Genomic DNA, 72089 nt, shown 5'->3' with positions numbered 1-72089 from the left:
ATGAGCTTGAGCTTCATGTGTTCGCCCCGAACACCCAACTCAAGTTAATAAATAATAACTCATACCACTAAAAAGTTATTATTGCACTACTGCAACAATCCCATATTACAATATTAGCTCCTTCTTATCATGAGTGTGTTAGTCTCCCTGTGTTTAAGATATCGAATGTCCACTAATTAAATGAGTTACTAACAACTCACTTAATCAATATCTTGCTCCAAGAGTAATACCACTCAACCTTATTGTCATGTTGGACTAAGTCCACCTGCAGGGTTTACATGACAATCTTTATGAGCTCCTCAAGGGGACATCATCAACCTATATTATTAGGAAACAGTTTCATTCTATAATCAACAACACACAATATAAATAATATCATTTCTCAACTTATCGGGCATATTGATTTAACAAACTAAATCGCACCCTTTGATAAATTAAAAAAATAAATATTAAGTATACATGCTTGTTATTATATCATGATTAAGAGTACGCACTTCTATAATAACAGAGGTTTTGTTCTTTTATATAGTCAGTATAAAAAGAAACTACCTCAAATAGTTCTGCTCAATACACTCATAGTGTACTAGTATAATTTTATAGTTAAGATAAATTAATACCAAATTATACTACAACTACTCCAATGGTTTGTCCCATTCCATCTTAGTTGTGAGCTACTATTTATAATTTATAAGGAACTGATAACATGATCTTCTGTGTGTCACCTCACACTATGTTATCTACAATATAAATTAAATGAACAACTACACTTAGTATAAATGTAGACATTTGACCAATGTGATTCTTATAAATGTTTATACAAAAACTAGGCTTTTAGTATACATCCTAACATAAATAAGTCAATATGAGATAATGAAACCAATTGGTTAAGTGAGCCTACTTGGAGATCAAGAAATATAAAGATTAATAAGAGGATTACACGGTCTATGCCTCATTAATCAATCTAGATATCAAGGATAGAAGGACTAAGTCATATAATATAAAATGTTAGGTCAGTTCTTGATATTCTCGTCACTTGGGTAGCAATGATGCATTACTAGATGTCACTCATTACTTATGTATCTAAAATGTTATTTTAGATACTATGTCAACGTTACGAGAACCTATTGGGTCACATATAAAGAATATATTGATTTAGAGACAGGTTCATTTTAGTTTGACTAAAATATGATAAACCATTGGGCTATTAGATTGAGTCTAATTCAAATTAGACTCACTGGGTTAGACTCAAATGATTCCAACTATTGGATTGAGTCTAATTCGATGATTAATTTGGATTAATCATGCATTAATGAGAGGAAGACCAAAGGACAAAAACCCTTTGTATTCATTGGATGAATTTAAAAGGTTTTGGCATTGCATTTTGGTTATGATTATTGCATCTTCTTCTTCTTTCTCTTCTTCTTCCCTTGGCTTTAACTTCCTTGAGTTGTTGCTAGCACAACAAAGGTTGTTTCTTCTCCAAGTAGTGAGTTCGTGAAACGAACGGAGAATGTGTTCGTGTGGATACCGAAGAGGCGTGAGCATTCTGATCGTGCTGAGATCTACATCCAAATCAAAGTTGCTATTGTTAGAGTGTATACTAAAAGCCTAGCTTTTTGTAAACATTTATATTTGAAATAAAGAATCACATTGGTCAAATGTCTACATTTATATGCTAAGTGTAATTGTTTAATTAATTTATATTGTAGATAGCATGGTGTGTGGTGTTACACACAGAAGATCATGTTATCAATTTCTTATAAATTATAAACAGTAGCTCATGACTAAGATGGAAAGAAACAAACCATTGGAATAGTCGTAGTGTAATTTGGTATTAGTTTATCTTAACTATAAAATTACACTAGTACACTCAGAGTGTATTGAGCTGGACCATTTAAGGTAAGTTTTTTTTATACTGACTGCATAAAAGAACAAAACATTTGTTATTATGGAAGTATGTGCTCTTAATCCTGATATAATAACAAGCACATATATCTAGTATTTTTTCTTTGACTTATCAAAGAGTGCGATTTAGTTCAATAAATCAATAGGCCCGATAAGTTAGAAAATGATATTATTTATAGTGTGTGTTGTTGATTATAGAAGAAAACTGTATCATAGTAATCAAGGTTGATGATGTCCCCAAGAGGAGCTCATAAGGATTGTCATGTAAACCTTGCAGGTGGACTTAGTCCGACATGATGATAAGGTTGAGTGGTACTACTCTTGGAGCTAGATACTAATTAAGTGAGTTATCAGTAACTCATTTAATTAGTGGACATTCTGTGTCTTAAACACAGGGAGACTAACACACTCATGATAAGAAGGAGCCCAAAATATAATTTGTGGTTGGTACGGTAGTTCAATAATAATTCTTTAGTGGTATGAATTATTATTGATGAAATTAAGTTGGGTGTTCGGGGCGAACACGGGAAGCTTAATTTCATCGGGAGACCAAAACCAATTCCTCCTCTCTGTCCCTATTGTAGTCTCTTATTTATAAAGTGTTATACCCACATATACCCACCTTCCTACCTAACCTTAGGTGGCCAGCCAAGCAAGCTTGGAGTCCAAGCTTGGGTCGGCCAAGCCAAAGGTTGAGCCAAGTAAAGGTGGTCGACCCTAGCTTGGAGCCCAAGCTTGGTGTGGCCAGCCATATATAAAATAAAAGAATTTTATTTTTAAAATCTTTTCTTATATGGATACCATGATTTTAAAAGAGAGTTAAAAATTTAAATCTTTCCTTTTATAGCTTTCTACAAAAGATTAAGTGAAAGGTTTGATATCTTTCCTTATTTGTAGTTAAAAGGAAGATTTTAATTTGTGATAAAACTTTCCTTTTTTGTAACCATCTTCATGATTTAAAAGAGAGTTTTAAAATTAAATCTTTCCTATTATAGTTTCTACAAAAGATTAAGAAAAGATTTGATATCTTTCCTTTTTTGTAGATTAAAAGGAAGATTTTAATTTTAAAGAAAACTTTCCTTTTTTAGAAATCATCCACATGTTTTAATAGAGATATTTTAATTTATAAAATTTCTTTTTATAACCAACCATGAAGGGAAAAATTATTAGAGAAATTTTTATTTTAAAAATTTCTGGAAACAAATAAGGAAGTTTTAATTTTGTATTTAAAACTTGCCTTATTTGGAGCACATGAGGTGGCCGTCCATTTAAAGGGTTAAAAGGAATTTTTAATTAAATTTTCCTTATTAACCAATGGTAAGGAGAATAAGGGAATTTTAATTATAATTAAATTTCCTTATATGCCAAGACCAAGGAATATAAAAGAGGGGTAGAGGTGCATCACCTCACAACATATCTTCTAGTATTCCCCTCCTCTTTTCCTTGGTGTGGCTGGCCCTATTCTCCTCCTCTTCTCTTCTTCTTTAGTGGTCGGTGCATCCCTCTCTTGGAGTTCTTGTTGGTGGCCGGTTCTTGCTAGGAGAAGGAGAGAAAGGAGGCTTTGCTCTTGCATCCCTTGGAGCTTGAAGGTTGGTGGCCGAAACTTGCAAGAAGGAAGGAGTCTTGGTGGTTCTCATCTTGGTAGATTGTTGCCCACACAACGTCTGAGATAAGAAGAGAAATACGATAGAAGATCAAGAGGTTGTTGCTTACAAAGAAAGGTATAATTAGTAATTCTATTCCGCATCATACTAGTTTTCTTTGTATAGATTATGAAATACCAAACACAAGAGGCATATGATTCTATGTTTCAAATTTGTGATTCGAGTTTTGTGTTCTTTTCTTTTATTTTTCGATCTTGTGATTCGATTGCTCTTTTTGATTAAACCTAGGGTTACTATAAGGAGATTGAATATTGAATTTCTTTAAAAGGCTTTGTCAAGAAAGTGGTGGATGATCCCATAACCAAGAAGGCCTAGTGCCTCACCATGTTTAACCTGGAAGCCAATTTTAGAAATAAATATTTAATCAACTTTGTAACATGGGTGGAATTGGATTAATAATGTTAAGCATCGTTTGCAATCCAAGTCTAAACCTCTAAGAACAGATAAGTTAAATTTGGAATCAATAATGTTAAGTTCTGCTTGCGATTCCTAATTTAATTTCTAAAGAACACAATAGGTTGTTAGGAATGGTTCAAGACTTGTATAAAACTTTTGTACAGGGGAACTGGTACGATATTCCGAGTATCAACCAATAGCTATCGGGAGTATCGTTCATGCAACAAAGATAACCCAACTATGTGATAGAGTAGCAAGAACAAGTATACTGTATTCGCATGGATCTCTAGAGAGATACTTTTTTCGCTACATTATGTATTATTTTATGCATAAGATCCCTACATGTTGAATATGTATTAAATTCACATACAAATAATTGGCTAGCAAATAAAATAAAAACATGAGATAATAAACTGATGCTATCATTATTAAAATAACAGGTGTAGGTATACCTAATAAAGATCAATAAAGACAAGTGTGTCTTCAAACACGTCAAATATAGACTTGCAAAATAATATTACAATAATAAACAGAAACACCCACAGTCAGTCCCGAAAAGGCATGGCCAACCGTGGATAGCTGAGCAGGCCATGGTTAGCCGAGATGCCCATGGTCAGCTAGTCTGGCTTCGTCTGGCCATGACCAACCCTCGCAGCAGCTGCTTGTAGCCAGTCGGGGTCGACCATGGCTAACCATGCCTGGCAATTACTGGTCGCGACTATCAACAGCCAGCCTTGGAAGGTCGTAGCTGGTCGTGGATGGCAAAGGCTAACCAAGGCCATTTATGGCTGGACAAGGCCTGTCAAGACCAGCCGCGGCTTGCTAGGGTTGGGTGTGGCCAACCAAGGCCGATCACGGCCAAATAAGGCCATTTATGGCAGGACAAGGTCAGCCTGTGGTCAACCCACCTCACTATCAAAGAGGAGAGAAAAAGGATAAGGGAAGAGAGAGATATTACCAATCGGAGATAATTGTCATAGGAGAGGATTCACCGCCGCCACTGAGGGGAAAAGAGACAGCTAGGGAAAGGGGGGAATCAGGTGGCTTTAGGTTATTTAGGAATGACATGAAGCAATTTCCTATATGTTCGTATCGATCTCCTGATGATATAAATGACCTCAAATATCAATTCCACCCAATAAATTAAGATCCGTAATTTTTTAACATGAAGGAGTGTCAAAAATCTAATTCTTGTTCCAAAAATCACTAATCTCAATATATTATGTAGAATTAGTATTTGAGGTTATTTATGTCATTAGGAGATGGATAGAAACACATAGGAATTGGTTTCATATCTATTTCATATAATTCTGAGATCTCTAGATCCATCTGCCGGATTTATGACACATTTAGGTTCGTCGTAGATTGGTATTTTTTGAAAAATGCAAATAAATGTGTATGAAATCTGGCGATGGACTTAGATATCTTGGAATGACATGAAATCAGTTTCTATATGTTCATATCGATCTCTTGATAATATAAATGACCTCAAATATAAATTCCACCTAATATATTTTTTCATAGTTAAATTAATTAGATGGACTTCATAAATCCAATGACTTAGTGAAAAAAGTTATTGTTTGAAAATATTAACATTATTTTGATATTAAATAATCATTGATCTCAATATATTAGATGAAATTCATGTTTGAGGTCATTTATATCATCAAGAGATCAATACGAACATATAGAAACTTATTTCATATCATTTCGAGCCCTCTAGGTCTATCTGTAGGATTTCATACTTATTTATTTGTATTTTTCAAACAATACCAATCTATGATGAATCTCTAGATTCGTCACCAATTGGCAACGAATTCAGGTATTCATCACAAATTTATAATTTTTAAAAAATAAAAATAAATGTATCCTAAATCTTGTAGATAGACGTAGAGATCTCGTAATAACATGAAACAAGTTCCTATGTGTTCGAATCGATCTCTTGATGATATAAATGACCTCAAATATCAATTCCACCCAATATATTGAGATCCGTAATTTTTTTAACTCGAGGAGAAGGCCGGAGTTAGATTCGGGTGAGTTCAACTGTGGAAAACCGGAGCATCACCCAATGAAGATTAGCTAAGGAGCTGATTTGTTGCAGGGAAGACGTCTTCCATGAACAGTGCTGAAAACACCTTCCAGCCTATTGAAGGCACCTTCCAGTGACCGTTAATCGAAGAAAAATTTTATCTTCGGCGCTAAAACTTGTCTAATTGAAAGCGCCTTGAACCATGTTAAAGGCGCCTTCCAACTTCGGATAAAGTTTCCCAGGGGCTATAAAAGTACCCCTGAAGCTAGAAAATATATAACAAGTTTTGTATTAACTTTTTTAATCATTTCTGAGCTGTCAACGCATGTATGAGGTTTCTTCGCCTTCAATAAAGGAGATATTTTTAGTGGAGCTTTGCAACTATCTTAGATTAATAACCACATAAGTTATAACTAAGTAAAAATCTCTGTCTCTTTTATTTTATGTTGTTCATTTATTTTACGTTAGTTATCTAATATTAGTGTCCTTACTAAATTTCAAACAAGAGAAATTTCTAACTCTTTTTTTCTAGGTTATTTAATCCCGCATTTTTAGCCGGCCGCACCGGGTCCATGAGTAGTGTTCAACATAAATAAGACTTGATTAATTTTAATTTTGAAAAAAAAAATTGCTATACTAATAGGTATGATCAGTAGTTGTCGATAAGCAACCAAGAGCATCAAATATTTCCAATCAACATTAAACATTTTTAGGTAAATTAAGCACTAGAAAATCAAACAGTAAGATCCCAAGTTATCTCTTTATAATAAAGCAATCTATTTTGCACGTTAAAAAAAACAAAGATCGGCTAGCCCTAGGATAATTGGCCCGACTTGAAATTTTTCACTGATCGTCCGGATAAATTTTTTACAAGTTAGATATTATGGCTAGTAGAAATGAACGCCTAACTATGGACCTTTAGGCTTTATTATCCGAACTGTAGTGGACATCGAACTAGCTAAGTCAAGCATATGAATGACCAATCAGATTGGATTTATTAAAATAAAATAGTTCAAAATTGCTACATAAAAATTACTACAAACGTACAATAACACCTCCACATATCTGAAATCCTTATAAAACACACGAAAGAATTATGAATACTCTCTTGATAGATCATTTATAACAAAAGTACAGAAATAAGTATTGATCAATCAAAGAATTGTCATTTACTTGAGTAAGTTATTCATGGTCAATAAGAACTAGCATCAAATACACATTGAAAGCCTATACTACTTTTAAGACTAAATGAGATAATAAGATTGACCATGTAATACATGTACATAATTTTCAACCTTAATACGGCTCGTGTAAGACTAAAAAAAATTACAAAAGAGTAAAAAAAAAAAAATAACAACACAAACAAAGTCAATAGTGAAATTAAAAATTTCATGGAAACTTAAAAAAAAATAATTTGATATTTAAAAAGATTAGCATTCTACTTCACGATGTATGATAAAAAAAATTTTTATTCACACTACAAAAAATCTCGGGTTTACCGATGGGAGTATCCGTCAGAATTCTATCAGTAAATCATTATCCCGACGAATTGTTGACAGGAAACCATCGGTTGTGAGAACATACGTCGGAGCCTTATTTTCCGACGGAATTATAATTCCATCGGTAGATCACCTACGGAATTATAATTCCGTCGGGGAAATTTGCCGGAAACACTGTGCAGCCAGCGCCAGCTTCTCCGACAGAATTTCAGTTTCCGTCGGTGACCTACCGACGGAAATAGATCATCCGTTGGGAATAAGGTTCATTACGGGTTGCCCGTATCGAAACTTGCCGACGGAAATTGAATTTCCGTCGGTAATCACCGACGGAAATCGTAATTCCATCGGTGATTACCGATGGAATGAGAACTTCTGTCGGTAATCACCGATGGAAGTTCAATTTCCGTCGACAAGTTTCGATACCCATTTCCAACGGAATTTGTTTTCCGTCGGTATTCCGTCATAAAATCAAAAAAGAACTGGCAGCAACCAATTATATTCGGAATCAAATGTGTTTACAAATTATATATCCATATAAAACCATCACAATTGATGATATTTCATACATCTAAGCATCATATTATACAATCCATACATTCAATCATATTTAACACGTACTAACAATTTATACAATCACATTTTACAAATCCTAACAATCCATACATACAAAACATCCATATATGAATCTAAACATTTCCATATATATGTCTAAACAAATAGAAACAAACACAATATAAACAAAACATCCATATATGAATCTAAACATTTCTATGTTCAAATATATAAATCCATACCATGATAACAAATACTCCAAAAATAACTAATAATGTAAAATCCCGCAGAAAGTAAAATACAATAGATTATGATCAGATTAATGTATGATTCAAAATATTGGATATATGTATAATGAATTTTACATGTAAAAAATAAATACCTAGATAAGATGATGATGATGATGATTGTGTTGAATATGTACACCTTGACGCCTGAAACATATAATAATATAATATTTTGAAACATATAATAATATAATATTTAGAAATAAGCATATTAGAGTAAAACAATCTAATATATAATATATTTTACATGTAACTTGTATGATAATTAAAAATTTAAATTATAGTTGAACAAACCTCAAAACATACTAATCACCACGGTCTGATGGGTATTTATTTATCTCATCGGAACCATATTGAGATACTAGTAGAAATCCATAATTGTCTATTTGTTCAATGATTTCTTCACTTGAAGTATGGAATGTTGGAGGAGGTTTTCTGACTACAATATTTTTTAGGAAATTTTGTTTATTTCGCCTGAAAGGGTGATCAACAGGTAAAAATTTTCGGTGATTATCAAACCAAGATACTTTCCAACTACAAGATAAGGAAAATGCATCAAAATCTGTCATGCAGTGCGGACAAGTTAATTTACCCACCGTGCTCCATCCTAACAACATTAAATATGCTGGAAAATCATTGATCGTCTATAATAATGTAGCATGCAATCTGAAATTAATTTTACTTGCAACATCATAAGTCACCGACCCTACATTCCATAAATCTTTTAATTCTGTAATTAGCGGTTGTAAGAAAACATCTATCTTCTCTTTGGGATTGATTGGACTAGGAATAAGCATAGTAAGGAACATAAATTCATCTTTTATGCACATCCATGGTGGTAAATTATACAGTATTAATATAACTGGCCAGGATGAATATTGTTGTCCTGACTGACCAAATGGTTGAAATCCATTTGCGGAAAGTCCCAATCTCACATTACGTGGTTCTATTGCAAACTAGGGAAATACAGTATCAAGATGTTTCCATGTAGAGGAATCACAAGGATGACACATAATTCCTCCTTCATGCTCATGTTCATGATGCCATGTCATGTGACAAGCTATAGCGACAGATGCATACAAGCATTGAAGTTTAATAGTTAAAGGAAAGTAATACATCACTTTCCAAGCAATATTTTTCTTCTTCTTCCCTAGTATGTGAGTACGATGCTTATAACGAGGGTGAGTATAGATTTTGCATTCATTTAGTTCGCTATCTTCATTCTAAAATATCATGCAGTTATTTACACAACAATCAATCTTTTCTACAGGCAAACCTAAACATCTAACCAATTTCTTTGTACTGTAAAAACTATTTGTCATTATATTGTCAACAGGAAGTAACTTTGACATCAATTGATATATATCATCGTAACATCTTTCAGAAAAATGATGTTATGCTTTCATATTCAATAACCTTGCAGTAGATGATAATTGCGAGTGACCTGAGGGAATGTCTTTCCACACTTCTCTTTCTCTAGCCTTTAACATTTCATATAGTTGTTGATATTTAGGTGTTGGTCGTTCGTTTATATTGGAATAATCAACTACAACATTAATTGCATCGTGAACCATTGATTGCATTCCAATATCATAAGTTGATGAGTCAGGCGTAGTAAAAGTTGTGCTAGATGATGAACCAACAGAAGCCTCAATTAGTTCATACAAATAGGGTTCTCTATGACAGTACCAATTGTAGTAATTTGACATAAAACTATTTTTACATATATGCATTTTTACAGTATCTTCATCACGGAAAGCTCTATTTTGATATTTTTTATGATTGCATGGACTCTTTTATTCGGCACCATTCATACATTCTGGATGACTTTTAGGAAAGTTGACAAACTCTTCAACTTCAGCAATAAAATCATCTCTAATAAATCTATTTTCTAATTGATTGTACATCCAAACTTTGTTTATAGACATTATCCCATAATGAGAATATAATTTAAAATATTATTAAACAAGCATCCCTTACACAAGCAATCTAAAGCATGTCGATAACTAAGTCAATCAATTAAAATGTTTAATAATCACATTATTAAAATCAAGATGTTTACTATCTAAAGCATAAATTTATACAAGTATAGCAATTACCATAAACCATAACAATCACCATAAAACATATATGCATTATTAACCTACAAATCTATTTCAACATGTCAACTATTTAATATAGCAAGTATATAAATACATTGTTTAAGAAAAAAATACCTGAAGAAAGTGGGCTAATAGGAAAGGAGCAGTAGATGCAGTACCTACAAAATATAAATTAACAATTAGCTAAAATTAAACTGAAACAATCATAATTAAAAATAGCCAAAATAAAAAATATAGCACGCGGCTGGCGGCCGGCACAGCTGCCAGCACGTGGCTGGCGGCCGGTACAACCGCCAACACGCAGCTAGCGGGCGACACATCTGCCAGCACGCGACTAGCGGTCGGACATGCTACTGGCGACAGGACAGAGTGCCAGCCGCGTTCTAGCAGCCTACACAGCTGCTAGGCGCGTTCTGGCGGCCAGAGACGACGCCAGCCGCGTGCTAGCGACCGAAGATGATGCCAGTCGCATGCTGGCGACCGGAGATGGCGCCAGCCGCGTGCTGGCGGTCAGAGACGCCGCCAGCCGCGTGCTGGCGACCGGAGATGGCGCCAGCCAAGTGTTGGCGGCCGGAGACGCCGCCAGCCGCGTACTGGCTGCCGGAGACGCCTCCAGGTGCCTATTGGCGGCCGGAGACGCCACCAACTATTGGTGCAATATTCCCTAGGTCAAGGTTGACCTGGTTGACTGAGCTTGAATTGGTTCAGGCTCGAGTCTTGATGTTTGGGTTTCGATGTTTGACAATACATGGAGACAAGACATGGAGATTGCAGGTGCAATTGTTCATGTGGTGAGTGAAGGAGAGTCAAGTAGGTCAAGGTTGACTGGATACTTGACTGGAAAGTCCTGGTGAGTGAAGTCAGACAGCTGGAAAAACCTAGTGAGTGAAGCTAGGTGAAAGTCTCGGTGAGTGAAGCCGGGCAGCTGGAAAATCTTGGTGAGTGAAGCCAGGTGAAAGACCTAGTGAGTGAAGCTAGGCAGTATGGAAAGTCCTGGTGAGTGAAGCCAGGCAAATGAGAAATCCTAGTGAGTGAAGCTAGGTGAAAGTCCTGGTGAGTGAAGCTAGGCATAGGAAATTCAAATGGATCAAGTTTGATCAGACATCTGGTGTTGAAAAGTCCAAGTGGGTCAAAGGGTTGACCGGACACTTGGTGAGGGAGTCCTAGCAGGTCAAGGGTGACCGAATGCTAGGCATGATGTACCAATAGGTCATGGTTGACCGGATGTTGGTTTAGGGGACTTTGGACTTATTTTTGGGCAAAAACAAGAGCTGGGTCGATCAGCCGATCGATTGGGAGAGTCCCCGCGACAAGCCTCCTCCCAATCGATCAGTGGATCGATTGGGGAGAAGTGTCGCGCGAACAGAAAACCTCCAAATCGATCAGCCGATCGATTAGGAGCCTCCAATTGATCGGGCGATCGATTGGGAGGTGCGATTTCGCACAATAAGCCCTGGATTGATCGGCCAATCGATCCAGGCATTTCCTGAGAGCACAGAGGCACTCTGGATTGATCGGTCGATCGATCCAAAGCCTCCCCAATCGATTGGGAGCAATCCGATCGATTGGAATTCGACCGTTGGCGTCGTATTTAGCCATGGGCGAGCGATTCTCTATGCAGTTCTTCCACGGCTTCGATTCTTTCTCCACAGCGATTTCGCAACCACTTCTCCACAGCTCTCACGCCAGATCTTGAAGGTTCTTGGAGGCTTGTGTTGGTGCACGTCCAAGTCAAGAGGCGAGGAAGAAGCTAGGGTTAGGGTTTCTTGTGCATATCTTGTAAGCTTTTGCTTGTATTGTATTTCCCTTCCCTTTCTTCTTGTACTGTGAGCTTGTAGGGCTTCTCTGCCTTCGGTAGTTACCGAAAAGGAGTGTTTACATAGTGGAGGGTGCGTGAGTGTGTGGATCCTTGGATTAGTCACCTCTTCTTGAGGTGGATACTAAGTAAATCCCTAGTGTTAGCGTTGAGTGTTGTTTCTTTGTATTTTCCGCTGCATTTCATCACAAGAAACAAGCAACGACGAGCACAAGATCGCACCGAGCTATTCGCCCCCTCCCCCCTCTAGCTACATATTTGGTCCCAACAAGTGGTATCAGAGCAAGGTTGCTCTTCACTGGAATCATCGCCGGAAGGGGCAAAAAGCTAGAGGGTGTAGAAGTTGGAGCAAATTCTATCAAGTCAAAGACTTCATCATCAAGCTCAACTTCAAATGGAATTCCAAGATGGTCTTGGATTCGACACAAGGGTGCCTCCACCATATGTTTCTACAAGTTTCGATTCTTGGAAATCAAGGATCAAGAATTTTCTTATGATGGAGATAGAGCAATGGTTTGCTCTTAATGGAAGGCTGCGAAGCTCCAAAGAATTCAAAGGGTAAAATTCTCAAGAGGAGCAAGTGGAGAAAAGAACAAATCCAAAGATGTGAGATCAATGACAAAGTGACCAATCTTTTGGTCAGTTTATTGCCAAGCAACATCTTGGAGCAAATTGGAGATTTTGAAGATGCCAAAGAGCTATGGAGAAAATTGGCCAAGATTCATGAGATCCCCTCCACTGTACCAAATCAAGAAGAATCCAAAGAGGGTGACTCACTGGATCAAAATCAAGAGGACTCCGAAGTTGAGAGATGCTCAACTTCTGAAGATGAAAAAGTCCAAGAAGCCTCATTTTCAAAGGAGTACAATGAAAATGGCAAAGAGGGAGCATACTCTTTGTTCCATATACAAGATGAGGAGGAAGAAGCCTCCACCTCTAGGATTGAGGGGGAGCGACCTTCGGTGACACCGGATCAAGAAGAAGGAGAAGTCTCCACATTCGGGTCAAGAGAAGAAGAGGATGAAGAAGCTTCCACCTCCACAAGTCGAGTCAAATCTATTGGAGGAGCATCACTGTTAGAACAAGAGGAAGTTTCTACATCCGGATCAAAAGGAGAAGATGTCATCCCTACACATGAAGGTATAAACGTTTCAATTAAAAATAAAAATCATATTATATGTTTTGAGTGTAGGGAACATGGGCACTACAAGAGCAAGTGTCCCAAATTGGCCAAGAAGAAGGGTCAAGTGGCACTAAAGGGTAAGGTGAAGCCCAAGGAGACCGTCCCCACAACAAAGAAGAGCAAGGAGTACATTGTGTGTTTCTCTTGCAATCAAAAAGGACATTACTGGAGCCAATGTCCTAAGGGGAAGAAGGCGGTCAAGACTAAGGGAGGAAGCACGAGTCAAGGGGGAGCCTCCAAGGTAAAACGAAAGGTAGCATTTATTGAGCCTATCCCCTTAAATAATGGTAAAAAGCATGTTAGTTCCAATTTCTATCATTTTAATGCTATTTACCATAAAAATAGGGAGCACGATAGCCTTAAAGAAAAACATATGGCTTTCCATGCTAAGACTACCACACCTAGGGTTAGGAAGGTAGGTAAAAGTTTAGGCAATAACACTAAGGACCATAGTTATAAGCCTAGAAATAGAAATGCTCAAGGATTTAAGGAAAAATCAAAACCTAGGGAATTATGGGAAGAAAATCAAGTCTTGAGGTCAAGGCTTGATAAAATGGAAAAGACCCTAAAAAGGATGGAAAGTATCCTAAAAAGGGAAAAGGGTAAAATCTAGGTTTAGTACTACAAGGGTCATCCACGGGCCATAGGGGTTTGGGATACAAACCTAAAACTAAGAAGGATGTGCCCTCTTACCATATGGTTCCATATAATTATGGAACCAACCCTAGGTCAAATGGTCAAGTCAAAAATACGAGGGAGGTTATTCCTAAGAGTATTTTTACAACAAAAGTGACTAAGACTTCTAAGAAGTCCAAAAAAGTCACTAAGAAGGTCACAAGGGAAGCAATCCCTAGGGTTGACCTAGAAAATGTGACCAAGACCTCTAAAAAGCCTAACAAGGTCACTAGGAAGGTATCTAGGGAGGCTATTCCTAGTGAATACCTAGAGCATTCAAGGAGCACCAATAGGTTTTGGGTTTCTAGGAGCATTTTCTCTACCCCTTAGATGGGTTAGAGAGTGTCAACTCAAATTGAAAAGGTAGTTAACCTAATCATGATGAAGTTGACACTCTAAGAGTATTTTCAAGGTTATTGTTAACCTTTGAAAATGATATGGATAAAAGAACTACTCTTGGAAAGAGTAAGATATGCCATAATTTGAGTATTTGGATATAATTTTAATTGGTACAAGAAATCAAGTGTAAAGAAATGCCAAGTTGTGATGTTGGCATCTTATTGGGAAGTTAAAGGCAAGACTAAGCCTCATTTTAATTTGTTACTCTTGGAAGAGTAAAATGTGTCAAAAATTTGAGGAATATGTTTAATTTAAATTGGCACCAATTAGGAAAAGTAAAAGAAATGTCAAAATTGGGTTTGACATTTTCTTGGGACATTTTGGGCGATCTAGGGTTAAATTTTTAGTTTAGCTAAGGATTAAGGATACTTAGATAGATAATCTAGGTATTTCTTTTATACTAATTTGTCATGCTTTATTTGTCCATCATATGTCATGACATCATATTTATTTTTGCATTCATGTTTTATTATGAAAAATACAAAAACACCATGTCATGTCATACATGCATCATGTAATTATAGGAAATTTTCTTTTGAAAATTATCTATCTTTGATGTATGTCATAACACATCATGCATTATTTTAATTCCTTGCAAATTAAGGATAAATAGCATTCATTAACAAGTAACATCCTTGGTAGATGTTCATAACCTCAAAATGCCTAGATAGATATGCATGATCCCTAGATTAGGGCAAAATCAAAATTTTACATCTCACAAGAACTATAAGGTGACTTGTATGTGGTTTTGTATACATTAGATGCAAGTGAGATGTTAGGATGATGAACAAAACTCAAGATGATAATTTAGTGCATTCCTTTGAGTTTTAGGTTCACCAAAACACATAGTTATGTGTTTTCCAATCATTGGGAAAGCTAATGTACAAGTCATGTCCAGTGAGCCCAAAGAACATGGTTGGATATTGATTTTGAAAATTATTTTAAAATGCTTTTGGAAAACCTTGATGAAGACTATCTTTTTATAGTACTCATCATTGAAAAGTTAGATACAAACTAGAAGAAAACACTAAAGTTTTTACAAGTTTTCTAGTTTGTGTCAATCTTGGAAAATATGAAGTATTTTCTTAGAAAACTATTTTTCCATGATAATATATGCCCTAAATAATGTCCACAACAAGTTTCATGATTTTTCGAAATTTATAAAATTTTCTAGGGGTTTCTGAAATTTACTGAAATTGAATTTCAGTTTTTCAGTACTTCAATCGATCACCCGATCGATTGAAGTGCCTCAATCGATCTGGCGATCGATTGAGAGGAGTCTTCCCACGAGCAGAAGCTCGCTGGATTGATCAGCCGATCGATCCACGCAGTCTGAATTGATCAGTGGATCGATTCAGCAGGGTTCAATCGATTGGAACCCAACTCCAATCGATTGGGAATGTTGATTTTGGCTCGGAAAGCTTGATTGCAGCATTTTGAACCACCTTTAGTCTAGATAACCATTTCTTATCCCTCAAAACATATTTGTATACATTTAGGGGGAGTTTTCATGATGAAAAGAATGATGGATTAGTTAAGGAAGACTAAGTAGAGGTTTAGGTTGAGGTTTGGTTTCAATATTGAATTGTTGAACCTCAAAACTTCTAAAATTTGGGTTTCCTATATGTTTAGGGATTCCAAGTCATTGTTGGTGCAATGACAGAAGTTTCGTGCATGTCTTTAGGGGAAGTTACTTTTTAAGAACATGAAAATCTATTTTTCATACACCTTAGAAGGTGGTTAACCTTCTTTAGTGAAAATGCTCAAGGTTGGACATTTGAATGTAATGAAGAGTGGATATCTTCATTATTCATGTGATGTATGCTCACGGTTGAGCATTTGATGACAATGAAGGGTATGAGACTTTCATTTAAATCGTGTGTGAATATACCAAGTGGTATATGCTCAAGGATGAGCATTAAGAAAAATGAAGGGTATGGGACCTTCGTTATTGTGTTGTGAACAACGAGTGAAGTTGTAAACAACGTTGGGTAACTCTTCAGGAGGAGAGTTTTTGATGTGTGCCAATAGGGGGAGAATATGTGGTTAAGTTAGACCTTCATTACCTAAGAGGGAGTTTGCCCTCTAGAAAAGGAGGAGAATAAAGGAAACCATCATTCTCATATTGGTCTGAAGGAAGTTGAGGCTATGAGATTAGTCTAACTTAAAGGAGTTATTGTCAAACATCAAAAAGGGGGAGATTGTTGGTGCAATATTCCTTAGGTCAAGGTTGACCTGGTTGACTGAGCTTGAATTGGGTCAAGCTCGAGTCTTGATATTTGGGTTTCAATGTTTGACAATACATGAAGACAAGACATGAGCTGGATTGCAGGTGCAATTGTTCATGTGGTGAGATTGTGAAGGAGAGTCAAGTAGGTCAAGGTTGACTGGATACTTGACTGGAAAGTCCTGGTGAGTGAAGCCAGGCAACTGGAAAAACCTAGTGAGTGAAGCTAGGTGAAAGTCCCGGTGAGTGAAGTCGGGCAGTTGGAAAATCCTGGTGAGTGAAGTCAGGTGAAAGACCTAGTGAGTGAAGCTAGGCAGTATGGAAAGTCCTGGTGAGTGAAGCCAGGCACAGGAAATCCAGATGGATCAAGTTTGATCAGACATCTGGTGTTGAAAAGTCCAAATGGGGTTAAAGGGATTGACCGGACACTTGGTGAGGGAGTCCTAGCAGGTCAAGGGTGATCGGATGCTAGGCATGATGTACCAACAGGTCATGGTTGATCGGATGTTGGTTTAGGGGACTTTGGACTTGTTTTTGGGCAAAAATAGAAGATGGATCGATCAGCCGATCGATTGGCTCATGCCCAATCGATCGGCCGATCGATTGGGAGAGTCCCCGCGACAAGCCTCCTCCCAATCGATCAGTGGATCGATTGGGGAGAAGTGACGCGCGGACAGAAAGCCTCCCAATCGATCAGCCGATCGATTGGGAGCCTCCAATCGATCGAGCGATCGATTGGGAGCCTCCAATCGATCGAGCGATCGATTGGGAGGTGCGATTTCGCACGATAAGCCCTGGATCGATCAGTCGATCGATCCAGGCATTTCCCGAGAGCACAAAGGCGCTCTGGATCGATCGGTCGATCGATCCAAAGCCTCCCCAATCGATTGGGAGCAATTCGATCGATTGGGATTCGACCGTTGGCGTCGTATTTAGCCATGGGCGAGCGATTCTCTATGCAGTTCTTCCACAGCTTCGATTCTTTCTCCACAGCGATTTCGCAGCCACTTCTCCACAACTCTCACGCCAGATCTTGAAGGTTCTTGGAGGCTTATGCTGGTGCACGTCCAAGTCAAGAGGCGAGGAAGAAGCTAGGGTTAGGGTTTCTTGTGCATATCTTGTAAGCTTTTGCTTGTATTGTATTTCCCTTCCCTTTCTTCTTGTACTGTGAGCTTGTAGGGCTTCTCCGCCTTCGGTAGTTACCGAAAAGGAGTGTTTACATAATGGAGGGTACGTGAGTGTGTGGATCCTTGGATTAGTCACCTCTTCTTGAGGTGGATATCAAGTAAATCCCTAGTGTTAGCGTTGAGTGTTGTTTCTTTGTATTTTCCGCTGCATTTCATCACAAGAAACAAGCAACGACGAGCACGAGATCACGCCGAACTATTCACCCCCCTCTAGCTACATATTTGGTCCCAACACCAACCACGTGTTAGCGGACGGAAACCTATGGAAGAAGCTTACCTGGAGAAAACGGAGCGAAACACAACATGTCACCGCTGTCGCCGGATATCCACGCGTGCGCGAGAGAAGGAAAGGGGATCGGGTTGCCCTAATAATTCCGGGTTTACCAACGGAAATCAAATTCTGTCGGTAAGTACTGACGGAATTAAGATTTCCGTCAGTAATTACCAACGGAATTTGATATCCGTCGGTACTTACCGACGAAATTTGATTTCGTCGTCCTAGGATTTACCAACGGAAACCTAATTTCGTCGGTAAATCCTATTTGTAGTGTCATGTTCTTATCAAGAAAGAGAAAGATTAGTGAGATAGACGAAAAACGTCCTTCGATAGTATTAGTGACGAGAGAAAAGAGGAAAACGTTATGAGATCATCGACGATTATGATTTTTAAGAGATATTGATTGTTGGGATTGAAAGGTTGCAAACATAGTCCCACATTGGAAACACATGGGAAAGATCATGAGTTTATAAGAGAAAGATATATCCATTGGCATGAGGCCTTTTGGGGAGAGCCCAAGAGCAAAGCCATGAGAGCTTAAGTCCAAAGTGGACAATATCATGCTATTATGGAGATATCTAAATTCTTTTCGATTCTACAATTGGTATCAAAGTCCGGACTATTAGAATGTTTAACCGTCGATTATGCACAAGAGCTATGATCTGATTGAGCCATGTGGGTACAATATTGATCTCGAACAAAGAAAGTGAGGGCTCCTATGTTCGGATCAAGAGGACCAGACACCAGACAGGAAGTCCTAGTAGGTCGGGTGGATCGAGGGGTAGGAAGACCTGGTGGGTCGAGGGTCGGACCTGAGAAGCCTATGGTACTTTGTTTGAGGAGGAATTGTTGGAATTGTAAGGTTACAAACATAGTCACATATTAAAAATATATGGAAAATATCATGAGTTTATAAGAGAAAATACCAAAAATAGTAAGTACACAAAATCTAAGACAAATGAAATAAAAATAATTTAATATTAAAATTAATTTTTTTAAAAAAAAAACTCTAGAAATAAATTTAAAATGTTAAAAAGAATGATCCCAAATTAAATGTTTAAGGCCCTTTAAATATACTTCTATTATAAATTATTAAAATATGAAAACAACATCATCGTATATCTTATCTCAAGAAATTTATATATTGATAGTGTAGTATTTAATTTTTTTATTTTTTATTTTGAAAAAGATAGACGTATTGTCATTGAGTCATTCATTTAATTCCACGTGTAATATCGTCATTGCATTAAATACTATGATTAAAAATAATAGACCTCAGTAGAATTGGGCCTTGGGCATAAGCCGGGCCTGTCTTACTTATTTAAGTTTAATCTTGTCCAAATTAATAAGATAAATAGAACGAGATGAAAATAAATATTATAATTCATTGCTGATCGCTGACTGTCCGTCCATATTTCTGTACCAACAATGTGATTGGTTCAAGCATGGACCCGTGGGACAATATCCAATAACGTCCGGTGATGCTTTGACGAGGGATGCAATATGTTTTGCATATAGCAATTAACAAACACACTTTTAAGTTTTAGCTACTTTTGGAAATTACTTCGAAATATGCGGGTTAGGAGTTCTATAATTGTGTTGCTTGAGTCTCTCATGATGCCTCAGAACTCATATTTGACTTTCTTATTTATCAAATATTATATTATATTTATTTATTAAAAAACTTTTCTCCTCTCCCTCCTTAAAAAATAATTAAAAAAATCCATACCGAGCGGAGAGAAGAGGATGAAATATAAAATTAGGACTAGACAACGGTTAACATTGTGAATGGTCATAGTTAGATAGTCGTGAAATCACAACCAGTTAGTCATGAACTTATGGCCGTGAATACTCAAGGCTTGACCATGAAATTATTGACGTTGTAAAATTATGACGGTTGTGAGTTCTTCGTCAAAGCCCAACAACTCTGAAATCACATTTTGTTTTTAATGAATAATTGATCTAAGAATATTAAATTAATGAGCTACTCACTATATCAATATTTTTTGATTTATTTTAATGATCGATGAAAAATTTCTATAAGACGATATTAGTCATTTTAGAATTAGTTGACGTAAATTGAATACCTAATACTAATTAAAATTAATAATAAAATAAAAAAAAATTTAAAATCACTACTAACAATCTTGGTCTAGCTACAAAATCACGACCATCATGAGTTGTCTAAAGTTACCACAAGAGGAGAGGGTAAAAGAAGAAATTCATATTAGAAAAATGAAGTAATAAGTGGAAGGCTATTTTGGAAAATTATAAGTATACTTTTCCGGGAATAGATGATCCCTAGAAGTGTAATTTAGGTGACAAGTGCACAAGTTATTAATGTGATAACAAGAGAATATGAAGTCTTATGGTCGAAATTTGGTATGTCCTAGTATATTTTTCCTCATATCTTGGTCACCTACACTAATGATTAATAATTATTCATAATTTAACTCCTCCGTATTGACTTAAAGACGGATTGATGGAAGCGTTCGAATCGCTTTTTACCACATGGGGCAGCTTGCTTTAAACGCATGTGCTACTCCCACAAGATAGCATCTTAATTAGTTCCTACAATAACCAAGACAACGTTCAATCAATTTGGTGCGAAATAATCCCCAATCTTGCAGTAGCAAGATTTTCACGACTTCTGTTATATCTGAGTGTGTAGTCATTAGGAGGATTAAGTTTAGCATCGGCCTAATTATACGAAAAGGATGATCATTTTGTTGTTTTTTGGGGTCTCCTAGTACTGGAGTTGAGGTTCTTGAGTATCACCTCCAACTCTCAAGTTAGATTTACCAAGCAATCCAAACAAAGACCTAAAAGTGAAGGATACAGCTCAAAGTTTCCAGCTTGCTGCTATCTGCCGGATTAGATTGGTACCTTTATGAAAGGAATAGTTGCTGGAGGTGGCGCTACACTTCACATCTACATGTTTCTTTTATATTGACAAATCATTCAATGGAAAAAATGATTTGATTTTTTGTTTCAATACAAAGTTTGATGGATTTTTTTTTTTCTAAAGATGTCTAGATTTTACTCGACTACTAATCCTAAAGGTAGACAATTTCCCCCCTGCTATATCTACCGGATAAATCTGAAATATAACTTATTCAGACCGACTTTCAAAATATTTATCTCTATTAAAATTCGAACTATCTACTTCTTATTTGTTTATTTGTTTCTCTAAGTGCTTTACCACTCCACTGCATACACGGGGACAAATTTTATAATTATTGTGATATGCTCATGTGCCTCCAAACACTTGCTTAAACTGGACCCCTTTCAATTTCATTCGCTTTTTTGCAAACCTTTTGTTTTTTGTAGATGCCTCACTTATTTTGCTTGCCTGCCTGTATTTGACAATGATAGCTAGCAAATTCATGCCTTCCACAACCTACCTGATAAAATTTTCAAGGTCCAGTGCCTTTCTACAGGCTGGCCCTGGAAGGGCGAAATGCAAGTGTGACTGGAAATATGCTTGGGACCTTATAAGCTCATGCCTGTTATCTTACTTTACTAATTTTTTTTAATATATAATTCTATTCAATTCTTGGAACCGAATAATCTGGGAGATAACTGATCTGTCTGATCTTATATAAATTTTCCATCAACTACTGAAATAAATAATAAAAAAAAAAAACGCTTGTGCAGATAGCCAACATTCTTATATCCATTTCTGGAGAGAAAAATCTCTCATAATATGTCACAGCTCAAATTAAAACCTTAATTTTTGAGTATTCATTAGAAAACCTAATCATATACCATTATACCATTGTCTGGGGTTATCTTACTTTATTAATGTTTTTATTTCACATGGTTTCCCTTTTATCTGAGTCATCAGGCTCCAGTTTCCTTTTTCTTTTTTGGACTACTAGCTTCATGTCAAACAGATGGAGCTGCAGAATGTTTGCTTGGACAAAGATTCAGCACTTCAATTAAATCAATGATCTAAGATGAACAAATTTTCAGCAGGCAAACTGGATGCCAAAAGCATAATCAGGAAAGCATCAGCTCAAAACCAATTAAAAATCCCTCTACAATCAGCATAACAAATCAAAGAGCTGTTACCTTCGGAACTGCAACCGGAAAATTTGAAATTTCGTCCATCCAGGGGTTCTTCTCCTTGCAAGGGTTCACTTTCTTCAATGCTTTCCACACGGCGCTGTTGCATTTGAAACCAGAGCCGAATGCGATTTGCCAAATCCTGTCTCCCTTCTTGATCCTCCCTTTCCCTTCGATGTAGGCCAGTTCGTACCAGAGCGAGCTGCTTGAGGTATTCCCGAACCTGTACAGTGTCATCCTCGAAGGCTCCATGTGCCAATCCGAAAGCTGAAGGTTCTTCTCCAATTCGTCCAGCACAGCCCTGCCACCGGCGTGAATGCAGAAATGCTCAAACGCCAGCTTGAAGTCGGGGATGTAAGGCTTAATCTTCATCTTCAACACTTTCTTGGCCACCAGCGTAGCAAAGAAGATCAATTGCTCAGACATGGGCAGCACCAGCGGGCCCAAGGTGGTGATGTTGGTTTTCAGGGCTTCGCCGGCGACGCCCATCAGATCTTTGGAGAGAGAGACGCCGATGTTTCCGTTGGCGTCCTCCTCCTGCGTCACGCAGCCGAAGCACTTGTCGTCCGCACCCTTGTGAGTGCGAACCGTGTCGACAAGTTGATACTTGGAGCGCCTCCGCTCCGACCTCTTGTTGGAGAGAAGAATGGCGGCGCCGCCCATCCGGAACAAGCAATTGGAGACGAGCTTGGAGCGATCGTTCCCGAAGTACCAATTCAAGGTGATGTTCTCCATGCTGATTACGAGGGCGTAGGAGTTGGGATGCACTTGGAGTAGGTTCTTGGCGAGATCGATGGAGATGAGCCCGGCGCTGCAGCCCATTCCTCCCAAATTGTAGCTAACGATGTTTCCCCTGAGCTTGTAATGGTTGATGACCATGGCGGACAGGGAGGGAGTAGGGTTGAACAAGCTACAGTTCACAACTAAGATCCCAATGTCCTTGGGTTTCACGTTGGTCTTGGCAAGGAGTTCATCGATGGCGCCGAACATGACATCCCTGGCCTCCTTCCTCGCTTCGGCCATGCAGGGATTGGGAGGAACACTGAGGACGGCATCGGGGAGGTAGGTGTTCTCGCCGAGGCCGGATCTCTCAAGGATCTTACGCTGGAACTCGAGGTTCTCTTCCGTGAACGATCCCGTGAGCGCGGATCGATCCAGGAAGAGCCTCCGGGAGCACTTCCGGCTGTCGTCGGGTTTGTAGCAAGCGAAGTCGAGGAGGTAGACAGGGCGGGGGCGGGTGAGGAAGTAGACGGTAGAGAGGAAGACGAGAAGGGTAGAGCAGACGACGACGGAAACGAGGTTGAAGCGGAGGTGGTCCCAGAGGTCGCGGAGGTCCGCGAGGGAGAAGGTCGAGAGCTGGGCGGCGACGATGAAGACGAGCGGGGTGAGGAAGAGGTACATGCCATGGGTGATCATGTAGTGATACCCGAGCTTGACGTACTTGAGTTTCACGGATTGTTTGAAGTCCGGGAGACCGGAGGAACGAGATCGGAGCGGCGAAGCGTCGCCGCTTCGCTCTGCCATGGTCGGAGCCGACGAGATGTGATTGGAAGACTAAAAAAAAATGGATCTTAGACCTGAGAACAAAGATTCCCAATGAGATCAAAAACTGCTGAAAAACTGGCAATGAACAACACGAATCTGCCACAAACCCTAAAAATGCAGTTCAAACCATAGGAATTTCTCAATCGAACATTTAGATCTCGAGCAAATCTTCAAAGAAACTAAGAACACAATGCCAAAGAGGATAAAAAACCTAGGTACCAGTCACCCATAAACCATCGTTTTTTTCCCTTTCAAATTGTGAGAGACATCCAAACTTTGCAGAAAAAGAACAAATGTACAATCCAAAAAACAAACCGAAAAAAACTTATCACATGGATCGAGATCGAAACATAAAGTGAACTACTTACTGAGGTCAGGCGAGAAAGAGATTGATCCGGAGGAGGAAGAGAGCACATTCGCAGACGAGAAGCGAGAGCACCGAGCCGAGAAAGGATCGATTATAAAGAAGACGAGTCCTCTGATCCTCTCTCCCTCGTTTTCTCTCTGGTTCAAAACCGACACTGTGTCGATTACCCGAGCGTCCACCTCTCTGGCACTGGGCTCTCTTGTGGGGCCACATGTAGTGCAGGGGCAAGGCAGAAACTGCCAGGTTTTCTGGGATGGCGTTGATAATGACCAATCAGATTGCAATATTAAACATATTTTTTTTCTTGGCAAAAATTAAAAGGGTGACCGTTAATATATTTCACTGTATTTCTTATATTTAAAATATTATAAAAAAAATTTTATTTAGTCATCTATTTAAAATTTTTAAACCCGACGTAATAGGACAGTATCTCATATTTTAATTATCAAATCATGAAAACTTAATATGTCTAAGTATATCTTCTTTCATTTTTTTTCTTTCATTTACTTTCTTCATATTGACCTATAAATAGATTAGCAAGAGTACTAAACGAACGAATTACCTTTGACCATATTAAAATTATTCATTTAGCAATCTACTTAATTTATTTACTATATTGAATAAGATGATCATGACACGGATAATATGGGACGTTTATCGTTAACATATGATCTTTTACCGTACTAAACTTATCAAATCATTTGAACTTAATCAAAATTATTTTAAAATAATTATATCAACTACTAAATAGTTATTACATTATTATAACAACTATTAAATACTATAACAACTATTAAATAGTTGTTTGAGTAGTTATTATATTATTATAGAAACTAATAAACAACTATACAATAGTTTTAATCAAATTTAAGTAATTTATATGAAATTATTTTATATAGAGTATTTTGATCAAATTAAATTTTAAAAAATAATACATATTATAGTAGTTGTTATAATAACGGTACAAGAAATATGAGGAAGTGTTGTTTTGTTTTTTTAATTTAAATTAAACATGAATAAATTGGTTAAAGATTACAATCATTTACATTGCTACAAGTGACTATAACTGTAGTCACCATATACATACATCTTATTCTTATTTGTCTTCTCTAGGGCTAGTGCGCGGGCTGGAGCCGGGAACTAAAATTTGATCGGAGTAAAAAATTTCAAAGAAAAACAACAAATGACATAATTTGATTTGGAAATTTAAAATTGAACAATTATATATAAAAAATAATTAAAAATGACTTAAAGGTGCCTCCGGACTAAAGCTCAGATACACTTATAGATGACTTCGACCTCGTATACGGCAAGCCATTTACATCAATATCGACTTGACAAATTAAATTAAGTGATAATTTTTTAATCATGTTAAATTAAGCAACGCATAAGTTGATTTAGGGAGGTATACATGTCTTTACTAATAATGGTTGACCATCAATCTGCTTCCATTAAATTACGGCAAGCAAACCTGGCCACGCCGCTCACCCATCACTATTTTTTTTAAAAAAAACTGCCACGGAATTTCTAAAATTAATTAAAATAATAGCCTCAAGGATCATGAAAATTTAATTAACTTACGCATGTGATTTCTAGCGAAATAAAATTAAGTTCGTACCTTTTTGTTGATCGTGCACACGCGTTGCGTGTGTAATATAATAATATATAAATTATTTGGGCCCCAGCAATAAATTATTGTAATAGACTTCCTTATGAAAAAAATTATTTTAATTTAATATTATACTTATCTTAGTAAAAGAAACTAAGAAAAGTATATTTTTTAACATTGTCGGCTTAAAATATTTATAGAAGCTTCTTTGATCATAGTGTATCAATTCTAAGATGTGGGACTAAAGAAAATTTTATTTTTTATATAAAACAACCAGAGAAAATTAATGATGAGAAAAATTCATAATACTACGTCATAGCTGAATCTCGAACTCTAGATCACTGATTGTTTAGCTTGTGGAATTACTAATAAACCTTAGAATTATTTTTAGTGCGAATAGAAAAAAGAACAGTAACGTAAATTCATTTTAGGCTTCACCAAAGTTAATTAGTAAAAGGAGAGATTTTTAATAAAATAATAAGATATATATATATATATATATATATATATATATATATATATATATATATATATATATATAATTTTCACCCAATAGAATAATGGCAGCTGGCAGACGCGCCCACAGTATATTGGGACCCTTCATAAAAGTATATTATTATATATTGTGAATGTGTTTACAGATATTATTGAAATTGATTACAGAATAAAAGTATAAATTGAGTTCGGTTGCCCTGGATGATAATTTCTTCGTAACAAAGAATTTGATAAGGGATTATCAATATCTAATCTGAATATTTAATTATATATGTATTAAAGAAATATTTTCTTCCAAAATTTACAAACTAAAATTTTTATATTAAAAGTACTACTGACATTGGAGATTAAAACAGGAAAAAAAAAATGAAACATAGAAACTAGACATTATCTGAATTGAGTGGTACGGGAGAATCATCAATTGCGTGTTTGTCTCTGTTTTTGCTTGATTAAGAAGTTTATGGAATTGAGATCATGAACTGGCTGTTCACATGCTCCATGTGAGTTGCTGCTCAACACCCACATGGTCCCTCCTATCTGTTTCCTAGTGAAGGTTAGCATTAGCATTAGAGAAGCCTTGATGTTTAAATTTATTTATTAAAATAATCAAGTCAAATCTAAAATGAATTAGGTTTTCAAAATAATTATTCAAGTTTAATTTATTATTTAAAATTTTTATATTTTTTAATATATTTGATTGATTATTGGCTTGATAATACATACTTTATTGACTTAATAATACATACTTATTTATTTATTTTAAAAAATATTCATTTATTTATCCTATTAATGAATATTTATTAATACATATAAATCATAAATATTATTCATAAATATTTTATCTATTTATAAATATTAACGAATTGAATATATATGATTTTAAACTTATTTATGTAGTTTGACGAGTTATTCAAATTTATTTATTTAGTTGTCCTTAAATATTAAATGAATATAAATAAATTTTTATTAAATTTAAATTTATTTATATAGTTTAACTATATATATATATATATATATATATATATATATATATATTTCTTATCAAAATCGAACATTAAAATATATATTTCTTATCAAAATCGAACATTAAAATTACTCACAGAAATTCGATTCGTTTGCGATCCCACTGAACTAGCATCTTGCTTCCAAATGTTCGTGAAGTCCAATACAGACATACAGTAGACTGCAATAGTGTGGTTAAAAGGCTTTCCAGCCTTGTAAATTGTATATTTACTCCAATACTTGTACACTATTATGAGATCATATTGAGCTTTGTATACGATGAATTTGTTGTCGTATTTTTTTTTAAATAATATACTCTAGATTTTAGATTTAGTAAATAAAAATAAAATATATAAAATTTATATTTATGAATATAGGGGGTGTTTGGTTGATGGGTTTGGGAATGAGAGAATAGAATGATAGTAAAAGATAGTGTTTGGATTGTGAGTTTGGGAATGATTACTAGATTTATAGAAATCAACCAAACCCATATAACTTGATGGATTTCATTTCCATTTATATTCCCATTCCATCTTATTATCAAATCCATACCTATAGTCATTCCCATCATTTAACCAAACGCCCCTTAAATATAATAAGATAATTATTAAGATAAAAATTAGTAAATTATTATATATAATTTTGATTTTAAGTATTTAAGTTTTTTTTTAAAAGAAAGGAATTGACAATCTCTTATATAGAACATGGTAAAATATTTTTAAATTTTTTTAAAAAAAGTTTAACAAAATAATAATTAGACCTATGTTATATATAATTAAATATTACATTATAACTCAAACACAAGAACAAAATGTGAGAAGTGTAGAAACAAAGATGTTAAGATAAAAATATAATCATATAAGAATGAATAAGATAAAAAAATAAAAACATTAAAAAAAATAATTAAGTTGTATCTATTAAAAAAACTCCGAAAAATATATTAAGATGATACAAACATTAGACGACTAATAAACGCTTCAATTAGACGATATAAAATTATAATAAATATTCAAATTAAATAAGGAAGATGAAAACTAAAAACAATCGGTTACAAATAATAAAATAAAATAAAAATTAAATATGATGATATAATAAGAATAAATTCCAAGAGCGTAAAAGATTCATGATTATTTATTATGCTCATTCATTGTAGCTCAACAAAATCATCTACTATTTACCTCCAATATAACGAACAAGAAGAATCCTCTACCGTCCAAGACATAAACCATTCTAGATCTAAGGGAAGAAAGTTTCAGATTATTAAAATAATAAAGTTTAACAGAGCCAAATGCAAACTAGTATCTACCTACTAATGTAAAGTCGTCATCATCGAGAACCTGCACATCCTTGTCGCCGACAAAATTCTCACGTCCGAGTGCTTCAACAATTCGCACAAATTCTAGTCTACTTGCAAGTGGAAGAGGAACATATGGTAACCTGAAGACAGGTCTAATCACTCCTAGCTGGGCAAGAGCAGTGTTGAGACCTATGGGATTAGGCTCCTTGAACAACCATTTCATGAGAGGCATCAGCTTCGAATTCAATGAAAGATTTTGCCCTTGGACCATCAGCTCCTTCATCAATCCTGGAACAAGATTGCTAGTCACGGATATTACTCCGGTAGCCCCAAATGTCCACCTAGAATCGTGACATTCATCATCGTTTCCGCTCCATATTACAATCCCTTGATCTACGTAGCCTTTGATCCTCTCATTTCCCATGCATTCCTTGACGCCTGCCATGTTAGGATTCTGTGTGATTGTTTGTATCACCGAAGGAGGAATGTCTTGCCCAGTCCTCGAGGGTACATTATATATGATAGTTGGACCCATCGAAAGAACTGATTCAAAATGTGAGACCAATCCTTGCATGGATGTCTTCCCATAATAAGGATTAATATGAAGAGCTGCATGCATGCCGACTGCAAAGCCTTGTTCGGTCGCATGGATTGCCTCTCCCGTTGAGTTACTCCCTGTGTTTCCAATAACTTTGATCGTTGTACCAAAGCAGTTGACAGTATGGGCGATAAGCATGATATGTTCATCCCAGCTCATTAGTTGGCCTTCTCCGGTCGTACCTCCAACTATCACACCTTCAGCACCATTGAAAATTTGCATTCGCATAAGGGAGTCATAAGCTTCAAGGTCAAATCTTCCATCAGGTAAATAGGGGGTTTTGATGGCTGTTATCAACCGTAAGCTTCTAATGTCGTCCACTGAGGTCCTGGAAATGACAGTAACTCAAAATAACATAGTACCATAATGAAACAGTAATAGAAAATTGTGTTTGACATAAACAGAAAAAAAATTTGATAGCATTCAGAGAAAAGGAAAGGAAAAGAAAAGGAAATCAGCAAAAGGGATATAGAATTCAGTAAATTTTTTCACATCCATCATGCGTATCACAAGAGTACAGATTCAAGAAATGAACTGTGCATTGTATCATACTGTTTTTGTAAACTTGTATGAATCTGAGGTCATGAACCCTTCTGACTTACACAAAAATAACCCACTGTGGTAACTAAATCATTGGCTGTATTTCAACAAAGCAATAATGCAGGAGAGGCTTATACCAATGGCCAATGGTCAATGGCAGCAATTAATAGCAACCATTCCACTTGGCCTAATGAGAGGAGAAGGAAAAAAAAACCTGTTTTTAACTTCTAGACTACGCATAGGAAGATGAAAGTTTTGAACAAGAGCTGCTACAGGAGACGTCCATCTTCTAGTTCTGCATGTTAACACGGATTGAGTATTAGGGATGATTTGCATCCAAGCTAAGAGTAATTTACACAATTGCAAATTGGAAAAACAAGAACTCAATTTTACTTTGGAGGGATGCACACACCCTACTAAGCAGCACTGAACCAAATTGCTTTAAGAATAAAATGATTAAGATTCTTTTTTGTAGAAAAAACTTCATAGTGACAACACTTTCTGGCATTTAAAGCCTGCTTTAGGAACAAAAAAAAGTAGACAACACTCACAAGTTACAAGCACTCTGTTAAGAATGATGCAGATCAAACAAGAACGCGATCAAATGTTGACCAGTGTGGCTAATTTAAATTAAATTACATAGGATCTGCATGTTGGATATAAGTGAATGGAAAAAAGGTGGAGAGGAAAAATGCTTCATTGTGAATGGTACTTTAATCCCATATTGGGAATTTAAACACATTGGTTGTGATTTATATTGACTCACAAGCATTGATGTTATGAATAAATGTATAGGAAGAGACTCTCTCTCAGGATGTATAAATCCAGAACTCGGATTGCACTAAACCAAATTGATTTGGAGGCGAGTACGACCTGCGCACATCGAATGTCGGACCGGTCAGGACAAAATTTGCCTAAGCGAATGAACTAATATTTTGCCACCTGAATTTTTTTATTTGCTGCTCAAATGTCACAGATGCATTAATTGATGATTAATGGAGAATTCGTAACTGCTGATTTCAAATGGTCACTATTGATGATCGAGCGGGAGGCAATGAATGACCATTACTCGATCATTCAATGTAGCAAAGGCATGGAGCTCCTATAAGAGAAGGCCATGACCTTGAGAGCAGATGGATGCAATAGCAAAAAGAGAATCTGCCACCTTCGTTCTCCATCTTTCTTCTCTGTAGTGCACTCGCTTTGTAGCTCTACTCGTGATAACGTTCAGGTACTCTCTTAGTTCGCCACGAACCAATGCTTGTTTGCCAACGTGGTCTTCCTATTGTATCCCGAGAACAGGCGTCCATCGTAACCTCGAAGCACTACCGAAGGGGGATGAATCTGTTTTAAAGGCACAGGCCTCGATAGTCATCTCGGCTTCATGCCTTGGCAGACATCTCAGCCTCATGTCTCGACGGACATCTTAGCCTCGTGTCTCGACAGATATCTCGGCCTTGTGTCTTGACAGACATCTCGGCCTTGTGTCTCAGTAGTCATCTCGACAGATATCTCGGCCTTAATTCTCGGTAGACATCTCAGCCTCGAGTCTCGGCCAAGTCTTCTAAGCAGCCCAACCATCCAAGTAGTTCACCCTTCCCTGCTTGGCAGCCTACGATTATCAGCTCATGTCATCTCAATCGAGCAAAAGTTGAATTTGAGTTTATTTTAATTTAGCAACTATTCTTATAATCTCTGGTGAGCAATCTTCATTGTGGAAGTTGTCTAACAGTCTTAAAACAGATTCGTTTATGTTAAGATGACCATAAACAATATTAAGGTGCAACAGACTCATCACATAAAGGCCCCTCCGCCCTTATTAGAAATGTTTCAATCAACCAAGGGGGAAGACAACAGAAGTTCACTGGGTTGAACTTCAAAAGGTGGCAGCAAAAGATGCTATTCTACTTGACCATGCTAAATCTAGTTTGGTTCTTGACCGAGAAACCTCCCAAGCATGTGCAGTAGAGGCATGGACTCGTTCTAAGTTCCTCAGCTGAAACTACATCCTCAAATGTCTTGCCGACTCGCTATATGCAGTGTATAGCACGAAGAGAACAACTATGGAGATATAAGAGTCGTAGGATAAGAAGTACAAGACGGAGGATGCGAGGGCTAAGAAATTCATTGTGGGTCGATTGACATATATGCTACAATAAGGAGCTGATCACCTGCTCCACAACTTTGAAGAAACTCAAGATGGAGAAAAATTGTTCAGGGGAAACTCAACAGCCTCGGACATTATTGGTCAAGGAAAAATGGTGCTGATGATGATCTTGAACAAGGAGTTGGCTCTCAATAATATGTTGTATGTTCTAAAGATTCAGAAGAATCTAGAGTCCGAATCACTAATAAGTAATAATGACTTCCACATTATTTTTAAGTCGGACAAAGTTGTTTGGTCTAAAAATAAACTGTTTTTAGGAAAGGATTATGTAACCAATGGATTATTCAAGCTCAATATAATGGCTATTAGGCCTAAGGTTAATAACATTGAAAACTCTTCCGTTTATATGCTTGAGTTTTCGTGTTTGTGGCATAGTAGACTAAGACATTTAACTATAATGTGTTGCGTAGATTAATTAGCATGCAAAACATACCTATATTCCACCTTGACTCGAAACACGAGTGTGAGATTTATGTTAAAGCGAAAATGACAAGGTCATTATTTCAAATGTTAAAAGAAGCAATAAACCACTAAGCCTAATTCACACTAACGTGTGTGATCTAAAAGGTACATTGACACATGGTGGGAATAAGTACTTTATCACTTTTGTAGATGATAACACAAAATACTGTTATGTGTATCTTCTCAAAAGTAAAGATGAAGCTATAGGAAATTTATTCTTTATAAGAATGAGAGATTAAAGTGGTTCGAAGTGACCGAGACACAGTGAATATGTATCACCGGTCATACGTGAAACAACATCTTCTTATACTCAGTAAATTTAAAAGAGGAAATTTACATGAAATAACCTGAAGGGTTTTTATACTAGGACAAGAAAACAAGATTTGTAGATTGGTGAAGTCGTTATATGGCTTGAAACAAATATCAAAGCAGTGACATGAAAGATTTGATAATGCCATGAAGGAAAGTAGATTTAAAATCAATAAATATGATAAATGTGTTTATATGAAAGCCACAGAGAATGACTATATCATCTTGTGCCTATATGTAGATGTCATATTTATCATTGGGAATAATAATAAGATAATCAAATTCTCTAAAGAAATGTTGAACTCAAAATTTGACAAGAAGGACATTAGCCTAGCTGATGTGATTCTACGAATCAAAAGTCTCATTACGTCGACAAGATTCTTAAGAAATTCACTAAGACTAATATTACGTTGGCACAAACGTCGATAGATACGCGCCAACATCTATTGAAAACTCCAGGGAAAAGTATCTCTCAGATAGAATACTCTCGAGTGATTGGAAGTCTGATGTACTTAATGAATTGTAGACGACTAAACTTAGCGTAAGTAAACTGAGTAGATACACGAGTAATCCTGGTGTTGAGCACTGAAAAGGAATAACGAGAGCACTAAGATACTTGAGGTATAATTGTGAATATATATTGCACTATACAAGATATCTTGTACTATAATCAAAGGATACAACAATGCAAATTGGATATATGACATGAATAACTCGAAGTCTACAAGTGGATATGGATTCACTTTGGGAAGTGCAATCATTCTATGTAAACCGTCATAACCAGATCTACAATGGAATCTGAGTTTGTAGCTCTTGACAAATCTAGTGAAGAGGTTGAATGACTACGATAATTCTTAGAAGATGTTCCTAGATGTCTAAATCCTATGCAAAGCCATCTGTATAATAGTAAGTATAGAAATATGCATCGTAGAAACAATACTATTAGACAACTATTCTCAACGGGAGTTATCATCGTTGACTATTTAAAGTCAAAGGATAACCTAGCGGATTCGCTAACTAAAAAATTAAATCGAGAATTAGTTCCAAGCTCATCATGAGAGATGAGCTTGATGCTAATAAAAAATATTGGTGCAAAGAAAATCTAACCTATACAGATTAGAGATCCTAAGAACTATGTTCAATGGGAAAATCTAATTGTACCAACTTAATGAAGGAACTACCCAATGAAAGGATAGAGGTTAAACATACAGCTTTTAATGATCTAGTGGAGTAATATGGAATATTCCTACAAGATCACCTATGTGAGAAAGAAGTATGGTCGCTTCGAAGAGAATTGAATGTATAATTCTTAAAACTTCTCACTAAACAAGGTCATGGCTAAGAACAAACGCACTTGTGAGAATTGAAGTGTATCAGGGAAAGTCCTGGGTGAGATATGTCAATCCTTACACAAACGACATAACATTGTAGCAATAAAAGGTGGAATCCACCACCTCAGTGGCTAGGGGTGTAATCGAGCCGAGCCAAGCCGAATTCTTAAATGTTTGAGTTTGACTCGTTTATAATCAAGTCGAGCTCGAACTTTATTTAACGAATATATTTATGGCTCACGAGCTTATTTGAGCTTTTATCGAGCCTAAACGAGATTAATAAATATAAATTATAAATTTAAATATTCATTAAAAATTAAATTATATATTTAGAGAAAATTATAATATTCTTATTAAAATTTATAATTTTATTCTAATAAATAAATTTAATATATTTGTCTATATTTTCATAAGTAGAGTGTAAAATCTATAAATTCAATATCAAAACTATTATTTTTTTCATTTAAAAGTTTATTCATAGCTTACTAACAAACATGTTCACGAACTAACAAGCCGAGTATTGTGAAGCTTGAGCTTGGGTTGTTTATCTTAACGAGCCTCATTAAACGAGCTTTTATCAAATCGAGCTTTAAATAACTTATGAGTGGCTTGGTTCATTTACACCCCTATTAGCGACCGACCCCAAGGCCATCTGTGAGGAGGTAAATCAGAAAGCTGCAGTTGACCACTGCGGAGAGGGTGTTTTTCTAGGCTTTGCCGAGATTCAACCCCTTGCCCACTGTAGCAATATCTACCTTGCAATAACCACACAGACAACATAACAGTTCAAAGACATCGTGTCTACTGCAGTAAGCAAACAGATCTTCACAAGGGAAAGTTCAAAGGGCAAAACTTACATGTCCTATACTGGACTCAACTGCTGAATGCTATCATATACCCTGATTCTATTCATGTGGAGGATTATTGGATATAAGTGAAAAAGGCTCCATTGTGAATGAGACTTTAATCCCACATTGGAAGGTTCAAGGTATATTGGTAGGTTTATATTAATTCATAAGCATCGATGTTGTGAACAAATGCATGGGAAGAGGATTTCTCTCACTCATGGGCATGTCCTATACTGGACTCAACTGCTGAATGCTATCATATACCCTGGTTCTATTCATGTGGGGGATTATTGGATATAAGTGAAAAATGCTCCATTGTGAATGAGATTTTAATCCCACATTGAGAGGTTCAAGGTATATTAGTTGGTTTATATTAATTCATAAGCATCGATGTTGTGAACAAATGCATGGGAAGAGGATTTCTCTCACTCATGGGCTCGTAGGGGTGCAAATCAAGACCTGGATTTCACTGAACCAAGTTGACTTGTGTATAAATACGACCTGCGCACGTCGAATGTCGTTACAGTCGGGGCAAAGTTTGCCCGAATGAACCAACATTTACCACCTGAATCTTTTTATTTGCTGCTCAAATGTAATGGATATATTAATCGATAATTAATAAAGAATATGTAACTGTCGATTTCAAACGGTCACTATTGATGATCGAGTGGCCATAGGAAATTGAGAGCAGATGGATGCAAGAACAAAAAGAGAATCCTACACCTTCGTTCTCCGTCTTTCTTCACTATCATGCACTCACTCAGTACCTCTACTTGTGATAGCATTCGGGTACTCTCTCAATTAATCATGAACAACCAGTGATTGTTTGTCGACGTGGTCTTCTCATTATATCATGAGACACAGACGTTCATCGTAACCTTGAAACTCTGAAATTGCGTCTAATGTAGGCCTCGACAATCATGTCAGCCTCGTGTCTCAGCAAACATGTCGGCCTCATGTCTCGACAATCATCTCGACATATATCTCAGCCTCGAGTCTTGGCAAACATCTCAGTAAGGTGGAAGTAGGTCCAACTATAGCTACTATGGAACGCCAAGATTATGCAGTTGGAATCAACAACGGATATAGCTCAAAGAAAGAATTTTTTTTTTTTTTGGATCGTCAACAATTTATAAATAACTTGAAGACTTCTGAGAAATAAAGTTCTAACCTGACGCAAGCACCACCAGCATGACGAATAGACTTAAGGCGACGCCCCAGCACTGGCGAACTGGGCGCCGCAAATGCGTCGGGAGACGAAAGTATCTGATTCATCAGCAGCAAGGACGACGCCATAATCTCGGAATCCGACAAGATTCAACAAACGGAAAAGAGGCGAAGAAACGACGCAAGGAGGAAGAAGGGAGGCGAGGAAGAATCCATGGGAGAAAAAGGGCGTGGACGAAAGGCGGCGCGAGTCTCCCTTCCCAACGGTCGCATCAACTCCAGCCTACTTTCGTAATAAGATCCAACTGTTGATTTCCTCCATGACTTTCAATCTGGGACGTCGAGGTTTTAAGGTGGAAGTTGTTTATAACCCTAGCCCTAGAAGGCATTCTTAGAATATTCTACCAAGGACTTTTATACAAATTTTGTTCCGATTGAAGAGTCTAGCCAATGATTTTAAATCTGGATTAAAGTTGATCTTTCAAATCCACTTTGATTGACATGAAGAAAAGGGTTAATAACAAAGAACCAATGAACACGCATGATGAAATTGCCAAACAAATGCATCCTCCCTTCGTTGGGTTTGAGTAGTCAACTCAAGATCTTAACTATGATTTACATGCCAAGTACTCCCAAATTTTAAATATATGTTTCATAAATTGGAGATTTTCAGGTCGAATTCTTGGACCACTTTTGTGGTCTAATGTTCTCTTTGCATGTATTAATGGGGATGCATAGTCCCCATTTATAAAATAAGTGGGGATCATGCATCCCACCAATATATGAAAAAGGAGCATCCTCTAGATCGTAAAAAATGATCCAGAGGATCTCCTCACGAGGATTTTGTTGTTGAACAAAACTCTGTCAGAAATCAGATTTAACAAACATATTGAACTACTGTTTTAAGTAGCACCACAAAACATGATCAAATAGAAGCAGCAAGTGAAATTTTCAGGTGCAAGTATTGATCTTCTCTCATGCAAACAACAAATTTAACATTATAGATGATAAATGATAGAAGGTTCAAATGTATTTTATTTAAGAATGTAAAGATTTCAGACAATGTCAGGCATTACAAGAATAATATCGTGCAGTAAAGAAACAAAATGATGCAAAGTACAACGATGATCAATAGGTCTAGTATCGCCGAATAAAGCTCATCTTAAGATGCCTCATATAAGCTTTACTTCTGGATAAGAAGAACCACAGTGTGTGCTGCGATGCTTCTGTTTTCTCCGAGACTGTCAACCTTCTCATGGGTTTTTGCTTTCAGATTTACGACTGAAGGGTGTGCTCCGAGCAGCTTACATAAATTTTCCCTGATAGCTTCTTTGTGTGGGCTTAGCTTTGGCCTTTGAAGAATTAAAGTAGCATCCAAGTTGCCTAGCTCATAACCAGCTTCATGCATCAGTTTCACCTGTATGGAGCTAGTATTAGTTGTCTAGTAAAAATTTTCAATTAGTTATTTGATTACTCCTGAAATGAATAGAGGTACTACAGGATACACTCCCTTTAGCTACATGTTATAACATCTATTTTTAACAGGCCGTCCATCATGGCAGAAAATTAAAATAATAGCCGAAATTTAAATGAGACTAAGCATATAGCATTGATGAAAAAGGTTGAGGATTGTGTTGGGCTAAGATAACCAAAGTTGAAACATGAATATTACCCTATTCTTTGTGTAACCCTACTTTTGGTGATGCTAGGTCATTGAGTGTTGTGACCTCGCATAGAGTTCGATGGAGAAGTAAGATTATTGTAGCAATACAAACAGTTGGAACAAACATGCTTAATAATGACGACGACAACGATGATGTTAAAAATATTTGTTTGTGATAGGTGGAATCTATTGTTAGCAAAAATATAGCAGGAAGAATGAAAGGTGGCTCATATTCAAGAGGTTAGTTATCTTTTGGGTTAGTTTGGGCTTCAACAATCAATTGTATTGAATCAAACTATCTTCAAATGCTTGATGCTCACATACATCGCAAATCTATCTATACAAATTTATTTTGGGGATAACATTGCATGTAAATTTGAAATAGCTTTTGGCAACAATCTATGTGTGTGGCCCTGTTGTCACTCCACTCCATATCCAGTGGGTAAATTCATTAAGGCACATAAACTAAATAAAAATATGCCCGGCTCTTACAAGCTTCCTTGACAGATAAGAAGTTGGCTGATCTCCAGGCATAAAGATGACAGAGTAAGGTACAACAATGGGTATGCACAATGCCCATCACAAGGATAGTCATGAACACCAATCCATAATGGAAGCCTACTATAGTAATAAACCCACGGGTGTGCATTTCTTTGTCGACAAACAATTTTGTAAGCTAAGTATGACCTAATAAGTTAAAATAGAACCCTGACATTAGATCCCAATCAGATATTATATATCATTCTGTCTTCAGGAGATAAAACAAGGGTGCAAAGAATGGGTATATGGATGCAAATGATCATCAGAAGATGATATTCAAGGAGGAAGACAAAAGACAATGGGAGAACAGCTAGGAAAAGCAAACAAGGTGATAAGCAAATTGTAAAACGAGAGTGAAAATGAAAAACAATTTCTTATAATTTCCATCTCAACAAGAAGGCAAGTTAGATCCACCTAACTATTAACTTTTAGAATCCACTATTTATGTCTCGTGTAGTCCAACGTAGCCAAATTTTACTTCCAATCATCTTAAGTTTCACAACTTTTCTTGAGTGAAAACAACCAAATCCTTAATCTAGATAGTCTCATTCAACACAATTGGTAATCCTGAGTTTGCTATAAACCCAAAATAATGGTAGTCACTGATATTATAATAATATTACAAGATAGATCTTTCTCATGTTATAAGAAAAGCAACAATTCCCATTTTTGAGGTCCTGTTTCTTCAGTGTGAACTGGAAAAGGAAAATGGTAGGTAGCTGGAGGATTCAAAAGAGAGAGAATAGTCTACAAGAATGAGACAATTTGAATGAACAAGTAATTAAGTTTTAGGCAATTTTTCATCTAAAAAAGCATATAAAATATAGGTTTCTGCAAGCATGCTGGACTTTCTGTCTGAGAAGGTATGCCACTTCCCTTATTCAGAACAAAAGTATTTCAAGATGAAAAGAGATGTTGCATTTACTTGGAGAGAAGAGAAATGAAAAGAATGAGGGAAATAAATGAAGAGGGAAGTTTGGTGCTGCTTCCTATTTTTATTTCCAACTAGATTGAACTGAATGAGAAAAAAAAGTGAGGTTGGCTTACAAACTTCCCTAATCTTTCAACTTCTAATCGGCCTCCCAGGAAGTATTGCTCTGAGTAATCAAGGAACTGAGTCTTTTTTTTTTCCTTTTCCTTCTATTGATTTTCCTCCATTTAAAAACATTTCCTTTCTCTTCAATTGCTCTCCAAATAAACACAGCATAAAATAATTTTACATAAACACCAAACATGTCTATATTGTTGGTGCAATTTGCCCTAGTCAAGGTTGACTAGGTTGAATAAGCTTGAGTTGGTTCAAAATTGAGTCGTAATGTTTTGAGTTTTGATATTTGACAATATATAAAGATTGTTGGAGTAATTCTCCAACGATCAAGGTTTGACCAGTTTAATGTGAAGAAGAGTCAAGTAGGTTAAGGTTGACCGGATAAAACCCTAGTGAGTAAAGCTAGGCAGAAGGAAAATCCTGGTGAGTGAAGTTAGGTAAAAGTCCTAGTGAGTGAAGTTAGGCAGAAGGAAAATCTTGGTGAGTGAAGCTAGGTAGTGAGAAAGTTCTAGTGAGTGAAGCCAGGCAGTAGAAATCCAGATGGGTTAAGGTTGACCGAACATCTAGTGTTTGGAAGTTCAAGTGGGTTAAGGTTGATCAGACACTTGGCATGTAGGAAAAAGTCCAGGTGGGTCAAAGGATTGACCAGACATTTAGTGACGAAGTCCCAGCAGGTCAAGGTCGACTAGGCAATGAGGAGTTCCAACATGTCACGGTTGACTGGATGTTGGATGTGAAACCCTAGGCTTGTGTTTAGCAAGATAGGGTTGGACAATCGATCAGTTGATCGATTGGCCAAAACCCAATCGATCGGTCGATTGATTAAGAGGTTATCGCGTAAGCACAGAGGGTTTCCTAATTGATCAACCGATTGATTGGGACACTCTAATCGATCAGTCGATCGATTGGGGAAGTTTTTTTTTCTTTTTCTCTCGCGAGGACCCTAGAGCATAGAGGTGCTCTGAATTGATCAGTCGATAGATTAAAGCTTCCCTAATCGATTGGTCAATCGATTGGATATGACCGTTGCGTAGGTTGCGAGGTTTGGACGCTGGGATCGCACGGATCTGACGTGACAATCGATTGAGAACAAGCCCAATCGATTGGGAGCCCTAGAAGCGGAGATATAAAGGTGACGACAAGTTCAAACGAATATAACTCTTGACTCCATCTTCTCCGCCAGTTCTTAGAAGCTTAGGGTTGAGATGTTGCTGCACTTCCAAGCTTACAAGAGGTATTCACAAGCGACAAGAGATCAAGCAAGAAGGTTTTTCATATGTATTTGCATATTTACTTCTTGTTTTGAGTTGTATTGCTTGTGTGAGTTGTAAGAGGTTTCTCCACATTCGAATTGTTTCCGAGAAGGAGTGTTTTTGTTAGTGGAGAGTATGCTCGGTGTGGATCTTTGGATCAGTCACCTCTTCTTGAGGTGGATACCAAGTAAATCCTAGTATTAGCATTGGGGAGTTTGTCGCTTCAAGTTTATCCGCTACAACAACATCTACGAAGCGAGCAAGCGGGCGAGAAGAGCTATTCACCCCCTAGCTCCGGAGTGTCCCAACAAGTGGTATCAGAGCGAGGTCGCTCTTCACCAGACTCATCGCTGGAAGGGCAATGAGCTAGATGAAGAAGAAATTGAAGCCCCAATTTCATCATGTCAAAGACTTCATCGAAATGTTCAACTTTAAGATGGATTTCCGAGATAGACTCAGATTCAACACAAGGATGCCTCCACCATTCACATCTACAAGCTTCAATTCTTGGAAATCAAGAATTGAAAACTTTTTTTATGATGGAGATAAAGCAATGGTTTACTGGAATACTTTGAAGCTCCAAAGGATTCAAAAGGCAAAATTTTTAAGAAAAGCAATCGGAGAAAAGAACAAATGATAAGAAGCAAGGCTAACGACAAAGTGACCAAATTGTTGGTCAATTTATTGTCGAGCAACATCATATATAAAATTGGAGATTATTAAGATGTTAAGGAGCTTTGGAGCAAGTTGACAAGAATCCATAAAGAACCCTTCACTACACTAAATCAAGAGAAATCCAAAGAGGGCAACTCATTGGATCAAGAGGAAGAAGAAGGAAATTCGGAGGTTGTGAAATGCTTAACATCTGAAGAGGAAGAAAATGAAGAAGAGTCATCCTCAACAAAATGCAATGATAAAGGCAAGGAGGGAGCATATTCTTTGTTTCATGTGCATGAGGATGAAGATGAAGATGAAGAGACCTCCACCTCTAGGATTGAGGGGGAGCGTCATTCATTGACACTGGAGCAAGAAGAGGCTTCTACTTCCGAGTCAAATGGAGAAGAAGATGGTGCCACCTCCACAAGTCAAGAAAAATCAAATGGAGGATCATGTGGCATCCCTACAAGTAAAGGTATAACAATTTCAATTGCTAATAATAAAAGTTATATCATTTGCTTTGAGTGTATGGAAAAAGGGCATTACTGTTGGTGCAACCTTAGGTCAAGGTTGACCTGACTCGAGTTGACCTGACTCGAGTTGTATTTTGATGTTTGACGAGAATAGAAAAGTTCTATTCTGATGCTTGACGAGAATAGAAAAGTTCTATTCTGATGTTTGACGAGAATAGAGAAGTTGAAGTTGTATCTTGATGTTTGACAAGGATACAAACTTGGGAGATTATGAGTGCAATCTTTGGTCAAGGTTGACCTGGTTGACCCAACTTGAATTGACCTGATTCGTGGAAAAATCCAAGCAGGGAGCTTGGCACGGAAAAGTCCAAGCAGGGAGCTTGGCACGGGAAAAGTCCAAGTATGGAAACTTGGCATGGGAAGTCGGAGAGGGCTTGGTAGCTCGTTCTCCGAACTAGGTCAGAGAGGGCTCGGGAGCTCGTTCTCTGGACCGGACGTGGAAGTCGGAGAGGGCTCGGTAGCTCGTTCTCCGGACTAAGTCAGAGAGGGCTCGGGAGCTCGTTCTCTGGACCGGATGAAGTCGGAGGAGCTCTCCGGACAAGGTAGGGTTTGGGCTGGGAGCTCTAAACCTGGATCGGTCTGGTGACCGATCCAGTGATACGCTGGTTAACTGATCGGTCTGGTGACCGATCAGTAACCAAACAGTGTGTTTCTGTGAATTACCTGATCGGTCTGGTGACCGATCAGAAGCGAAGAAGATCGGGAGAAGAAAGAGGGGGGATCGGTCTGTGGACCGATCCACCTGAGTCCTGATCGGTCCACAGACCGATCAGAGACGAGGCCAACTCTCTGTGAGAGTTGGCTGATCGGTCTGGGGACCGATCAGCCTAAGGCCTGATCGGTCCCAAGACCGATCAGAACACTCCTGGACCGATCAGGAGTGTGCCTGATCGGTCCAGGCCTAGCCGTTGCGACACAACGGCTATCTCTGCTTCGTCTTTTTTCGTCTGTTCTTCTTCGCAGGTTGCAGGGAGATACCAGAGGATATAAGGCCTCTACAGTGAAGAACGAAAGAGAACACTGAAAGAGTTGCTTCTGCTAATTCTTCTTCTTCCTCTTGAGCTTTGCTGAGCTCTCGGTTTGCTAAAGCTTCGCGTGAGCTTCGTGCTGGTTTTCTAGCTGCTGGAGCCGTGAAGCTGCTGCTTCATCAACGGACTCCGACGAGAAGGCAAGCAAGTGTGTTTACAATTTATATTGTTCTTGTTTGTTTCCTCTATTGTTGTACTCCTCTGTTTTGCTATTGCAAAGACTTTGTGGTGAGGTTTCTCCATCCAGAAGGAGTTCATATTAGCCGGTTATCCGGGGTTTCATCCACCGACGGATTGATAGGCTTCGTCCACCTTACGGACACGCCGAGGAGTAGGAGTATCATCTCCGAACCTCGTTACATCGCTGCGTCTAAGGTTTGATCTTCTCGTTCTCGTTTCTGTTGTTATTATTTCCGCTGCGCTAACCTAATTCGTAGGAAGAAACGCAAATTGGGGTCGGCTATTCACACCCCCCCTCTCTAGCCGCATCTGAAGATCCTAACAAGTGGTATCAGAGCAAGGTTGCTCTTCGTCGGATTAACACCCGGGGGAGCACAAGCTAGAGAATGGATCGACTCGGAGAAGACATCACGATTCCACCCTTCTACGAGTGCTGCGACTTCGCGTATTGGAAGGTAAGAATGAAGTATTTTCTTATGACTAACCTAGCAAATTGGAATTGTGTACAAGTAGGTTTTATTCCTCCGGTGGATAGAAAGGGAGAACTTCTCAAGAAAAAGAAGTGGACGAAAGAACAAATCCACCAATCCACAATCAACGACGAGGTAACGAAAATCCTTGAATTTTCATTACCTAGTGATATCTTGTGTAAGATAGGTGGATACAGCAATGCCAAGGAGTTGTGGAACAACTTGGCTAAGTTCCATGAGGAGAGCTCCAATTCAAGTCATGAAGAGGAGTCAAGTGAGCCAAGTAGCTCACATCATGGAGGTAAGGAATTAGAAGTTGAGGGCTACTCAACATCTATGGAAGAAGAGGAGGAGAGTTCTTCTTCAAGATTGGTGCAAGAAGAAGCTTCTACCTCCGGAAGGGATGAAGAAGAGAGCTTACATCCATCCTCAACCCTAGGTAACTCAAGCGATTTAATTTCAAGTAAATTACATATAATGTGCTTTGAGTGTAGGGAATATGGGCATTACAAGAGTAAATGTCCAAAGAGGATTAGGAAGACTCCACCGGCACCAAAGGTCAAGGAAGCCGGAGTCCCGAAACGCAAGAGCAAGGAGCACGTGGTGTGCTTCCAATGCAAGCGAAGGGGACATTATAGAAGTCAATGTCCGAGGGGGAGGCAACCTCACAAGGACAAGAGACCAAGCACATCTATAGGGGGGCTAAGGCAAACCCTAAGGTATCCTTTAAGGCACATTCTTGCAATCCTTATAAGACACATGCTAGTAATTTTATTGCAATTGTCAATAATGATAAGCATGATAATCTTAGAAACCGATACATGTGCTTAGGTGCAAAACATGTTAGCCTAGACAAGAACAATACTAGAAATGCCAACCCTAGGACTAACTCATCTAAGGTTAAGGAAAACCTAGGTAGAAATCCCAAAACAACTAGACATATGCCTAGGAATACCTCAAAGAAAAATGACAAATTAAAACTTGAGGTATTAGAAAAGGAAAATCAAGTCTTGAGGTCAAGACTTGACACCTTAGAAAAGACCCTTAAGAATTTGGAGAAGTCAACTCTAGGGTCTAAGGGTCAAAAGCAAAAGCCCAAGGACATGAGAGGTTTAAGTCACAAACCTAAGTCTCAAGTGGTCAAGCCCACTTACCATAATGTTCCATTCGATTATGGAACAAGACCTAGGGCTAGGAAGACCATCACCAAGGTCACAAGGGGAGTCACCCCTAGAGTTGATCTTGATGAGTCCCAAATGACCAAGGCTTTAAAGCCTAGGAGGGTTGCTAGGGAAGTCATCCCTAGTGAATATTTAGTGAACCCAATGAGCTCAAATAGGTATTGGGTTCCTAGGAGCGTGATTCCATCACGCTAGATGGTTTAGGGTGTGTCAACCTTACTTGAATAGGTAGTTAACCTAATCATGGCAAAAGGTGGCACTTTAGGAATTTTCAAGGTGTAATCAAGCCTTGAAAATGAAATGGAAAGTTATTCCTAAGATGATTAGCATGTGCCAACCATATTCGAGGAATTCTCTAGGGTCAATCTAATTGGCACATAGTGATCTAAAAATCTTTAGTATATGATTTTAGGTCTATTACACTTAGGAATATGGAATTTATGGCAAAATGATCAAAATTATCAAAAATGGCAACTAAGGCTAGAATTAGGTATTTTCTATACCTTTATATATTATTTGTCATGTATTGTTTGCCATATGCCATGTCATGACATCATATCTAATTTACTATCATTTGAAATATCATGATAATGCTTAGGTTAGTTATATGTCATGCCTTATTTAAGTTTCATACTTTATGTCATGACATCATGACATTGACACATATGTTCCACTTATGATATTATTTTATGTCATGTCATCATATCTTGCATTTATGATCAATTAATTTGATCTAAGATAAAAACACAATTTGATATGGAGATCAAATTATTGTTTAGAAAATGCATGAAAACTTAGCCTAAGATGACCTAAACTCATATCTCACATCAAAATTGACTTAGATGTGTTTGATACACCTTAGATGTGTGTGAGATATTAGGATTATGAGTTAGGATCAAGGTGCATATTTCTTGTAGCTAGATGAACCTAATTCGAAATGGAGGATCATAGGGAAAGCTTGCGTACAAGTCATGTACATTTAGCCCTAAGATTGTGGTCCTAAATTAAATGGTTTAAAATCATTTCAAAATTGATTTGAAAAACCTTGATGAAGCTTTTCTAGTGATAGCATTCATCATTGAGCAAGTTGATACAAAGTAGAGGTAAACTTGAACTATTTCAAAGTTTTTAAACTTTGTATCAAGATTTGAAAATGGAAGTTATTTTCATAGAAAACTATTTTTCCATGATAGTATATGTTATGAGGAATGTATCCTCAAAATTTTATAATTATTGGAATTTTCTGTAATTTTGTAGGGATTTCTGAATTTCGGGAGGAAGAAATTCAGAAATCAGATGTGTGACCGATCAGGAGGTTTCCTGATCGGTCCAGGGGATGCTGGATCGGTCACTGGACCGATCCAGGGAGCTCCTGATCGGTCTGGTGACCGATCGGGCGTGCCAAAATGCTGATTTTCGACTGTGTTGTCTGAAATTTCAGCTGAAAGTTAAAACACAGTTTGTGTTTTGGATTTCTAAAGGTTTGAAACTCTCCAAGACATTGTTGGTGCAATGGTCAAGGGGGAGTTGACTTTTAGGGGGAGTTTTTACTAGTGATATGGGGTTTTCACTAAGTTGGTAATGTCTTTAATATCAAGGGGGAAATTAAGGGTTTCAATGAAAGGTATGGGACTTTCATTAGGAGGAAACTCTTGACCTTGATTCACTCTTTTTGATGTGTGTCAAAAAGGGGGAGAATGATTTGGGAGAATGTCCAAAGAATGTTCAAGGAAGAACATTAGAGTTTGGGGAGAATGTTCAAGGAAGAACATTGAAAAACCTAAGTTAGGTTATCGGGTTAACCTAACTTGATTATGGTTTTTGTCAAAAATCAAAAAGGGGGAGATTGTTGGTGCAACCTTAGGTCAAGGTTGACCTGGTTGACCTGACTCGAGTTGACCTGACTCGAGTTGTATTTTGATGTTTGACGAGAATAGAAAAGTTCTATTCTGATGTTTGACGAGAATAGAGAAGTTGAAGTTGTATCTTGATGTTTGACAAGGATACAAACTTGGGAGATTATGGGTGCAATCTTTGGTCAAGGTTGACCTGGTTGACCCGACTTGAATTGACCTGATTCGTGGAAAAATCAAAGCAGGGAGCTTGGCACGGAAAAGTCCAAGCAGGGAGCTTGGCACGGGAAAAGTCCAAGTATGGAAACTTGGCATGGGAAGTCGGAGAGGGCTTGGTAGCTCGTTCTCCGGACTAGGTCAGAGAGGGCTCGGGAGCTCGTTCTCTGGACCGGACGTGGAAGTCGGAGAGGGCTCGGTAGCTCGTTCTCCGACTAGGTCAGAGAGGGCTCGGAGCTCGTTCTCTGGACCGGATGAAGTCGGAGAGGGCTCGGTGGCTCGTTCTCCGGACTAGGTCAGAGAGGGCTCGGTGGCTCGTTCTCGGACCGAATGGAGTCGGAGAGGGCTCGGTGGCTCGTTCTCGGACTAGGTCCGAGAGGGCTCGGTGGCTCGTTCTCGACCGGATGAAGTCGGAGAGGGCTCGGTGGCTCGTTCTCCGGACTAGGTCGGAGAGGGCTCGGTGGCTCGTTCTCGGACCGAATGGAGTCGGAGAGGGCTCGGTGGCTCGTTCTCCGGACTAGGTCGGAGAGGGCTCGGTGGCTCGTTCTCGGACCGGATGGAGTCGGAGAGGGCTCGGTGGCTCGTTCTCCGGACAAGGTAGGGTTTAGGGGGAGCTCTAAACGGATCGTCTGTGGCCGATCGATGATCTGTTGTTGATCGATCGGTGACCGATCGGTAACAACATGTGTTTACGTGAATTACCGATCGGTCGGTGACCGATCGAGCGAAGATCGGGAGAAGAAGAGGAGGATCGGTGCGTGGACCGATCCACTGAAGTCTGATCGGTCCACGGACCGATCGAGAGAAGCGAGGCGCAAGAAGGGCTGATCGATCTGAGGACCGATCAGGCCTAAAACTGATCGGTCCCAAGACCGATCGAACCTCTGGACCGATCGGTGTGCTCGATCGGTCCGAGCCTGCCGTTGCGACAACGGCTATCTCTTCGTCTGTTCTTCTTCGCAGGTTGCAGGGAGATACCAGATGATATAAGGCCTCTACAGTGAAGAACGAAAGACAACACTGGAAGAGTTGCTTCTGCTAATTCTTCTTCTTCCTCTTGAGCTTTGCTGAGCTCTCGGTTTGCTGAAGCTTCGCGTGAGCTTCGTGCTGGTTTTCTAGCTGCTGGAGCCGTGAAGCTGCTGCTTCATCAACGGACTCCGACGAGAAGGCAAGCAAGTGTGTTTACAATTTATATTGTTCTTGTTTGTTTCCTCTATTGTTGTACTCCTCTGTTTTGCTATTGCAAAGACTTTGTGGTGAGGTTTCTCCATCCAGAAGGAGTTCATATTAGCCGGTTATCCGGGGTTTCATCCACCGACGGATTGATAGGCTTCGTCCACCTTACGGACACGCCGAGGAGTAGGAGTATCATCTCCGAACCTCGTTACATCGCTGCGTCTAAGGTTTGATCTTCTCGTTCTCGTTTCTGTTGTTATTATTTCCGCTGCGCTAACCTAATTCGTAGGAAGAAACGCAAATTGGGGTCGGCTATTCACACCCCCCCTCTCTAGCCGCATCTGAAGATCCTAACAAGTGGTATCAGAGCAAGGTTGCTCTTCGTCGGATTAACACCCGGGGGAGCACAAGCTAGAGAATGGATCGACTCGGAGAAGACATCACGATTCCACCCTTCTACGAGTGCTGCGACTTCGCGTATTGGAAGGTAAGAATGAAGTATTTTCTTATGACTAACCTAGCAAATTGGAATTGTGTACAAGTAGGTTTTATTCCTCCGGTGGATAGAAAGGGAGAACTTCTCAAGAAAAAGAAGTAGATGGAAGAACAAATCCACCAATCCACAATCAACGACGAGGTAACGAAAATCCTTGAATTTTCATTACCTAGTGATATCTTGTGTAAGATAGGTGGATACAACAATGCCAAGGAGTTGTGGAACAACTTGGCTAAGTTCCATGAGGAGAGCTCCAATTCAAGTCATGAAGAGGAGTCAAGTGAGCCAAGTAGCTCACATCATGGAGGTAAGGAATTAGAAGTTGAGGGATACTCAACATCTATGGAAGAAGAGGAGGAGAGTTCTTCTTCAAGATTGGTGCAAGAAGAAGCTTCTACCTCCGGAAGGGATGAAGAAGAGAGCTTACATCCATCCTCAACCCTAGGTAACTCAAGCGATTTAATTTCAAGTAAATTACATATAATGTGCTTTGAGTGTAGGGAATATGGGCATTACAAGAGTAAATGTCCAAAGAGGATTAGGAAGACTCCACCGGCACCAAAGGTCAAGGAAGCCGGAGTCCCGAAACGCAAGAGCAAGGAGCACGTGGTGTGCTTCCAATGCAAGCGAAGGGGACATTATAGAAGTCAATGTCCGAGGGGGAGGCAACCTCACAAGGACAAGAGACCAAGCACATCTATAGGGGGAGCTAAGGCAAACCCTAAGGTATCCTTTAAGGCACATTCTTGCAATCCTTATAAGACACATGCTAGTAATTTTATTGCAATTGTCAATAATGATAAGCATGATAATCTTAGAAACCGATACATTTGCTTAGGTGCAAAACATGTTAGCCTAGACAAGAACAATACTAGAAATGCCAACCCTAGGACTAACTCATCTAAGGTTAAGGAAAACCTAGGTAGAAATCCCAAAACAACTAGACATATGCCTAGGAATACCTCAAAGAAAAATGACAAATTAAAACTTGAGGTATTAGAAAAGGAAAATCAAGTCTTGAGGTCAAGACTTGACACCTTAGAAAAGACCCTTAAGAATTTGGAGAAGTCAACTCTAGGGTCTAAGGGTCAAAAGCAAAAGCCCAAGGACATGAGAGGTTTAAGTCACAAACCTAAGTCTCAAGTGGTCAAGCCCACTTACCATAATGTTCCATTCGATTATGGAACAAGACCTAGGGCTAGGAAGACCATCACCAAGGTCACAAGGGGAGTCACCCCTAGAGTTGATCTTGATGAGTCCCAAATGACCAAGGCTTTAAAGCCTAGGAGGGTTGCTAGGGAAGTCATCCCTAGTGAATATTTAGTGAACCCAATGAGCTCAAATAGGTATTGGGTTCCTAGGAGCGTGATTCCATCACGCTAGATGGTTTAGGGTGTGTCAACCTTACTTGAATAGGTAGTTAACCTAATCATGGCAAAAGGTGGCACTTTAGGAATTTTCAAGGTGTAATCAAGCCTTGAAAATGAAATGGAAAGTTATTCCTAAGATGATTAGCATGTGCCAACCATATTCGAGGAATTCTCTAGGGTCAATCTAATTGGCACATAGTGATCTAAAAATCTTTAGTATATGATTTTAGGTCTATTACACTTAGGAATATGGAATTTATGGCAAAATGATCAAAATTATCAAAAATGGCAACTAAGGCTAGAATTAGGTATTTTCTATACCTTTATATATTATTTGTCATGTATTGTTTGCCATATGCCATGTCATGACATCATATCTAATTTACTATCATTTGAAATATCATGATAATGCTTAGGTTAGTTATATGTCATGCCTTATTTAAGTTTCATACTTTATGTCATGACATCATGACATTGACACATATGTTCCACTTATGATATTATTTTATGTCATGTCATCATATCTTGCATTTATGATCAATTAATTTGATCTAAGATAAAAACACAATTTGATATGGAGATCAAATTATTGTTTAGAAAATGCATGAAAACTTAGCCTAAGATGACCTAAACTCATATCTCACATCAAAATTGACTTAGATGTGTTTGATACACCTTAGATGTGTGTGAGATATTAGGATTATGAGTTAGGATCAAGGTGCATATTTCTTGTAGCTAGATGAACCTAATTCGAAATGGAGGATCATAGGGAAAGCTTGCGTACAAGTCATGTACATTTAGCCCTAAGATTGTGGTCCTAAATTAAATGGTTTAAAATCATTTCAAAATTGATTTGAAAAACCTTGATGAAGCTTTTCTAGTGATAGCATTCATCATTGAGCAAGTTGATACAAAGTAGAGGTAAACTTGAACTATTTCAAAGTTTTTAAACTTTGTATCAAGATTTGAAAATGGAAGTTATTTTCATAGAAAACTATTTTTCCATGATAGTATATGTTATGAGGAATGTATCCTCAAAATTTTATAATTATTGGAATTTTCTGTAATTTTGTAGGGATTTCTGAATTTCGGGAGGAAGAAATTCAGAAATCAGATGTGTGACCGATCAGGAGGTTTCCTGATCGGTCCAGGGGATGCTGGATCGGTCACTGGACCGATCCAGGGAGCTCCTGATCGGTCTGGTGACCGATCGGGCGTGCCAAAATGCTGATTTTCGACTGTGTTGTCTGAAATTTCAGCTGAAAGTTAAAACACAGTTTGTGTTTTGGATTTCTAAAGGTTTGAAACTCTCCAAGACATTGTTGGTGCAATGGTCAAGGGGGAGTTGACTTTTAGGGGGAGTTTTTACTAGTGATATGGGGTTTTCACTAAGTTGGTAATGTCTTTAATATCAAGGGGGAAATTAAGGGTTTCAATGAAAGGTATGGGACTTTCATTAGGAGGAAACTCTTGACCTTGATTCACTCTTTTTGATGTGTGTCAAAAAGGGGGAGAATGATTTGGGAGAATGTCCAAAGAATGTTCAAGGAAGAACATTAGAGTTTGGGGAGAATGTTCAAGGAAGAACATTGAAAAACCTAAGTTAGGTTATCGGGTTAACCTAACTTGATTATGGTTTTTGTCAAAAATCAAAAAGGGGGAGATTGTTGGTGCAACCTTAGGTCAAGGTTGACCTGGTTGACCTGACTCGAGTTGACCTGACTCGAGTTGTATTTTGATGTTTGACGAGAATAGAAAAGTTCTATTCTGATGTTTGACGAGAATAGAGAAGTTGAAGTTGTATCTTGATGTTTGACAAGGATACAAACTTGGGAGATTATGGGTGCAATCTTTGGTCAAGGTTGACCTGGTTGACCCGACTTGAATTGACCTGATTCGTGGAAAAATCAAAGCAGGGAGCTTGGCACGGAAAAGTCCAAGCAGGGAGCTTGGCACGGGAAAAGTCCAAGTATGGAAACTTGGCATGGGAAGTCGGAGAGGGCTTGGTAGCTCGTTCTCCGGACTAGGTCAGAGAGGGCTCGGGAGCTCGTTCTCTGGACCGGACGTGGAAGTCGGAGAGGGCTCGGTAGCTCGTTCTCCGGACTAGGTCAGAGAGGGCTCGGGAGCTCGTTCTCTGGACCGGATGAAGTCGGAGAGGGCTCGGTAGCTCGTTCTCCGGACTAGGTCAGAGAGGGCTCGGTAGCTCGTTCTCTGGACCGAATGGAGTCGGAGAGGGCTCGGTAGCTCGTTCTCCGGACTAGGTCAGAGAGGGCTCGGTAGCTCGTTCTCTGGACCGGATGAAGTCGGAGAGGGCTCGGTAGCTCGTTCTCCGGACTAGGTCAGAGAGGGCTCGGTAGCTCGTTCTCTGGACCGGATGGAGTCGGAGAGGGCTCGGTAGCTCGTTCTCCGGACTAGGTCAGAGAGGGCTCGGTAGCTCGTTCTCTGGACCGGATGGAGTCGGAGAGGGCTCGGTAGCTCGTTCTCCGGACAAGGTAGGGTTTAGGGCTGGGAGCTCTAAACCTGGATCGGTCTGGTGACCGATCCAGTGATACGCTGGTTGACTGATCGGTCTGGTGACCGATCAGTAACCAACAGTGTGTTTCTGTGAATTACCTGATCGGTCTGGTGACCGATCAGAAGCGAAGAAGATCGGGAGAAGAAAGAGGGGGGATCGGTCTGTGGACCGATCCACCTGAGTCCTGATCGGTCCACAGACCGATCAGAGACGAGGCCAACTCTCTGTGAGAGTTGGCTGATCGGTCTGGGGACCGATCAGCCTAAGGCCTGATCGGTCCCAAGACCGATCAGAACACTCCTGGACCGATCAGGAGTGTGCCTGATCGGTCCAGGCCTAGCCGTTGCAACACAACGGCTATCTCTGCTTCGTCTGTTTTCGTCTGTTCTTCTTCGCAGGTTGCAGGGAGATACCAGAGGATATAAGGCCTCTACAGTGAAGAACGAAAGAGAACACTGAAAGAGTTGCTTCTGCTAATTCTTCTTCTTCCTCTTGAGCTTTGCTGAGCTCTCGGTTTGCTAAAGCTTCGCGTGAGCTTCGTGCTGGTTTTCTAGCTGCTGGAGCCGTGAAGCTGCTGCTTCATCAACGGACTCCGACGAGAAGGCAAGCAAGTGTGTTTACAATTTATATTGTTCTTGTTTGTTTCCTCTATTGTTGTACTCCTCTGTTTTGCTATTGCAAAGACTTTGTGGTGAGGTTTCTCCATCCAGAAGGAGTTCATATTAGCCGGTTATCCGGGGTTTCATCCACCGACGGATTGATAGGCTTCGTCCACCTTACAGACACGCCGAGGAGTAGGAGTATCATCTCCGAACCTCGTTACATCGCTGCGTCTAAGGTTTGATCTTCTCGTTCTCGTTTCTGTTGTTATTATTTCCGCTGCGCTAACCTAATTCGTAGGAAGAAACGCAAATTGGGGTCGGCTATTCACACCCCCTCTCTAGCCGCATCCGAAGATCCTAACAATTACAAGAGCAAATGTCCAAAATTGACCAAGAAGAAGGGTCAAGTGACACTAAAGGCTAAGGAGAAGCTTAAGAAGATTGGCCTACAGAAGGGCAAAGAGCACATTGTGTGCTTCTTGTGTAGTCAAAAGGGACATTATCGAAGTCAATGTCCTAAAGGGAGGAAATCAACCAACAGCTAAGGAGGAAACTCAAATCAAAGGGGAGCTCTCAAAGAGCAAACCCAAGGTATTTTTTATTGATGCAATTCCTTTAAGTAATGATAAAAAGCATGCTAGGAATAATCTATATTGCTTTCATGCTATTTATCATGAAAATAGGAAGCATGATACAGTTAAGGAAAAATATGTACCATATCATGCTAAAACAATTCTACCTAAGGCTAGAAAGATAGATAACAAATTAGATAAGAACTATAAGGATTTTAGATATATGTCTAAAAATAAAAATGCTTAAGGAAATCAAGAAAAATCCAAATCTAAGAATTTAAGGATTGAAAACCAAGCCTTGAGGTCAATGCTTGATAAATTAGAAAAGACTCTAAAAAGAATGAAAACCATTTTTAAAGGGTCAAATGAGCATAACCTAGGAATAGATAGGCAAGAGTCATTCTATGACCATAGAGGTTTGAGGTACAAACCAAAAGGGCAGAAGGATATGACTTCATACCATAGGGTTCCATATAGCTATGAAACTAACCCTAGGTCAAATTGTCAAGTCAAGGGTACAAGGAAGGTCATTTTTAGAGTTAACATTGAAGAGACCAATGTGACTAAGGCTTTTAAGAAGCCTAAGGTCACAAGGAAAGGACTTAGAGGAATCTAGTGTGACCAAGGCTTCTAAGAAGCCTAGAAAGATCAACTAGGGAAGTTATTCATAGTGAATACCTAGAACACCCAAGGAGCACCAATCGATTTTGGGTTCCTAGGAGTGTGTTCTCTACACCCTAGATGAATCTAGAGAGTGTCAACTCAATTTGGAAGGGTAGTTAACCTAACCTAGAAGAAGTTGATACTTGAAGGGCATTTTCAAGGTAGTTGTACTCCTTAAAAATGAGAAGGTTTAAATGTTTACTCTTTGAAAGAGAAAAATGTGTCAAAATTTGAGGAATTGGACTTAATTAAAATTGACATTATTAAGATAGAGGTAAAAAGATGCCAAGTTGGGATTTTGACATTTTTCTTGAGAGAAAAAGGGAGCAACTTAGAATTAATTTTGGTTTAGCAATTAATTAGGGATACTTAGATAGATAATCTAGATATATTATTTATGCCAAATTACCTTATTTTGTTTGCCCATCATATGCCATGACATCATAAATTTACATTCATACTTGTTATGAAAAACAAAAATACCATATCATATCATCCATACATCGTGTAGTTAAAATAGTTTTCTTTTGAAAAATATTCATTTTGATGTTTGTCATAATCATTTTTATGCATTATTTTAACTTCTTGTAATTAAAGATGAACATCCTAAGTGGATGATCAATTTTAAAATGTCTAGATAGAAATACATGATCCCTTAGTTTAAGGCAAAACCAATACTTACATCTCACGAGGACTATAAGTTGGCTTGTATGTGTTTTAGTATATATTAGATACAAGTGAGATGTTAAGAGGATGAAAATAAACTCAAGATGTTGATTTAGTGCATATTTTTGAGTTTTAATTTCATCAAAACACATAGATTATGTGTTATCCGATCATTGGGAAAGCTAGTGTACAAGTCATGTGCATTTAGCCCAAAGAACATGGTTGGAAATTGACTTTAAAAAACATTTCAAAATACTTTTGGAAAATCTTGGTGAAGGCTGTCATGTGCATTTAGCCCAAAGAACATGATTGGAAATTGGTTTTGAAAATCATTTCAAAATACTTATGGAAAACCTTGGTGAAGGCTATCTTTTGATAGAAATCATCTTTATATAGTTAGACACAAACTAGAGCAAAACATTGAAGTTTTCAATAGTTTCCAAGTTTGTGTCAATCTTTAAAAATGAGATGTATTTTCATAGAAAACTATTTTTCCTTGATAGTATATGACATAACTAATGTTTACACAATTTTGTGAATTTTTGATAAATGTAGAATTAGTTAAAGATTTCTGAAATTCAGTCTGATTTTGAAATCAGAAATTTTAGAAATCCAATTGATCAGCCGATCGATTGAACTGAGTTTTCCGCAAACAGTAACTCTTGGAATCGATTAACCCTGACTGAATCGATCAGTTGATCGATTCAAGAGTTTTTCCAAGAATAGAGCTTTGTTGAATCAATCAGTTGATCGATTGAAAGGCTTCAATCGATTGAGTCCCAACTTCAATCGATTGGAAAAACTATTTTGGTTGAAAAAGTCTAATTTCATTCATTTAAGCCACATTTAGTCAGATTAATCATTCTTAACCCTATGAACCTTATTTACAAAAATTTAAGGGTAGTTTTCTCGATGAAAACGAGAATGAAATGATTAAGGAAACTAATTTGAAGTTTAGAATGAGGTTTGCATTCAATATTGATTCTTGAATCTCAAAACTTTAAATTTTGAGTTTTCTAAAGGTTTAGGAATTCCAAGTCGTTGTTGGTGCAATGACAGAAGTTTAGAACATGTTTTGAGGGGGAGCTGCTCCTTAAAGATATGAATTTATTTTTAACGAAACCATGGAAGGTTATAAACCTTTATTATTGTGAATGCTCAAGGTTGAGCACTAGATGATGGAAATATGCTCTAGGTTGAGCATGTGGGTACAATGAAGGGTATGAGACCTTCATTGTAATGTTGTGAACAACAAGTGAGGTTGTGAACAACATGTGGATAACTCTTTAGGAAGAAAGTTTTTGATGTGTGCCAAAGGGGAAGAATGTATGGTTTAAGTTAGACTTTCATTACCTAAAGGAGGAGTTTGCCCTCTTAGAAAGGGGGAGAATGAAGGAAACCCTCATTCATGCTTTGGCATGAAGAAGAAGTTGAGGCTATGGGATTAACCTAACTTAAATGCATGGTCAAACATCAAAAAGGGAGAGATAATTGGTGCAATTTGCCCTAGGTCAAGGTTGACCAGGTTGACTAAGCTTGAGTTGGCTCAAGCTTGAGTCGTGATGTTTTGAGTTTCGATGTTGGATAATATATTGAGATTGTTGGAGTAATTCCCCTCCCGTCAAAGTTTGACTAGTTTGATGCAAAGAAAAGTCAAGTAGGTTAAGGTTGACCGGATACTTGATTGGGAAAATCCTAATTGGAGATTAGGTAAGGGCAAGTCCTAGCAAGTGAAGATAGGAAGAAGGAAAATCCTGGTGAATAAAGCCAGGTGAAAAGCCCTAGTGTGTAAAACTAGGCAGGAGGAAAATCCTCATGAATAAAGCCAGGTGAAAAGCTCTAGTGTGTAAAACTAGGAAGGAGGAAAATCCTAGTGAGTAAAGCTAGACAATGAGAAAATTCTAGTGAGTGAAGCCAGACAGTATAAATCCAGGTGGGTCAAGGTTGACCGGACATCTAGTGTTTGGAAGTCCAAGTGAGTCAAAGTTGAACAGACACTTGGCATGTAGGGAAAAGTCCAAGTGGCTCAAAGAATTGACCGGATACTTGATGACGAAGTCCCAGTAGGTCAAGGTCGATCAGATGTCAGGCAAGTTCCAACAGGTCACGGTTGACCGAATGTTGGATGTGGAACCCTAGGCTTGGGTTTAGCGAGATAGGGTTGGACAATTGATCAGTTGATCGATTGGCCAAAGCCCAATCGATCGGTCGATCGATTGGGCGGTTATCGCGTGAGTACAGAGGGTTTCTCAATTAATTAGCCGATCGATTAGGACACTCTAATTGATCAGTCGATCAATTAGGGAAGTTTTTTTTCTTTTTTCTATCGCGAGGGCGCGAGAGCACAGAGGCACCCTAGATTGATCAGTCGATCGATCAGCGCCTCCCTAAGCCTCCCTAATTGATTGGTCAATCGATTAGGATATGATTGTTGCACAAGTTGCAAGGTTTGGACGGCTGGGATCGCACGGATCTGATGCGGCAATCGATTGAGAGCAGGCCTAATCGATTGGGAGCCTTAGAAGTGGAGATATAAAGGCGACGACGAGTTCAAACGAATAGAACTCTTGACTCCATATTCTCTGACAGTTCTTGGAAGCTTAGGGCTGAAGTGCGCACTTCCAAGCTTACAAGAGGCATTCACAAGCAACAAGAGATCAAGCAAGAAGGTTTTTCATTTATATTTGTGTATTTACTTCTTGTTTTGAGTCGTATTGCTTGTGTGAGTTGTAAGAGGTTTCTCCACCTCCAGATTGTTTTCGAAAAGGAGTGATTTTGTTAATGGAGAGTGTGCGAATCCTTGGATTAGTTACCTCTTCTTGAGGTGGATACTAAGTAAATTCTAGTGTTAGCATTGGGGAGTTTGTCGCTTCAAGTTTATCCGCTGCAACAACATCTACGAAGCAAGCAAGCAGGCGTGAAGAGCTATTCACCCCCCTAGCTTCGGAGTGTCCCAACATATATATCAACTCGAGTGCCTATGGCCGCCTAGGTGGTGAGTGGCCGGTCACCTTCCGGCCTTTTGCAAGGCGCCGCTTCTAGGCGTCGCCGCATTAATCGGCCGCTAGGCAAGGGCGGTCGATTAATTTTTTTTAATTCTAATTTAAAAAAAAAATTAAAAGATTAAAAAATTAAAAATGGGAGAGAATGAAATCCATAAAATCTGCATCTCCTCACATTTTCTCACGCTCCACGCTTCCTCACTGCTCGCTTCTGCCCGACGCCTGCCCCCCGTGGCTTCAACAACCGACGCCGAGAGGGAGACCCTCAAGAGGATCCCATCGCTCTCGTTGTCGGCTCCACGCTTCTACCCAACGCCCTTTCCTATGTGGAGGCTTTGAAAACCATGACGCCAACCCCTTCCCCTTGCGGTATCGACAACCACGACCCCAACCGAGACTAGATATCTTTCTCCTAGTCTCGGCACTACCTCTCCAAGTAGCCTATATCCGTTTTCACTTTTTCCATTTTCGAGCTTACGGCAGATTAATGCATTCGCTTGTTGCATTCTAAAATCAACCCAAATCCCCATGTTGTCTTTGAGTGAGGTGATGTTGGTTCACTCTTTGATTTGGGCTTGGAGATTTGAATTGATAATTGATTTTTTGAATGCTTGATAATCATTGCTGGACTCTAATGATTTTTTAAAATTGATATTGATACTTTTTGACTTGTATAGTAAAATGTCGAATATTATATCTTCTGAAGCATCTAATTCAATGTCGAAGATTGACACCCCTTTGAAGCATAATTTGAATGATGTTGGATGGAAATTTGCGGACTTGGTGGATCCTAAAAATTTGGATAAGTTGAAATATGAGTTGTGTGGAAAAAATACTAGTAGTGGAATTTAAAAAGATCAAACAATATGTTGTAAATGTTGCCACGTGTAAGAAGTATTCAAATGAGGATAAAGTGAAGTGTAAGAATGTCATTGAAGAAGCAAAAACAAAAAAAAAACAAAAGAATATGAATGAAATATAGGTGAAAGAAGAAGTTGTTCTTGAAGAATATAAGGAAAACGAAGGGAGTCTAGGGACCAGAAACCTGCTTACTCTTGGCCCTATAGATCGATTTGCATCCACTATTGATCCTGATTCTTCATTGAGTGGAAGTAAGAAGGCAAAACAACAAAAAATATTATTAATGCACTTTGGAAGCAAAGGACACAGTGTGCACCAATTGTTAACTCGATGGGTGTACGAGTTTGGTGTTCCTTTTCATGCCATTGACAATGATAGCTTCAAGAGGTTTGCGGAAGCGGTTTGTCATTTTGGCCCTGGTTATTGTCCTCCAACTCAATACCTATTAAGGGAGTCTTTATTGAAGGAAGAGGTAGATAGAACTAAAAGTCTATGAATGAGCTTTGAATGGTTGCTCAATTTTGATCGATGCTTGGACTGATCAGAAAAGAAGAAACATCATGAATTTGTGTAAAATACGACAATAAATATTAATTAAATAATAAGGTTAAATAGAGGAATAACCTTAACGGAATTTTTCGAAATTTTTAGAAATTTTCTAGGAAATTTTCGGAGCTCGTATGACGAGTTTAACGGGGGCAATTATTGGGCCACGGGAAAGCCTGTTTAGGCTACCCCATTGAACGAGGAAAAATTTTATTTTTATTTTTCTTTTCCTTTTATTTTTCTTTTTCTTTTCCTCCGTTTCTCCCCGACGTCGTCCCTATCTCCCCGATTCTCTTCGGCTCCTCTAACCGACGGCGCCACCTCGACGTTTCCCCTTCCTCCTCGCGAACAAAAGCCATGCCAAAGAAGCCGGACACAACTCCTCTTCTTTCGTCTTCCCTCTCGCGAATTCTTTTCCCCACCGAGCCGTGCCCTAATCTCTGCTCTACCGCCCCGTTGGGCACCGGCGCCAGGACTCCTCCTCGCCATCACAAATCCACTAATCGACCACCTGATCCAACCCATCGCTTCGAGCAGCGGCCCTCGCGCTACTACCTCCGCCCCTTTCTCCCTCACTGCGGTCATTCTCTCCGTGGAAACCCCGTGCCCTACAAATCCGAACGCTTGTCGCCGCCCTCTTACATGGGACGATCTTCGATCAAGGGCAGAGATTCGAGCCTAGATCTCTCTCTGCGCGCCACTGCCAACCACCGACTCGGGCTACTCCAGCCCCTGAGCCCTAGCCGACGATCCACCATCGGCAATTTTTTTTTCTCCTTCCCGGGTCATAGCCAGAACAGATCCGTCGTAGTCGAGCATGAGGGAATTGATCGACCATCCTTCTCCGTTCGGTTGGATCCCCGTTCTTTCCCTCGTCGGCGCAGATCTGCTGCCAATTTCTCAGGTAGGACAGACTGCCCAATTCTTGCTGTTGTTTCCTAATCTCTCTTTTTCTACTGCCGGGTTGGTTTATTTCTCGATTAACAATCTTTCAGCCACCTTCCATTTGATCTCCGGCAAAGGAAACGCTGGCAGCAACGTCTCTTGGGATCTAGCTACTAAAATCCGGCAACAACACCTCTTAGGACCAGCTACTCTGCCCTATTTGGCTGTGATAAACCGGAGAGGCTTGGTGTTGAGGTAAGGAGTAGAGGAATTATTTCTGTTGTTATAGCGCACACAGATTTGAAGCTAAGAAAGGTTAGGAATTGAATTTATTATGAGTTGAGGTAATTAACAGATGAGTTAATTGATGATTAGTTTGTATTAGATTGATAAATGAGTATGTGGGATCCAATTTGGGTTAGTTAATTTGGTTGGATTGTTTAAGACAATCCAAATGAAGGTTCCTAATGAAATTAGGAATTTAGTTTAGCTTGTTACATTTGGAATTAGTTAAAATTATATGTTTGATATTACATGACTTTGATTCGAGACGGCGTCTCGACGTGGGGTCTATTTAGGAGGCGATCTCCATTTTGAGGCGGGTACCTTGACTTATCTCTTTTGATAATGTCATGTTGATATGCGTAGTAGGTTATAGCCGCTAGTAATAATTATGTTTATCTTTGCTTTGGTATGTCACTACATGATACCTGTTGCATGTTTTTATCTGTCTGCATTTATGTTTTATACCCTCTTGTTTATTGCCATGATTATTTATGCTCATAGAGGTAGTGATATACCATGTCTTGTGATACACCGGACTAGACATTTACCATATCTGACCCGTGTACCTAGATCTGTTTATTTGATCCATTTATTTTTGGTACATGTTTTATGGAGGTAGATATGGTCAGGATTTTTATGCTTAGTGTCATGCACTATCTCGCATGATTGCATGCTGAGCGATTGTCGGCTCCATTATTGTTGAGCACATCGCCAGTTACATGGATCTGCACACACAACCACTCATGGGTTAGTGGTTTTATTCAGGCAAGGTGTGTTGTAGCAAATTGCTCTGTTTGGCTTCGCTGGTCCGCTCATGGGTAGTGGTGACGCAGCGTGATAGCCGACAGAGATCCCTCCTCTGGACTGGCTCAGGGAGATGAGAGCATTGAGCTCCCCCACTTATGATTTGGGATAGGAGGATAGGTGTATTTCGACAGCATCTTGTCCACTCGGTCACTCATAAGGAGCAGTGATGACAGAGTGCACAGTTGTCATAGCCCTACCCACTCGGTCTCACCATCATGTGTGAGATGACTGACTGGCTTCAGGGGTGACCAGGACATATCATTGGCATCATATGCATGATTGTATTTATTGCTTGTGTTTGCTGCATTTTATTTGCTGCATATTGGATGGACGAATATGTTTGACATGTATACAGGGACATGTTACCTTTGGTCTAACGACCTTATTATTCTGATAGGAGGTCCTGGTGAGTACAGTTTCTCGTTTTCTTACAGTTTTGCATTTTCTATTACTTCAGGAGACTGTACACATATTTATTACTACTAGTTATTTCTTATTATGCATGTCAACTTGGTATCCGCTGAGTGTTGAACTCATCCCGTTGATATTTTCTTATTTGAGGTCGTCAGGAGGTTCCAGTTGCTAGTCCCCCACCACTTTGTTTCGCGACGGTTTTCTACTCTTTAGATTTTTGGTTCCTTGTTATGTATTTATATATACTTGTGACGTAGGATTGTACTCGAGGATCTTTTATCGAGTTTTGTCTACTACTTATGTTTTCCGCTGCGATAGTTTCTCTGTGGTGCTTTGTGTTTTTCCGTCGTTGTAGTAGAGTAGGTTTTCAGATTATATAAACTGCGTGGTTGTGTCAGCCGGAGGCTGAATATATAAACTGCATAGAATGCTTATATTTTATTGTTATTGTTCCAGCCGTGTTGGCTGATGAGTGTGAACCCTGAGGGCAATGTATATAAGTCTCAAATTATCACCCATACAGAGAAGATGTTGCCGAAATTTCTTCTGACAGGGACTACCTGGGGCGTGACAATTTATGTGTCAATTGTAAAGAAGACATAACTTTCCTTTCTTCTATGGAAGCATCGGATGAAGCACACAAAAGGAATTATATATTTGAATATGTGGACAAGTGCATTGAAGGAGTTGGGCTCCAAAGTGTAGTTCAAGTGGTAACGGACAATGCTTCGAATAATATAGCAGTAAAAGATTTGTTGAAGGAGAAGAGGCCATATATATTTTGGACTTCATATTCAATTCATACCATGAATCTCATGCTTCAAGGAATTAGGAACCAACCTAAGTTTAAAGGGGTGATTGAGAAGGCAAAGAAAGAGCTTGACAATCTTTATTTATGCACTTCACAAGACATTGTCAATGATCAGAAAGTTTACCAAAAAAGGGACATAGTGAGGCCGGGAGTAACATGATTTGCAACCGCTTTTCTAACTTTGCAAAGCTTGATATAGAAGAAAGGTGAACTAAGAGCTATGATTGCTAGTGAAGAATGGAATGCATGCAAATATTCAAAGAGTGCAAAGGGGAAGGCGATATATAATACCGCTTGGAGTTCCTCTTTTTGAAATGGGGTAAGTTTTTGCTTGAAGGTGTTTGCCCCTTTAGTTAAGGTGCTTCGTCTTGTTGATAGAATAAGAAACCATATGTGTTTTGTGTATGGAGAATTACTTAAGAGCGAGAGAGGAGATTAAAGTGACATTCAAAAATCAAAAACTTCACTATCATCCACTATTATTGATGAGAAAAGTTGTAATCAACTTGATAGTCCACTACATTTGGTGCCCCACCTCTTGAACCCTTATTATTCCTTCAATGACCGGAGCATAGGAAGTGAAGAAGTAATCACGAATGGATTTTTCACTTGCGTTAAAGCATTCTTTTCCGATGATATTGATAGCCAAGTGAGGTAGTAAATATGGAGTTGTTGAAGTATATCAACAAAGCATGGGGATTTGGAAGAGCATTAGCTATGGTGAGATGCACAAAAAATGATAAGTAATAATTGCTTACTTTATTTTGTAATTTTAATTGTTTATTTCTTGATTTTGCTTATTGTTATTGTTTGTTTTGATTTTATTTAGTTGGATGGTGGTATCTTTTTAGAAATGGTGTACCCAAATCGTAAAAGATGGCTAAAACAATCCTTTCTTTAACTACAAGTTCTTCTGGTTGTCAAAGAAATTTGAGTACTTTTGAGGGGGTAAGTACTTAATTACTTATTATATATAGTATACTAACTACTAATTACCAAATGTCTAAATATGTATTCAATATTAATCTTTTCTTTAATGTAGATTCATACATTAAAGGCTTGGTTGTTGTTGTTTGTTGTAGATTCATACAAAGAAAAGAAATAAATTGGATATCGGAAGGTTGAAGAATTTAGTTTATGTTCAATTCTATGTCAAGATCATAAATAAAAAGAGAAGACAATAAGATAAAGGAGTAAAGGAGTTGATTTGCTGCTTGTTAGTGAAGCAATTATAACACAAGGATGGATTGTTGACAGTGGAGATGAAGATGTTGAGACAAATATTAAAGATATAAGAGAACTCCACGAAGAAAATTTTGTTTCGGATGAAGAAGAGGAAGATGTCATGGATTATGAGTTTGAATATGATACAAGGAAGCGTAGGAGAAATATGAAGATGAACTAAAAAAAGAATTAGAGATATAGGCTTATATAAGTTATTTTGTGTTAATTTGTTGTTTACATTGTATGTTGAACAAATTATGCATATTTTGATTAATTTTAGATATTATAAAATATTTTATATATTTTTATAATTATTTAAATATTAAAAAAAACCACCCAGGCACCCACCTGCCGCCTAACACTTTTTAGAACACTGATCGACTCCAAACCTAAGAAATGGAATTCCAATTTCTATTTTAGCATTTAAATCCAAACATAAGAATTGAATAACGATCCTATAAAAAAGTCACTTTTTTATTATGGAAATATGATACGGAAAAGAAAGACGAAGAAAATCAAATGGAAAAACCAACTCACAGCTTCTTTCATGAAGACCCAAGAGGCGGCGCCTTTCCACTTGGGGTCAGAGTCCGGAAAGATTTGTCCGATGTCCGGAAGCCCCAACGCCCCCAAGATCGCATCGGTCACGCAGTGCAGCAACACATCCCCTTAGATCACCACGATCAAAACCAAATAAAACAAACCTAAAAAAACCGCAAATCAGACTCAAAAATCTCTGATCTTATTCAGATTTACCATCAGAGTGCGCCTCGCAACCCCGATCGTGGGGAATGTCAATCCCTCCGATGATCAAAGGAAGGTTCGGCTCGAGACGGTGGAGGTCGAACCCGTGCCCCACTCGGAAAGGAAGGGACGGAGGCGTCGAAGAGGGAACGGGTTTCACAGTTTCCTGTTGCCCTACCTGGAGGGCGGCGGCGACCGTCAGACGCCGCAGGTTCGATGGCGACGCTCGGGGATGAATGCGGAGTGAAAAAGGCAAAGGCGACGCAAAGCGAGTAGCGAGAGCAGGTGAAGACCTGGCCGATTTGGAGGCTGCGACCGGCGATGAAAAGAAGGCGGTGGACGAAGCCATGGCCAGAAAGGAGAAGAAGCTGTGCGAATGCGGCAAGCGAGGTGGCGCAAGGGGTTGAGTACAACTATAACGAACGGTCTTGTTAACCTTCTCAGACCAGTCAAAAATACACGATTATCTTACCTGATCGTCTATTGCTGGAATAGCGGGATCCACCAATTCTCGAACTAATGATAAGGCAAGTAGGAAAGCGGATGCTGATTTAAACAGTCGGTTTAGTTTATTTTCTTCAACTGTGGAGAGCGCCGTGGAGGGCCAAGCATTGCAGACGTTCTGCAACGCCGCTCTGCGTTTGATGACGTGGCAAGCGAGGTCAAATTTGTCACAATATTCACGCCATGAATAAAGTAGGAACTAAATTATTGTAACGTTAATGGGGAAATTAAAAATTAAAGCAGTGCCCCTAATTGTCAAACGAAATAAAAAAAAACTAAAAGGGTAATTTTTAAAAAACAACAAACAGTTAACAATCATAATTAGCTAGTATAATATTCTTTATTTTTGGTTCATTACTTCATTTCATGACATCAAAGTGCTTAAAGGCAAATAAGAAATTGATTTTCCTTCTGTTTGCTTTATATTCTTGTTTAAGGTTATTCACAGAGCAATCTATACAAAGAGTTCACCCCAAAAGTTTTAAATAAGATGATTAAAAAATATTTTTTATTTAATATATTGAAATAATTGTATATGATTAACTAATTTATGAGATTGTACCATAATCTAGAAAGAAATACACAAGAAATATATACTGGATAAAAATTTATAGCATTCAGAGATCTTGAAGTTGAGACCAAATAGAATATAGGGAAACCATTAACACTTATTGATCAAGTACTTTATTCCAATACTTTTATTTGAATGGTAAACGATCCGAGCTGAGTTAAATTTTATAGTATTCAAGTTTATTTGATAAAATAATTGAATCAAGTCAAATTAAGTTGAGTCTAAAATGAATCAAAGTATTAAAATGATTGTTCAAACTTAATTTGACTTTTTTAAAAGCTTGAGTTTGGTTTAAGTTTGACTTGAGTTTAGTTCGTTTAGATATTATTGAGCTATCAATTAAATGTTTAATTTATTATTTAAAATTTTTATATTTTAAGATTGTTTGGTTGGTTATTTAGTTTGATAATACAAGTTTATTTATTTATTTTGAAAGTTTATTTGTTTATTTAGCCAGTTGATAAATACTTTTATTGAAGAATATGGTTCACGAATATTATTCACTGATATGACATATAGTAGGTGGCCCCAAGGATAGGGTGGGACAAATAGTAAAGGTGAGGTGACGGTCAAGATTGAGGAGTGCGTGTCCTAGCGGACCATTGTCCCTTGAACAGGGCCTAGCCTCTTCTCATCTATATGACTCTCAATCTACTTCCGACCTGTCCAAGTACCGGTTGAATCCCTAGAGCTCAATCTTTCACTTTTCATGGGCGCGACTCCCAATCTACTCCTAGCTGGTCAAAGTGCCAGTTGGACCCTAGGGCTCAGTCATTCACTTCTCATGGGCATGACTCCCAATATACTTTCGGTCGGCTCAAGCACCAGTCGGACCCCCAAGGCTCAGCCCCTCACTTATCATGGGCATGACCCCCAGTCTACTCTTAGTTGGCTTCTGCACCGGTCGGACCACAGGGCTCGGTTGTTGTGCCACTACCCATGCAATGGTCACGTTGTGTGCAGGCCCATGTAGCCGCCCGACGAGCTCAACAATAATAGAGTCGTCAATCACCCAGCATGTAATCATGCGGGATGGTGCATGATACTACAGTATGTTATACCTGAACATAGTCTCCTCCATATATGTGTGTACCAAAAAGGTAAATGCATATATATACAACCATGACAAAAGCAGCATAAATCCAAGAACATCACATATAACAATGATATTAGTATCATGAATTTAAGGACATGTATCAAACGTGTAAAGCAACTAATTCAGTATAGTGAAGCACTATAAATGCATCTATCTCTATAAACACAGATACGTATGGCAAGAAATAAAAGTATACCAGACTAATGTATAGCAGATAACAGTAGAAGCATGTATCAAGTATCATCTAAGCTAAAACTAGGGAAGTGCTAAATCTATTAATTACTACTAGTTATATGTATACTACACATATCATAAGATAATATCGAAAATATAAGTCAAAGGGTACCCGCCTCAAATAGAAGGTAGTATCAATCCAATCCAAAGTCGAGACGCCCGTCTCGAATCAGAGTCCTGCGTCAAACAACAATACATATATTTTATTTAGCTAAATCAAATGAATAGATAAATAAAATCCCTAAAACTAAATTAGGGCAAAACCCTAATCACATCCATCTTAACCTACCTAATAAATCTAACGGTCAATTAGAATTAGTTACCTAATCCCTAATCAACAATTATATTAGTAATCTAAACTCAAATCAATCTAGTCATTAACCCTAGCTAATCATAATCCAAATAATACCTAATTTAACACATAAACCTAATTCATTTAATAATCATCCAATCACTCATGAACAATCTACTACAATATGCAAATCAATCCATAATCTACAGCGAAGAACAAATTATTACACCTTACCTCACTGATCGATCACTGTTGATGCTGGAAGAAGGGAAACTGTTGATTGGATGGCTCACTGAAGTAAATCGGATCACAAGAGATGAGATCAGGTACTAGGCTTCGCTCCCAGTGAACATTTGGTGATCACGACCAAGAATCAATAGCCGACAACCAAGATTCCTCTTCGATGATGGCTTTAGGGCATAGATCAGAGAGAGCGAGAATAAATGTAGAGAAGAGCCCTAATCTAGCCAATACACAGATCCAGCGACACCTTACCTCCAAGATCGTTCCTCGGTGGCGTCGCTCGATCCAAATCCGGCCAGTGGAGAGGGAAATCGCACTGTGAGCAGCGCAAGGAGAGGAAAGGGAAGGTCAATTGGTTGGGAGACGACACGAATCAAGCCTCCATCGTGCCCTAGCCGTCGACGATCGGCGCGTAACTCACCGGAACAGCAATCCCTAGACCAAAGATAGACTGGACTCTGTCGGCTTCATCGAGCTCCAGCGATGTGGTCCTCCGGCGATGCGATGTGGACGACCCCAGATGGAGATTTCCGTCGGCGTCGGTTTGCCCGCGAGAGAAAGAACGAGAGGAAGAAGGGGGAAGCAGAATCGAGATCGCGAGGGGTTGGGGATGAAATGGTTCGGGATCAACGATGGGGGAAAAGAAAAATAAAAGGAAAGGTATTTATATAATCAAACATTTCCTCTCTTAAATGGTATCCCAACCAGGCTTTATTCGTGCCCGCCGATAGATCCCCTCAAAACCCTCCGTACGAGCTCCGGAAAATTCCCAGAAAATTTCTAAAAATTTCGAAAATATTTTACAAGGCTATTTCTCAAATAACCCTATTTATTAAAATTTTTCGATATCTTACATTCTCCCCTACTAATAAAAATTTGATCCCCAAATTTCGTTATAACCAACAGCAAACACTCAAATATAACCAAACCTATAAATGCTAAAAAGAGCTCTAACCCACATACCTCAAGTAAAAAGATGAGGGTATCGAGCTCGGATCGTCTCCTCAAGCTCCCAAGTAGCCTCCTCGTCAGCATGATACTGCCATCCGACTTTAACTAGCCGGACCGTCTTGTTCTGCAGCTGACGCTCTCTGTGGTCCAGAATCCTTACCGGAACCTCCTCGTAAGTAACATCCGGCTGAATAGGAACTGATATATCTGACAGAACATGTGTTGGGTCGGATACGTATCTCCTCAGCATAGATACATGGAATACATCGTGAATGCCAGCTAGAGATGGTGGTAGCACCAGACGGTAAGCTATTGCTCCAATCCTCTCTAAGATCTGGAACGATCCAATATTGTTAGAGTATATACTAAAAGCCTAGCTTTTGTATAAACATTTATTTAGAAATAAGAATCACATTGGTCAAGTATCTACATTTATATATATTGAGTGTAGTCGTTCAATTAATTTATATTGTAGATAACACGGTGTGTGGTGTCACACACAGGAGATCGTGTTATCGGTTCTTTATAAATTATAAACAGTAGCTCACGACTAGATGGAAAGGAACAAACCATTGAAATAGTCGTAGTGTAATTAGGTATTAGTTTCTCTTGACTAATAAATAACACTAGTACACTCTAAGTGTATTGAGCAGGATCATTTAAGGAAAGTTCTTTTTATACTGACTTAATAAAAGAACAAGTCCTTAGTTATTATGGAAGTGTGTGCTCTTAATCCTAATATAATAACAAGCACATATATTTAGTATTCATTTCTTTAACTTATCAAAGGGTGAGATTTAGCTTGATAAATCAAAATGTCCGATAAGTTGGGAAATGATATTACTTATAGTGTGTGTTGTTGATTATAGAAGGAAACTGTGTCCTAGTAATTTAGGTTGATAATGTCCCCAAGAGGAGCTCATAAGGATTGTCATGTTAAACCCTGCAGGTGGTCTTAGTCCGACATGACAATAAGGTTGAGTGGTACTACTCTTGGACTAAGATATTAATTAAAAAGAGTTGTCGGTAACTCATTTAATTAGTGGACATTCGACATCTTAAACACAGGGAGACTAACACACTCATAATAAGGAGCCCAAAATGTAATTTGGGATTGGTGCGGTAGTTCAATAATAATTCTTTAGTGGTATGAATTATTATTGATGAAGTTAAGTTGTGTGTTCGGGGCGAACACGGGAAGCTTAATTTCATCGGGAGACCAAAACCAATTCCTCTTCTCAGTCTCTATCGTAGCCTCTTGTATATAGAGATTTATACCCACCACATACCCACTTCTTACCCAACTTAAGGGGGCCGGCCAAGCAAGCTTGGAGACCAAGCTTAGGTCGGCCAAGCAAAGGGTTGAGCAAAGATGGAGGGGCCAGCCAATGCTTGGAGCCCAAGCATGATGTGGTTGGCCCTAATAAAATTAAAAGGATTTTATTTAAAATCTTTTCTTGTGTGGATAACATGGTTTTATAAAAGAGAATTTAAAATTTAAATCTTTCCTTTTATAGTGTCTACAAAAGATTAAGAAAAGATTTGAAATCTTTCCTTATTTGTACATTGAAAGAAGATTTTAATTTTGATAAAACTTTCCTTTTTTGTAACCATGTTCATGATTTAAAAAGAGAGTTTTAAAATTAAAAATGTTCTTTTATAAGTATCTATAAAAAATTAAGAGAAGATTTCATATCTTTCCTTATTTGTAAATTGAAAGGAGATTTTAATTTTAGATAAAACTTTCCTTTTTGAAAATCATCCACATGTTTAAAAGAAAGATTTTAATTTATAAAATTTCCTTTTATAACCCACCATGAAGGGAAAAATTATTGGAGAAATTTTTTATAAATTTTTGGAAACAAATTAGGAAGTTTTAATTCTTGTGTTAATTAAAACTCTCCTTGTTTGGAGCTTATAGGTGGCCGACCATTATAATTAAGAAAAAGGAAACTGTTTTTTAAATTAATTAATTTTTCTTTTCATGGCAAAAGAATTAAGGAAGTTTTTATTTAAATTTCTTTATTTGCTAAGGCCAAAGATTATAAAAGAGGGGGTAGAGGTGCCTTCATGGGTGCTAACTCTATTCTATTTCTCTCCCTCTCTTCCCTGGTGTGGCCGGCCCTTCAAGTTCTTCTCTCTCCTTTTTCTTTCTTCTCCTTGGCCGAATCTCTTCAACCTTTGGAGCTTGGAAGGTGGTCGGATCTTGCTTGGAGAAGGAGGAGGAAAAGGAGGCTTTGTTTCTAGCATCCCTTTGAGCTTGGTGGTGGTGGCCGAACCTCATCTATTCTTGGAGTACTTGTGGTGGCCGAACCTTGCAAGGAGAAGAAAGAGCTTGGGTGGCTCTCATCTCGGTAGATCGTTGCCCACACAACATCCGGGATAAGAAGAGGAATACTGTAGAAGATCAAGAGGTTATTTGCTTACAAAGAAAGGTATAATTAGTAATTATTTTCCGTATCATACTAGTTTTTCTTTGTATGAATTCCAAACACAAGAGGCATATGATTCTAGAATTTCGAATTTGTTTCGAGTTTATGTTTTTTTTTTCGAATTTGTGATTCGATTGTTCCATTTGGTTAAACCTAATGTTATTTTAGGAAATTAAATATTTAATTTCGTTAAGAGGTTTTGTCGAGGCAGTGGTGGATGCTTCCATACCCAAGAAGGTCATGTGTCTTACCATGTTTATCCTAGGAACTAATTTTCGAAATAGATATTTAATTGAATTTGTAACATAGGTTGATTTGGATCAATAGTGTTAAGTTTCACTTGCGATCCAAATCTAAACCATTAAGAATAGATAAGTTAAATTTGGAATCAATAATGTTAAGTTCCGTTTGCGATTCCTAATTTAATTTCTAAAGAACACAATATGTTGTTTAGGAAAGGTTCGACACTTGTACAAAATTTTTGTACAGTGGAGCCGGTATGATCTTCCTAGGACCAATCAACAAATATATTGTGGAGCTAACTTACCTCGAAGACCAAATCTCTTCACCCCTTTCGTGGGTGAAACTCTCAGAAATACATGATCATCAATAGAGAACTCTAGGGATCTCCGTCTTCGGTCAGCATAACTCTTCTGACGGTCCTGCGCCTCTGACATCCTCCGTCTGATAGTACGAACCAACTCTGCCTCCTGCTGAGTTCTCTGAGGTCCTAGCAGCTGGGCCTCCCCAACCTCCTCCCAGAGGATGGGTGTCCGACAAGGTCTACCATACAACGCCTCAAGCGGTGTCATCTGGATAACCGAATGATAGTTGTTGTTGTAGGCGAACTCCACCAATGGCAGGTGATCCTCCTAACTGCTTCTGAAATCCATAACGCAAGACCTCAGCAAGTCCTCCAAAGTCTGAATGGTCCGCTCTGACTGTCCATCTGTCTGCAGATGGAATGCCGTACTGAAACGGAGCTGCGTGCCTAAAGCCTGCTGCAGACTCTACCAGAGTCGGGATGTGAACCGTGGGTCTCTATCAGATATAATGCTCAAAGGAACACCATGCAACCTGATGACATCACGACAGTATAACTCTGCTAATCGACCCATAGAATCAGTCTTCCGGATCGCTAAAAAGTGTGTGGATTTGGTTAATCTATCCACGATTACCCAAACCACATCATGGCCTCGTCGAGTCCTAGGCAATCCTACCACAAAATCCATAGTAATGTGCTCCCATTTCCACTCTGGAATAGGGATCCTCTGAAGTAGTCCAGCAGGTCTCTGGTGCTCAGCCTTTACCTATTAACACACAAGACATCTAGCTACAAACTCTGCGATGTCTTTCTTCATACCATTCCACCAATAAGAACACCTTAAATCGCGATACATACGGGTTCCACCTGGGTGGATAGCAAATCTAGAGTGATGAGCCTCCTGAAGTAACTCCTCCATGACCGGGTGAGACTGAGGCACACATAATCTACCTCG

General features: G+C 38.5%; 3 protein-coding genes across 4 annotated transcripts; all 3 read right to left on the bottom strand.

The window, feature by feature from the left end:
• Positions 1–22118: 22118 nt before the first annotated feature.
• LOC122006171 (3-ketoacyl-CoA synthase 11-like) lies at positions 22119–24360 on the bottom strand. 2 transcript variants are annotated; one of them, XM_042561556.1, is made up of 2 exons: positions 24183–24360; positions 22119–23823 (listed from the first exon to the last, which is right to left on the bottom strand). In XM_042561556.1, exons 1-2 carry the CDS (start codon positions 24228–24230, stop codon positions 22261–22263), a joined length of 1611 nt encoding a protein of 536 aa, XP_042417490.1. In that variant the 5' UTR covers positions 24231–24360; the 3' UTR covers positions 22119–22260. The 2 variants fall into 2 exon arrangements, with proteins under 2 accessions (XP_042417490.1, XP_042417491.1); XM_042561557.1 differs by having other exon boundaries at positions 22119–23846; positions 24183–24319.
• Positions 24361–28524: 4164 nt separating this feature from the next.
• LOC122006169 (4-hydroxy-tetrahydrodipicolinate synthase, chloroplastic-like) lies at positions 28525–36332 on the bottom strand. The gene is made up of 3 exons (XM_042561555.1): positions 36011–36332; positions 29937–30017; positions 28525–29510 (listed from the first exon to the last, which is right to left on the bottom strand). Exons 1-3 carry the CDS (start codon positions 36133–36135, stop codon positions 28583–28585), a joined length of 1134 nt encoding a protein of 377 aa, XP_042417489.1. The 5' UTR covers positions 36136–36332; the 3' UTR covers positions 28525–28582.
• Positions 36333–37018: 686 nt separating this feature from the next.
• On the bottom strand, positions 37019–64670 carry LOC122006168 (2-C-methyl-D-erythritol 2,4-cyclodiphosphate synthase, chloroplastic-like). The gene is made up of 3 exons (XM_042561554.1): positions 64280–64670; positions 64061–64191; positions 37019–37423 (listed from the first exon to the last, which is right to left on the bottom strand). The coding sequence occupies exons 1-3, from the start codon at positions 64614–64616 to the stop codon at positions 37190–37192; spliced, it is 702 nt and encodes a 233-aa protein (XP_042417488.1). The 5' UTR covers positions 64617–64670; the 3' UTR covers positions 37019–37189.
• Positions 64671–72089: the final 7419 nt, after the last annotated feature.

The sequence above is a fragment of the Zingiber officinale genome, chromosome 7B, assembly GCF_018446385.1.
Source record: "Zingiber officinale cultivar Zhangliang chromosome 7B, Zo_v1.1, whole genome shotgun sequence".
NCBI classification, from domain to species: Eukaryota; Viridiplantae; Streptophyta; class Magnoliopsida; order Zingiberales; family Zingiberaceae; genus Zingiber; species Zingiber officinale.
The sequence above is the reverse complement of the archived record's forward strand: the minus strand, read 5'-3'. Positions and strand labels throughout refer to the sequence as shown.

Coding starts and splice junctions, on each gene's coding strand:
- LOC122006171 (XM_042561556.1), bottom strand. CDS start 24,230: ATGTGCTCTCTTCCTCCTCCGGATCAATCTCTTTCTCGCCTGACCTCA. Junction 23,824..24,182: donor CTCTTTCTCGCCTGACCTCA/GTAAGTAGTTCA, acceptor ATTTTTTTTTAG/TCTTCCAATCACATCTCGTC.
- LOC122006169 (XM_042561555.1), bottom strand. CDS start 36,135: ATGGCGTCGTCCTTGCTGCTGATGAATCAGATACTTTCGTCTCCCGAC. Junction 30,018..36,010: donor GCTGGTGGTGCTTGCGTCAG/GTTAGAACTTTA, acceptor GTTAACATGCAG/AACTAGAAGATGGACGTCTC. Junction 29,511..29,936: donor AGTCTAGAAGTTAAAAACAG/GTTTTTTTTTCC, acceptor TGTCATTTCCAG/GACCTCAGTGGACGACATTA.
- LOC122006168 (XM_042561554.1), bottom strand. CDS start 64,616: ATGGCTTCGTCCACCGCCTTCTTTTCATCGCCGGTCGCAGCCTCCAAA. Junction 64,192..64,279: donor TTGCGAGGCGCACTCTGATG/GTAAATCTGAAT, acceptor TGGTGATCTAAG/GGGATGTGTTGCTGCACTGC. Junction 37,424..64,060: donor GGGTCTTCATGAAAGAAGCT/GTGAGTTGGTTT, acceptor AGCTCCATACAG/GTGAAACTGATGCATGAAGC.